At 39.5% G+C, this 62,151-nt stretch overlaps 3 protein-coding genes across 3 annotated transcripts; 2 read left to right on the top strand and 1 right to left on the bottom strand.

The window, feature by feature from the left end:
• Positions 1 to 1,665: 1,665 nt before the first annotated feature.
• On the bottom strand, positions 1,666 to 48,279 carry oxct1a (3-oxoacid CoA transferase 1a). Its single transcript, XM_073465607.1, has 17 exons — positions 47,999 to 48,279; positions 46,486 to 46,594; positions 45,810 to 45,900; positions 40,889 to 41,024; positions 40,530 to 40,679; positions 39,632 to 39,738; positions 38,780 to 38,840; positions 26,847 to 26,954; positions 26,449 to 26,563; positions 25,564 to 25,658; positions 24,747 to 24,795; positions 23,843 to 23,915; positions 21,957 to 22,032; positions 13,126 to 13,215; positions 12,136 to 12,216; positions 2,617 to 2,718; positions 1,666 to 2,505 (listed from the first exon to the last, which is right to left on the bottom strand). Exons 1-17 carry the CDS (start codon positions 48,074 to 48,076, stop codon positions 2,470 to 2,472), a joined length of 1,557 nt encoding a protein of 518 aa, XP_073321708.1. The 5' UTR covers positions 48,077 to 48,279; the 3' UTR covers positions 1,666 to 2,469.
• Positions 48,280 to 48,519: 240 nt separating this feature from the next.
• rimoc1 (rab7a interacting mon1-ccz1 complex subunit 1) lies at positions 48,520 to 51,478 on the top strand. The gene is made up of 6 exons (XM_073465610.1): positions 48,520 to 48,644; positions 49,329 to 49,438; positions 50,151 to 50,297; positions 50,624 to 50,755; positions 50,947 to 51,061; positions 51,149 to 51,478. Exons 1-6 carry the CDS (start codon positions 48,551 to 48,553, stop codon positions 51,382 to 51,384), a joined length of 834 nt encoding a protein of 277 aa, XP_073321711.1. The 5' UTR covers positions 48,520 to 48,550; the 3' UTR covers positions 51,385 to 51,478.
• A 94-nt stretch (positions 51,479 to 51,572) lies between these two features.
• On the top strand, positions 51,573 to 56,351 carry fbxo4 (F-box protein 4). Its single transcript, XM_073465609.1, has 7 exons — positions 51,573 to 52,577; positions 54,021 to 54,286; positions 54,371 to 54,591; positions 54,905 to 54,980; positions 55,093 to 55,265; positions 55,361 to 55,578; positions 55,695 to 56,351. The coding sequence occupies exons 1-7, from the start codon at positions 52,413 to 52,415 to the stop codon at positions 55,788 to 55,790; spliced, it is 1,215 nt and encodes a 404-aa protein (XP_073321710.1). The 5' UTR covers positions 51,573 to 52,412; the 3' UTR covers positions 55,791 to 56,351.
• Positions 56,352 to 62,151: the final 5,800 nt, after the last annotated feature.

Below are 62,151 nucleotides of genomic sequence, written 5' to 3'. Positions count from 1 at the left end.
GTGATCATAATCAGCTGGCTTGGCCGACTTAAAGTGAGCCATTCAACAAACTAGGTCACCTTGATTCAAAGATGACTATACCCAAAATGGGACATGTATCATGATTTGCATCAACATTAGATGGACTTGGGCAATGGGAGACATTTCAAACCTGTGTTAGATCATCATGTACCATCATCATGTTTGAGGAGATGTGACAGGAGGAAGGGTTGATCATATTAAACCGCTGTGGACACACAAAATCAATAGACACATAACCACCCTGCATAATCAGAAATCAAATAGACTGTCAGATATTACGCTTTGCCTATAGACTGAATATCATTATGGTTCATCGACATAACTAACATTTGTTCCTGGTTGGATGGTGCATCCATACTGTAAATTATCACTACTATGAAAATAATGAAAGGTCATAGTCTGGAGGAACATTAACGATGGCTGCATTCCATTTAGGTGAGCTACTTCCACGGCTCTGGTATTGTGCATGCTCACGCACTGACATGGCTTACTGTGACACTTAATAGAATGAGCCATTGTTAACGTTATTGGTCACACCTGTGCTCAGTGGCGGACTCAGGATGTTTGAGGGGCAGGAGGAAAAAAATAAAAAGGGCACCAGATGTATGCGGGGGAAACCAGCCTGCAGAAAGTCCTGATACATTGACGAAGAGAGGGCACTTCACCACATTTTGTCCACCGGAAGGGCACCCTAGAGGGCACTTAACTACCATAGGGGCATCCAAGAGGGCTCTTACGCTGCTTTTTTTTTTTTCGAACACGGGGCACCACTACTAGTGATGTAAAAACATGAAAGTCCAACTTTTAGAGATCACATGGGAAAGAAGTTACATATAAAGAGAAATAATGGAAAGTCACTGCAGCTATTTGTTGAGAGATTATAAAGTGACATAACATAATAAGTACAGTAGGTCTGGTATGTTTTTTAAAGCTCTCGTGGAAGAGTTGAAGTAGTTTTCAGACACTAGAACAGGCAGCTTTCTACCAAACTGAGTGTCCCAAACAGCCACCGTGTACACTAAATATTCTGTCTGTATCTTCCTCTTTAAATGACTGTACCTATTCACATTGTAAGCAAAGCATGGTTACCTGCCTTTAAATGTTTTCATTTGTAATGACAATAAGTTATTGCACTGTTCTATTTCAAACCTATTTGTGTAAAAGCCTGTCATGTTTCTCTTTTCACTGCATCTCGAAATAGGTTAAAAATGTAGGCTTATAGGGTACCACTCTAGTTTGATTCATGAAGCAATGTGCTGGATTAACATCAACAGCCGGTGGCAACAGCCCCCCTGTCACTTTCTTATATTTTTCTGCTTGACGATCCAATCCAGTTGATCTTGAACCCAAAAGCCCACTGGCTGAATTCTCCAGTTATGCAACAACCCTCAGGTAATGTCCCCTCTCTACTCGAGTGGAGAAATCACATCAAGAATGTCAATGCAAGCGCACCGTCCATATATAGAAACCTCTAACCTGTAAAGTGTCAGAAGCCATCACCCTCAAAGCGGTCGTTTGCTTTCAATCACTGCGGAATCTGACGAGCTGAATAATTTGAACACACAAGCCAACTGTTGGTGGTTTCTGAGATACTTTTTTATCCAGTAATCATCTTCACAGTTAAGAGGCAAGAAATTCCACTCGTTTCACTCAGCACACAAGGTTGAATTTTATTTTACATACAAAGGTAAGGGGACAGCAAAGGTCTAAGTAGAAAATGTTAAGGCGTTGTGTTTTCCTGCTGAAATGTACGCACAACAAAACCGACAGATTTATGAGGCCGAGTGAAAAAAGAAGACTTCGAACAGTTCGCCACTGCGGCAGAGGTGATTATTACAAACATGTTATAACAGTCAGCACCTTATATTTTACATCTCCCTCATTTTTCCAAACAGAAAAAAAAATTGAACACAGGTGTATAATCAAAGGACAGTTCTTACATGATGTAGCAAAAGTTTAAACTACTTCATACATATTTCTTTCTGTGCTGAATGAAGAATCACAGCAAACATTTTTCTTCTAAATTCATTACATTTCAGCTCTACAGTTGGTATCCTGTTACAGTAATGTATTGATCAATTGTAAATATGATTCACATTATTGTATCTTCATTGTTCATGGTAGTAATACAGTTGCATTGCTTTGTTCGAGAACATACAAAGAATATTCCAAGTTTTAGTATCAGTTTCTGATGGATTATTTGGTAATAGCTGTACAAATATTAGTAAAAATGAATAACTTAATAGAGAACCAAGAAAAGAATGTTTGGCTCTGTGAATTCCATTCAATTAACATTAGGGAGGAATAAATCCTTCTGATATTTGCGCGCTGACTACCAGGGAACTAAACCAAGCATTTGTCTTTTATGATCTTATCTGACCCTTCACAGGCAGCCGAATGTTTGCCACACGACAACAACAGCTTTTCCCAGATACATCGCAAGCTCCTCTAGATTTGCTGCATGGCCCTCAGGTTGGGAGACACCTTGAAGACATCAAACAGATTAAGATTAGGAAAACAGATGTCACGTGGTTATGATACTTGAATTTGGAAAATGAAATATAATGCCAGTAGTCAAACTTTTGCATTACTTACTGCAAAATCTGTGCCAGTGCATGCCTTGATATCCTCGGGAGTGAGCCCCTCCCACACTTCTATGAGAGTCAGGCCTGTTGTCTTATCTACATCAAACACAGCCTGACGAAAAGAAACAGGGCAGGAAGAGGGGGAGGGAAAGAAAATAAAGGATAAGATGTTAAGAGAGAGATAGCTAGGGGTTGGTGACAAGACAAAATTAAGATTTCTTTAATAATACTATGATTCATGGTCACAGATTAGGTTGTGGGAGAACTACAAGAGATGAAAGCCTGACCAATAGAAATTTTTAAAAAAGTTTTCACATCTGTGCCACAGGCGAGGGCCAGAGTACCACTTCAGTGTCATTCAAAAATGACAAAATAGCTGCAATTACTGTATACTGGTGACAGATCCATGAGAGTGGGTCCTCAACTCTCTGGACCACTACACAGAAGTGAGCAATTACGCTTTAATTGGTGAACTACTTATAGCTGTTGAAACATCAAAGAAAATTAATTTCAATCATGTAAATCATGGAGTTGAAAAGTAAAACGTCGGGTAGCTGACAGTCACCTATCATTTATCCTGATGTGGTTGAAAATGGCAATGCGAGTCTCTGGTTTTTCTATTTACCTATGATCATACTTCATTTACACTTCAATAACATTATAAAGAAACAGGGGTATGTGCATATGCATTGTGAGGAGTTGTTTGCAATCTACACACGTTCTCGAGCAAACTTTGATAAATCTGTTTCCAGGCTTGGTTTATGCACCAACCAGAGTGTGCATGTCTCATAATTGAAGCTCACAGAGATTTCAGCATCTCTAAAAGTAATGAAATGTTGTGTATGGCCAAAGGCATTGGTCTTGGAGGAGAGAGAAGGTAAGGATGGGAGAAATAAGGGTAGGTATTATTGTGGATCACGATAAAAACATTCAGGATAATTTTATTGTCATGAATTAGGATGATTGTGAATATCCTCACATAAAAGACTTTAAAAAGCTGGCTAGCTTGCTAGCGTACAGTCCTATAAAGGTTTCCAGAATGTTTTGAATTGCCACAAAAGGTAGCCACAAAGGTAGAGCCTACCATGGCTGAAAGCACAGCTTTTTCATGGTATTGCACATCAAAAAGTGGAAATGTAATCAACACCTCCAGTTTGCACTCCAATCATCATTAGCACAACATTTTCAGAGTTTTAAACATATATTGATGATTATCGGGATAATATCGTGAATTGCAATTATTTAGTCCAGGATAACGTTGTCCAATGCCTTCAAGAAGGTGACAGCATTTTCTAAACTATCGTGAAGATTCCTGTCATTCACACTAAGGGGCAAAGTACCAAAGAAAAGTAATGCTCCGTTTTCTGAAAAGAGCAACAAAAGAAAATCAATTTGACACAATGTTGCACCTTCAGGAAACAGAACTGTTATTACCTCTTTAAGCCTTCTTTTATGAGCTTAAATAACTATCTTTATTCTTTGAGCCATTTCTGTGTTTACAGCATGAGTGATATATGTTGTTCTCTCAAATAGGCTCGCCATGAATGTCGACGTTACCGGTGTTCCACAGTGTTCCACAGTGTTCAGGGACAGACTAATTGCATTACTCTCCCACCGCCCCTACAATTGTTTTGCTTTATTTTTTAAAATCAATACTTAGTTGGACGACAGACGCTATAGTTATAAACTGAAAGGGTCTGCTGCAGATATCAGCAGCAGAGTTGCAGCACAGACTAGCAGGTCGCATTTCATTTATCACGTGACGAGAGGGAGGAGGGTTTTGGTGCGTTCCATTCACCTTGGAAGTTGGAGCTGGGAATGATGTCGAAAACCAGTTCTAGCCAGGTTAGAGACTGTTAGCTATTGTTAAGAATACCAGTTGATTAACAATGCATTACACGGTATTTCATCATACAAACACTGAGGCAACATGTCCACAGATAGTGGACAGAACTGTGTGCCATCTCAGATTTTGAGGTTGGGGTTAGAGAAGTGTGTCCAACTTTCCGAGTTGGAGATATGCCTTCAAGGGGTGTTACAGATGAAAGTGCCGACCAGGAACTTGGAAAAGCAAAAGCACCTATTTGGCAATATTTTGGATTCAAACCTAATACCAATAGGGAACATTATAACATGGATGGGAAAAGGAGTTGGTCACCTCGCTTACGCTTTACGTTGGTGGCTCAGTCCGAGCCAGTGACGGTATTTGACGACTTGGGAATGAGACTCAGCGATCAACTACCTTTCTCCAGAATTACTGAATAGACATGCCAAAAAAAAAAAAAAAAAAAGCTGTGCAGCATTCAAAAGTTGATTTAGAATTCGAATGGACCCTTTGTCATCTTCTCATTATGTGCTGTATAGATCTGAGGAACATACGACTCCAACACAACTAGTTAGGTAGGTGGTGTACATATAACACAGCTTATACAATAACCCTTTAAAACTGAATATGGAGCAATATTGTATATCTATTTATGCACACAATGGAAAAAAAAGACAGGCAAGGCACACAGAGCTGAGCTGGCTCCTGTTGCTTTCTCAGCAGGGACTGACAGTAAGCTGTAGTCACATCCAGGCAAAGCCCGTCAGGACTCTCAGCTCATTATGACCGCACACACAGTGACAGGGCAGGAGGCAGATATCTCACTCCAATATAGCAAGACAGATGGAATGTCACAGGGAACAGGGGTCTTCGGATAACACAGCCCCCGACACGCATCTCTAATCGTGACACATGTCACAAGTGATGAAGGAAAATTAAAGACTCGTCCAAAATGCACCCAAGGCGGTCGATAGGGGTGCGACACTGGTGTGAGGATATAGCAGGTGCTATGTAATATCAACGTGAGCTCACAGTTTGACATGCTCTTCTTTAAAATACACAAGACCGTGACATGAAATTGCCTGGGTAAGTAAACATTAAAAGCAATCAACTATTGACTGTCCTAGTTTCCAATATCACACCTACGACTGAAAAACAAACTGTGCCTCTACTTGCAAAGCAGCCTTTTTGTTGTGAAACTGTTGAGTCACCTTTCTTCACAGTCTTCAAAGTCACCACCATCATTAACCAGATTGATGCAAGCTAGTCATTAAGAAGCTGCTAGTCTGCCACATGTGTTGTCTGGCGAGAAGTGGGCTGAATGTCAGGCAAAAACAAAAAGCCACCACCACTCTGCCCACTTGATGCTTTCCACAAATGTCAATATAATGGAGTCAAAATTTACATTTTACCCTCAAACAAATAAGATTTAAAATTTGAGTATTCGGTAAATTACAGCAAGGAGCAGATTTTGAGATGTGTTCGGACAAAAACCTCACAGTAAGACCATAAAAGAATTTCAATTTGCTGGAATAATAACCGCTCCGATTATGAAAAACGCTACAGGTAACACTTTTCCGAGCCCATTATGATAATTGAATAATTCAGGAGTCATTCTGCTTCATTTGCGAATGAATAGGCGATTATTTTTTGCTTAAATAATTCCCAAGAGAAGGGAAAATAGTGAAGTACTTAACATGTGCACCTTTGTCATGGCAGTAACTCAAGCACCAAGGGCCATGGAAGTGATGTGCTTTACTCCCTGCACATATGATGAACCAAGAAATATCACAATCCATCATCTCAGTGACAATGCTCCAAGCGAGCAAGCTCGTAAACAAGGGAACTGTGGTTAGTAGAGAAGAAATGGCAACGTAGTGTATGAAGCGGTCCAAACGTACAGAGAAACAGCACAGACACTGCCTGAGGCAACAGGTTTCCTCCCACCCTGCATGGGTCTCAAATCACAGCAACATTATTTAGGACAATGCTTGAATCACCATCCCTCCTGGCCATCGCGAGCCAAGGAGGATGCTGTGCTTGTGAGAATATATTGTGTATGTCAGCATCTATGCATGTGCCTGTGTGGAGGGACAATAACATGTTTTTTGTTTGTTTGTTTTGGCAGGTCTGGAAGCCAAAATGAGAGTTGCTGCTCTAATTTTGTAAACAAATTGGAGCAGAAATTTTAATCATGTAAAAAAAAAAAAAAACTGGAGAATAAATTGTGGATAAACAATAACAGGCTTATTAAAGGCCCCGTTTGGTTTATAGTCCATAATTTTTTACTGCTGGGTGTTTCCTCTGGTGATCACCACAATCTTTTCTCACAACCCACAAGTGATTGTAATCACGGTGTTGTTGGCTAATAAAGAACAAAAATCTCCAATGATACGCCGCTGGGTGGTTCATCTAACCATGAGACGCTGCGTAAAAAGGTTAAGCCAGCCATTAAGCCCAAATTGGTTTGTTGTCCAGTGTGGAAACATTGGCTGAAAGACTGCACGACACTTTTCCCGGTCTTAAGCCGTAGTATTAACTGGTGACCACATTCAGTTTCTATCTACCACTCCATCCTGTATGATATGTGATACAATTGTCCTGGTAGTATTTCTTCAGGGAGCCTTGCATACTTCTTAATGGTTGCTTTTATTGTTACACGTTTCCTGACAATAACAGGTTATTGTTTCTTTATCATTGTCGTAGAGAAACACAGTAGCAGAGCACACGGTTCTCCTTTCAGATTTATCACCGACTAAATTATACCACAAGGACTCCGAAATCTGTCACAGGCAAGTTGAATCACACTGGCAATATGAGGGGAAATCATTTCTACTCAGTAAACTGTCTCATTGTGTGTCTTCTGTGTCTCTGTGTTGTTAGGTTTAAAGGCAATTTTAAAGGTCTATGCTTTTTCCATGTTTCACATTGCTTTTGGAAAATCAACTGGAAAAAAGGTATTACAGTATTTATATTATAAACACTACATGAACTACAATTAAACAGCTGAGAAACAAGTACAGCATAGTAAAATCTTCCAAGTCTGTTTGGGTGTTGATCCTCAAATATGGGGATCTGGGACTCAGGGGCAAAGAAAACTTGTTATTATTCAACAGTAAGGTTCAACACACTTGGATGATTGCTGACAAATCAGTATGCTTTTATCTTCCTTGTTGGAGATTTTATCTCTTTTGGCTCGTGTTTGATCAGCTACCTGTCCTTAAGAAGGATATCTATTGTCATCTGTGTTGGTGTTTTTTTAGTTTGGGCCTGTTTATTTTGACTGATGTGCAATTATATGGAGCCGTTGTATTTTGTTTGGGCTTTGAAACCAATATTATGCCTCATGTAAATAGAACTAGTGAAGATGCTGTGAAAATGAAAAAGAAACTCTTCTAACTCGTCACTTAGGTTCCTCAAAGGAAGTTAATGGTGTCTGATGGTTCGCAGTAATAGCAATATATGAGGAGATCCCCTGGGGGTAAATCGCAGTGTGCACATTGTTTATCGACCCACCTTCCAATGAATTCATACTTAACAAATACATTCCATGCACTTCTGGCATTGTCTCAAAGGTTTTTTTTAGGTGTCTTGGCTGCACTTCTATTGGGTGCACTTGTCTGGCAGGGCAATCTTTACTCATACAATATTAAAAAGGGAAGAAAGGAGGGCTGAGGAAAATACAGATCAGGTATTTGAGATGAGCAAAATCTGACTCAACAAAAACAGTACACTGTTATTTCATGGAATTATTTCATTATATTTTACAGATTTCCCCATAAAATTACAGAAATAGACTGTGAAATTACTAATGTAAAGTAACATGAAAAATCTGTAACTGAGTAACCCTAACCCATCAAAATTGGATTTGTAATTATTTTATATCTTATTTTACTGTAATCCGTTTTATTAAATTAGATGATTAGATTTGTGATAATTCAATTGACAATGTTCCTGTCTCACACAGTATGATATGGATTCATGTTCCTTCATCATTTTCTCACAGCAAGTTTGCTAATGTGGGAATGAATGAACAGACAGTTATGGCAAACATCTTGCTTGGTCTTCGATCCGTTTTCTCCCCGATTCATATTTTGTCTTTCTATAGCGTGAATATGCAAAATGAGTACGTTGACATAGCTTTTTCACATCTGTTACAACTTAATTGACGGTCTTGCAAGCTACCAGCTAACCAAGCTAACAGTAATTCCTGAGTTGCTGCACTGATACTCCCAATGAAATCACTATATTGTACTGGTATGACAAGGGAATAAGAAAAACATGTCAACATGACAACGACTTTATTGAAGCCAGACCTAGGGGTAACACAAAGTTGGCTTCTTCATATTGTTGCCAAGTATAAGTATTTTGGCAATACCTGAGAGGCTGACAAGCTGACAGTCATATGTCAGCATCTTTTGAAAGACTCAGTTTTCCCTGTCCAAACTGAAGAAAGAGGCTGGCATTGTGAAAGGAAGAGCCCTTTAAAATGTCAACATTTAGGGATGGATGTTTCCCGTTGTGTGGATGCAATGTGGAGAGAATTTGTTTTTCTTGTATTTATTCATATTGCAAAGAGACATCAGAAGAAAAAAGTAGATGAAGAGGGATGAAGAGGTCAGAAGATAAGTAAGGACGACGGAAAAAATAGGACGGAAACTGTGTGTTTGTAGAGATGGAGGGAAATGAGAAAGGAGGTCATGAATGAAAGAATGTAAGAATTAAAGTCATTACAAAGAAAGTAAAGAGCCGGGGATGTCATAAGAGAAGAAAGCACTAATGGGTAGAGAGGGAGAAAAAACAGCAGGAGATGAAATGAGGAAGGTGGTAGCAGCGTTAGCAAGGCAGTAGAGAGAGCTTTAACCTTTATAAATATTGACAGAAATCTGCTGGCTGAGAAATGTTGTGCAATCACAACAAAAGCAATCTGAGCAGAAAAGAACAGACGGGAGCAAAAAAAAGAAGAAATAAAAGGCATGGACACACTGTCTGACTTTGCCCCTGACAGGTCATGTTTTCAATGGGCAAGTTCCAAAAGCAGCAACCACCAGAGGCTTACAGGGAATTGACCAAAGAACACGAGAACACAAAAACTGCATAAGCACCCAGCTCTGCTAGACCTCCCTCTGAACATTTTCTTCTTTACCTCCCCCACACTTTTTTTCAATCAGCATTTATACTCCCTCCTTTCTCCATTCCATCTAACTGCCCTCTGCCCTCCATCTTCACTTTTCTTTACCTTTTTCACCCTGGTACTTTTGCTTACTGTCTGCTTTTTTTAAATATCCCCTTTAAAAGACATTTCCATCAATTTTGAACTACTATTCTGACAAGATAAGCTTTACCATATGTTGGTCACTTAAACCCCATTTACAATTGCAGAGTGAAAAAAATGATAAAATACTGCTCCAACACAGCTCAACTCATTCTCAGGCTGTTTTTCCCCCCCTTTCGCCATCTGTGCTACAAAGTATGACAACATATCGTTGTAAATGGGGGCCATATCTGACAGGTTAGCAAATGCTTTCACATTCTTCCATCACTCCATGCAGAATCCAAACTATGAGGAGCTGATGAAATTCAAAAAACAGAGCCAAAAACAGAGCTCTTCACGCACAAATGAAGGCGATGGAGATTTGCCTTCAGGCTAAGCTCCATAAGCTTTCAGGGGGAGATTGAGCAGTAAGATTTCCAAAAGTACACAGTGCTCCAACTTTATAAAAATGTGGAACCAGCACCCATCACCTGCCAGTCAAAGGCCCACAGGCTTTGTCCCAAATTCTCATGTAACACTGAAAAAGTGTGTCAACCAAGACTACGCAATGATACTTTGAATATCAGGGTCTATCTTATATATATCCCCTACCACCTTGGAGCATCTTGAACAGCTAAATGACCTCCTTCATTGAGGACATGTCAATTAAAAATTAAGTTATGGGCAAGAGAGTTTCACCCAGTGAGCTGAGAACAGTGTGGCTCTGCTTTCTTGTGGCTTTCCAACACGGACACATGAGAAATGGAGATCATCATCTTGCCCTCCAAACAATCACACTCTGAAGTTGCGAAGCAGAACATTAATTCAGTGTGACTGTCCACGGACGTTAGTTCTCTGTGTTGTCATCCATACCACTCTGCTAGTAGCAGCATAGATTCTGCTCAGCCGCTCTGCTGGCCTTGCATCACTCTGGATTTGATGTCATTGTCCTCCAACGCCAATGCGAGTGTCACACTTCCATCCAGACTGAGATGCAACTGTAGAAATCGGAATTTGAATCACATTTCAAACAAATCACATGTTTTATGTGGGTTTTTTTTTGCTGTCCAGACTTCCTAAAATCCTAAAAAGCTGGATGCAATCTTGATATGCCAAGACCTAGACCCTGGCAGGCTGAACAAGCCTTGAGTCTCTCTGAGGCCAACTAGAGTCCAAAACTCAGAACACACCTGAATCAAGTCATGCCAATTTTACATCTATGGTCCAAAGTCACAAATCCACACAAAAATCACTGCAATCACAGAGGCTGACGTCCCTCTGACCTCTGAAAACTTGTCTGCTAATTCAAAGGGTCCCCACGGATAACCAAGCCAGAAATAAACTCAACGACTCAGATACTCAAGCATAAGATGAAACACAAAGAGATTTATATATCAAAACAATAGCCCTCCTCCTTCAACTTGATGGCTTCCTTTACTATTGGTTTGACCTTACTCAACATTTGAGTTTACAGGGTCTGTCTGGCTTTTCGCCGAGAGACATAAAGCAAATTGGCCACAACTACGATCACTGCACAAGCGTCAACAACATTACAAGCATAACCCTGAACCAGGAATGGGTGTATCAACAAAAGACATAAAGGGAAACCCAACCCCAACCATGAAATTAAAAAAACCCATAACAAAATCAATAAGCCTCCTTACAGAAATCAGCTGATTGAATTAGTGCTAATTGAATAGAAGTCATTTCCATCTACCCACGTCACCCGGCTGCAACATACCAATCTATCATTTGCAGTGAGAATGGTTTCGTATGTGGGCGTGTGTGAGGGAGATGTAATTGAGAGATACAGATACAATGTGTGTAACTTGTGTTTTCGTTGAGTTCCCTTATTGGTGACACATTCAGGGAACTGATTGGCTGCGATATAACAGGAATGCAAACTCACTGACTGCAAAAGTTATTACATTTTGGTTTCGGTTAATCACTTCTGACTGGAGGGTGAGAAATTGTACTACCTTGCAAGGTGAACTGCCAGCCCTCAATTTAAAACAGAATTTAAAAAACTTAATAAAGAGAGTTTTTCAAATCAATATTTAAGAAACAAAAAAGCTAAAGCTATTTGTAGATGGGGAGAACTGCAGGAAAGGAATACTGACTGGTAATTTTAGCGAAAGGGCGAAGGCTCAGTAACTGTATGTGTTAGATCATTTTGGAATTACCTTTGAAATGGCAGTACCCTTATCATATGCAAAAATATGTCCAAGAAATTGCCTCCATTAAAACAATACTAAATAAACTGCTTGTACAACATTCTCTCGTGTCCCCCAGATTCATGTCTTTTACAGGCCGGGAGTACTGTGCAGCCATAGCTTACTCAGTGGCACCATCGATGTAGCACCTATGACTAATCAGCCTACGTTTATGACTAATGGCTCATCCATCCATTCATGCATGCACCCATCCATCACATGACGAAATGAACGCACCTTCTCTGTGATGATCCGATCCACACACTGCTTCCCTGTCAAAGGCAGGCTGCATATGTCCAATATCTTGTGTTTTCCCCCCTGAAAGAATAGAGTAGCTGGTTAAAATACAGACTTAACTGGAGGCCAGTTCAGTCGGCTGAGCCTGTCAATCATCCCGAACAGTGGGTTAATTCTTTTAGGGATGCAGCTTAAATTTTAATATATCCAGGCATGCAACTGGTTATCTACACTCATCCCATTCACAAAGGAGACACAGCAAATATTTCATGTGGGTGTGCCTCAGTTTATCCGCAAGTCATCTTTAAGAAAAACGCACGTCCAAATGCCTGTGACGCTCCCTGAGAAACACACATCATACATCACACAGCCCTCTAACCCATCAAGAATGAAAACAGGCTTCAGGGCTGTAAATTTATGCTCACCTGCTGCACCATCTGGACTATAGCTGGGCACCAGACAGGCTCCCATTAGCAAAAAACAGCATGCTTCTATGAATACAGAATGCTACGTCGCCCTTGCATCATATCAGTCTGTACTTTCCAAACATAAACCAATTCAGTTGGATTGCCCATTGCTATTGTCAGAAGCCCTGTGGGGTTATTCATCTCTAGCTGCAGCACCAGTCTGACTAATCAGCTCTTCCTGATACACTGAGTTCATTTCCAGACTTGTATTCAAATTAGCCAAAGATGAACGAACAGGAGATGGTTTGTGTGGAAAATCTCATCCGGATGAGCTGACGCTCTGTAGTAAATAGGTATCCGAAGCAATCCATTAACAGAATTATCCTTAATCAGTCATAACACTGACACTCATTATTGCCGTAAGCAGATTCAAGGTATACTCGTGAACACAGGAAAAGAAAATTGTCAATTGAATGCAACCTGGTTCTCTGAGAAAGGGAATGAGTGGTTTGGGGTAATTTGTAAAGGAAATGTTTGTTATAATATAGTTAAAGCACACACACAATCTTACATATATACACACCTTAGCCGAGTGCTCCATGGTGACCACCACCTTGGTTCCAGCGCTAGCCACCAAATCCATGGCTCCTCCCATTCCCTTCACCATCTTACCCTAACAATAGAAGATAAAAATAGATTGAGATTTTAGTTAGAAGAGGTGCTGCCGTCCATGACACAACAGGAACACCTTACATTATAACACAATCCAATCCAAAACTGCCATTAAATACGGCCTTAAAAATTAAAGTTCAATCTACAAGAGATAAAACAGAACCATACAAAATACCAGTAAACGAAAGCATTAAGAAAAGTTGGGAGAAAATGACAGCAATATGTTTTTCTTTTCTATTGTAAAAGTTTACAAAGCTGCTCTGTAGCTCTGTCTCTTCAGTATAAGGGTATCTTCTAATGCTTTGTGCTGGTAAAGACCAATTCCATCCTTGCACTAGTAAGACCCTGAAAAACTTAGAAAAATGTGGTAAGGTTACAGTTGGATCACAACAAAGTTTACACAATGGACCACCATGAGGTCCATCCCAAAATATCAACCCGGGTCCTATTTTAGTATTTCAATCATTACTCCCACTGTATGGGCTACTATAACATTTTACTTCTCAGCTTAATTGATAAGACATAATGGGCGAAGTGCAAAATGGAGCGCACAGGTCATAAACAATTCCAGTTTGACAAACCTTAACCACCTATTTTTAGGTGAGAAGGAAGGTAAACATACCCAGTATCCATTAAAATAATCCAGTGCACTGCAAAACAGCTTTTAATAGGAACCATTTCTGTGGAAAGTAGCTCAAATGAAAACGGTTGGCAGCCTGTTCTGTGGATTAAACAGTGTAGCAGCGAGGTTGTTTCTGGAAAGGCATGGGTCCATATTTTTTTTTTTTAAATGTAATTTTTCTATGTTGTGAGCACCACAAACTAAATTATCACCGCTATGTACTGGTGTGCTGGCAGAAATGTCACAGACAGATATCTGGAAACCTGAGCAAATTAAACTTAAGTTATCTGCACAAATACATAGCAATGGAGGTGAGGGAGAAAATTTGCCTTCAGTAATTGTGTGAACAAAACCTTAAGTGTATGGGCTCTTGTACAATTACAGCAACTGCATTCTGAGTGTATATTTATTGGTCAAAGGTATTGAAGGTTGTACAGGAATTCAGCATTCAGTATCCAGATGAATTTAGTACCATCATAAGAGAAATCGTGCTTTTGCTGTCTACACATGGCTTTCACAGCCGTATATTTAAGGGAAAACGATGGGTGTAAAACTACGTTAACTGCCAGGTCTCAGAACTAACTGCTAAATATTTGTGCTGCCAGCAGAAACAATAACACTATACTAAAGACAGAATTAAATGTGTTAAACATGATCGTAGCCCACAATTTCTTTTATACATCATAATCCCTACAATTCACGGATATCCAGGCACCACTGTCTCTTATTTAGGCAGAACAACAAAATGATAATAGCAAAGAAATGAGAAGAGCAGAGAGCAAGCAGCAAAGCATCTGCACCTAGGCAAACTTCAAACAGGAGGCACCCCTTTAGTGTTCATTTCTCCTTATATTAATGAGTTTCTTGGATTATATGGTTAACCTTTGGCCTAAATTTTCCCATGTAGATACACAGTGCACTAGCTCAGTAAGCAAATAAAATGAAAGTTTTCATCGAATTTTTTAAAGAAAATCACAGTGGGTTTTATTTCAATCTGGCAAAAAATAAATATTATTAAAAAATCAAAAGAATTATATAATAATATATATTATATAATAATTATATATATTATAAGAAATCTGAAAGATCATCACAACAGCAGAACTGCCAGCTGGGTGAAATATTGGCTTCTAGTCCCTCATTGTTCCCAATGAAGACGGTTTTCAAATAAGGAAGCCTGACATGCAGATATGGCCACAGGGTGACGGCTGAGTAACCGAATTAAAATCCCATTTGCTCATCAATCATGTGAAGAGCCTGCTTTGCTCTCTGCTCGATAACCAGAGGATATATATGCCAAGTGTGGTGCATCATAAGGATACTGTTTGCCTCCGGGGAGGCCAGCTGGGTGGAGAAGATATCAACAGGGAGCGGAAGGAGGGCTTGGAGGGGGTGGAGTGGGGTAGAGGAAGTGGAGAAAAGCACAGACTGGCACTGGGAGAGGCTGCGTTTAATTTCATATACTTAAAAAAAACAATTGAAAGAGGCCTACTAGAACAGCTCACAAAACATCCTTGAATTAAGCCACAACAATGTATGCTGCAAAATAGTCAATAAATAATATTCATTTTGACATAAAGCCTTCAAACAAGTCTCTCCTCCTTTGTCTCTTTCCATTTCATTCAGCACACACTGACTCCTAAGATGATACTATGAAAGGAAACTGTCCTTTTTTATATGATCAATGTTAATGCACTTTCTGACAGTCAAAGGGATAGGTGGTGTGTGCAGAGGCCCTAGGGGGATAACACTGTCTGATCTGATAGTAGCAAGTCTGGATTTACAGCTGTGTGAGCCAGACACCTGCTTATATACTCCACACAGAAAGGCTGCTGTTAATCAAAGAGGGCATCATTTTTTTTTTATTTAACATCCGTGTTAAATTTCTAGTCTGGTTATGATCAATGAAAGAGTCAAATTACAAAATGTTTCACTGTGGGGCAATGAAACTTCTATGGGAACCTCCCTTTACTACAAAAATAAATTGGTTGTATGTTTCTGGCAACTGAAAATACAGGCATCGTGTGACTGAAATTGTAATAGGCCATTCATTTTTTTAATGAATGCTTCCTAGGAAATGAAATGATGTGGCTACAGTGCCTGTGTTGCATCTCAGTGACAGCAGCCAAGCATAGAGGAACAACAATCCAGCTTGTGTGTGTGCGCGTTTGTGCATGGGCCAGATGTCTCACTAATGGTTATGACCTTGTTATATAGAAAACACTATTGCAAATTACATTGCTGTGGAGCCTTATAGACAGGTATGGGCTCTGTTGCTCACTGAGTACTGTTGTGACCTAAATTGTTGGAAGGATTGGCATTTGCTGCCTCTGATTTAAAGCTCTGCATCTAAACCTCCTTTGATCTAAGCTGCTCGATGCAGGAAAACTCACACTTATCATGTGTGGCTAAGAGCAAATCTATTAAATGGTACAATGGCATAAGCTAATAACCATTCCATCCGACAAACTAAAGTGATTTTATTTAACCCAATCAAGCCTTACCTTTTGGTTGTCTGTTACGACTTGTTTTGTCTGACTCGGTTTGGTTGCAAGGCTTCTGTAAACCTAGTCACTTGCAACAGGCAGCAAAAGATTGAATCTTCTCTTTTCCAGATTAAAAAGAATATTATTTTGCTAAATGGATAGTTTCATGGATTTCATAGTATCTGGCTTTAGGCCAGCAGAACCCACAGGAAGACACTTAAAACAGAAAAACTATATTGTCAGAACAATATCCGTGGAGAGAAATATCCTCCGCCAAAGTCGCCAACAAGAGCGTGAGTAATTTAGTCATTTAATTAACACAGCTTTGATGATATTAACTTTGCTGGTCTGATTGAAGCCCCACAGGTTTTTAATTTCCTTGCCACTCTGACTGTGTCCATTTGCCTGCTATAATCTCAGCACCATGGGGGCAACAGGACACCTGACAATGTGTATCTAGACACATTTCATTAGCAAAAACACATACAAACATGAAATTAAGCTGTAAGGCGTCTCTCTCTGTGCAGAGACAACTGTTATTCAACTGCTGAACACAATGGGACACATACTGTTTAACTGTTGTTTTGTTATATAATGTATTACAAAACACCTAACTCTATTTAACTGCAGAAATGACAGTAAGTATGATAATTTAAAGAAACATTTATGTTAATTTTGTAGTTATTTATTTCGCTGCTTCACATTAGAGCCAGTACTGAGACAAATCTCCTTGCTCTAGTTTCCACAGATAGCCCCTTAATTCCAAGAAAATGCCATTTTACTTGTTTTTTAACTGGCATATTGAACTCTCTTTCGAAATTAATCCTTGCCAGCGGCAGCTATACAGTAGCCTACCCATATGCTAATTGAATAGACATGAGAGAAGATGTAAGCGATGGCACATCCGTTCATATAATGGCTTTTAAAGCGAGAGATAATATGGAGGACTGTGGGTGGCAGCATCAGCAGTGCAGAACCCAGATAACACAAAACTTCTTACGTTAAAGCTCTGCTAGGATGACACTTATCAGAACATGCAAGAGCAGAGACACAGTCGGTCTCACTTGAACAACATGGTTTTTCTCGGCGCGCCACAAATGGCACATATCTACAGCTATTATATAAGGCTTTTGAAGCATTTTAGGAGTAAGAATGCATAGCAGTGAATCTACACATACAATCCTGTTAGCCTTTCTGTCCAGGAAAACAGAGTTGACCATCCATTATTGGTTAAAGGATTGATTCAGTAGCCAGTTGTTAATATGATGCACAGTGGGATCGGTCTTCCAAAATATGCTACTGATGCACTATTGCATTAGGAAAAAATCATGGGAAGCATCCTTTAACCTGCACTGTATTTCTTTTACTAAGCATAGGGGGTTGCTTGCAATTTTTTTGTGTGTGTTGCCATGACGACAGAATACGATTTCCTCACTTGTTGTGCAAGTGTTCACTTTCCAGTCAGTGGCACAAACACCACTGAAAATGACCCCCTTTACAATCCAAGAGTTCCCACTTACCAACTGGCTTCCTTTCTCTCCCCCACAAATTCACTGACAATCTCCGCTGTCTGATACAAATGGCTCTCTATTTAATAACATAGCGACGGACCGCCACAAGCCTTCGTTACCCAGACAACTAATGGCAAGAATCAACAGGGAGAGATGGGATTGACAAGAGGACAATGGACATGAGTTCAAAGTAACTGAAAGACTGTTTACCGTGTATAATTGGGGAATAAAGTGTAATCCATCACTAGAAATTACAATAAACCCTTTCTCTCCCAACAATGACCAAATATCTTGATATTAATTTGAACTTGAAATATTTCTGTAATTGATTCCGACGCTTCAGATTGTTGCAACTGGGCGAGCCCAAGTGTAAACCCACCGTGACAACATCAACCGTTGTTTGTTCGAATACCATTTTAAAGCCATGAGTTTGACATCATGAGAATATGGCATTTTTAAAAGAGAGGGTGGAGCTGGGGAGAATATCCTGATTAGATTTGACTAAGACCAAGGATATGCTGTGTTAGCAGCTTGTCAATCACAAGGTTGCCACATCCTAAAGCATTCCCTGCTTTATCATCTATTTTACTTTAGGCCATAATTTACCAAATGAACATAATGCAATATTAAGGAAGACTTGATACTAACGCTTGAGACAATAAACTAATTTGTTAACTGTTTACTGAGGTAATAAATCAAGTGAGGAGTATGGTGATTTTCTCAGAAGCTTAGTACAATCTGAATTATTTTTGAAAACAGGGGAGTCGCTCCCTCCCTGCTGGCCAATAGAAAGAATGCAGGTTTAAGGCACTTGCTTGTTGACTTGTTGACTAGATCGTAGTTTCTTTTAAACAAAGTGTTAATGTCGGAAACATCAGGTGACCCGGGGTGCCTGGAATGATCAGTAGAGCTTCACCTCAGTCACATACACGGGAGAACAGAAGTTTAATATTTTTAAAAAAAGAGACACTGAGAGGTATGCATTGCTACAACCACCTAACAGGGCATCTTTAACTGATGATAACCTGGCAACCATGTACAGGTAAATCTGTTTATGATACAGAAGGGAAACGAGTAAATTTCTGAGAAAAAAAACCCTACGCCCTTAAGCAGCTCCTTCATTAAAGCTGCCATTAGGCCTTATCATGAACACTTGAGCTAGTAACTGCATTTTAATAGTCAGTAGCTCGAGCTATTGCAGCACTTAAGCTGCAGTTATAGCAAGCCTCCAGGGGTGTGGGATATATGGCTGATGTAGCGCTTGTTTTTCTGAAGACGATCAAACTGAATTCTGTTTATATATACACACACATCATGGAATTTGTGTTGACATGATACATTTCTGTTATTTTAGTCAAATTAAATATGATCAGTGTTCTTTAATTGACAATAGCTGTTTATCTGGTAATGCCTCTCAGGTTTGAAGGTAAAAAATTAAACTAAAATTAAAAAATAAAACAATAGCACTGCTCAGGAAGCAAAATTCAAGTCAATAAAAGTCTAGCTCTATGGCTCTGCTTTTACAAAATGTGTGTAGCTTGCTGTGAGAACATCAGTGTCTGCATCTCCTGTGAACTGCTGGGTGCAAAACCCCTCACGATTAGGGCAGCGTGACAAAGCTCCAACAGCCAAATGATAAAATAGCACACTAAATCCAAAATGCCACCCTTTATTCTATTATCCCTGTCTCTCCACCTATTGTTTTTCCAGATGTTTCAGCCTGAGTGGAGATGTAAAAGCATTTCAAAGCCCTCAACTGGAAAATGTTCATCTGCATTTTGCATATTAAAAGCGCTCAAAATCAACATAATCACGCTGAGAGTACTGCATCCCCAACTCCTACGTACACCATTTCCAATTTCACGCTATGTACCCATCTTTAGATAGTGAATAATTTTCATTATCACAGAAGGTGGGAAATGTAATTCTCTTCATATATCCTTTCAAAAGAGGGGACAATGAAGATTGAAGCGTAGGTGAGGATGGAGGTGTGTGCGCCTGTGTTGCTGCATCATTTTTTCCTGCTCACCCTGTCCAATTTGAGACTGGGCAGACAAGATAAACTCCCAGCTTCTAAATAACAGCTCCACTAAAGGCCTTCAATATCTGCAGAACGTACTTAATCAAGCAACGGTTAATTGGCAATTACCATGGACAAACAAGTACAACGTACTTGGTAAAGAGAAAATAAATTGTGTTGCAAAAGATGCCCAGATCACCATCAATGACGGTATTATTTGTACAGTGCATGCTTACATGATTTATATATATTATGTTTAAATATTAACTTTTTATTCTGGTCTCTAGGTGTAAATATCTTTGCACTGTGTGTCTGAATCCACTCGGCTGCTTCAGGAGACACATCTATGAAATACACTGGCTGAAACAACCTTGCATGTACACTTCAGTCAAGCAGAAAACAGCTATGTACCACGGGGCATTCTGGTTGAGCTCTCCCACAGGCTGAACAGGCTTTTAATAGGTTCTTGACCTTAGTAATCACTGAGGAGAACCACGGCCACTGTGATCTTAAGACCAATTGACCTGATGAGACATCTCGCAATAATGTTTTCCACCCATTATACTGTGGCACTTGCATACACATTCCTCCCCACACACCACGACCTCCTGACAAGTATTTCCCTGTGCTCTTGAATAACAACAACCAAGGCCGCACTTCTCTTAATCTGATTCAACCAGGATATCTCCTTTTTTGAGAAATGTTTTCGAAGACCATTCCTAAAATGATCATAGGATTACAATGAAGTCTGAACTGACTACAGATAAATAATATACCTCAAGAGACCTTGAAGATCTTTTCAACTTAAAATTTCAACAAGGGAATATGAGGAACCTTGACTGATTTTTTATGTCCCCTAGTCCTAGCATTTAAGCGGTGCTTTTGAGGAGATATAATGGTATAATGATTGAGATAGATCATTGCCTATACATATCACAATGTTCTCTTAAAATGTGCAATATGTAAGAACTGGGCACCTGTTCAATTCATACTCCAAACAAATAGGGAGCAGCATATCTCCAGAGTTACCACTAACTGTTGCTATCTGTAACTGTCGTTACTTAGTCAGCTTTGTTAGCCATGTAGATAGTGGTCCAATTAGCTGACTGGAGTATATCCGCACTGTGAGCTCATATGGCTAACACAGGAGCCCTGGACTGGGGCTAGCTGGTTAGCATGCTAGCTTCAGTAGATGTCTCAGCGACACAATACATTGACATCTTTGGGATTTCTTCAGATGCTGTGGTTTTTAATGTTTTAAAGTCAGTTTGTTAAATATCGCACCTTTAAGGCCATCGCCCAGAGTAGAGCTAAAAAACAGAGTCAATTAACAGGAAATGTATTTTTCAGGCAGAAATGTGAAACATGATTTGCTAATGTACTTTGTATGTACTTTGTATTATGTTAGCAAACTGAATGCCTGAGGGTTCTGAACTGTTGGTGGGCCAAAAACAATTTGAAGATGTTACTTTTGACTTTTGAAAAGATTTTTAACTATTTCATGACAAAATGATTCATGGAGAAAATATTTTAACGAGGATGAAGATCACTGTTACTTACAGCACTAATTCAAAGTTTCCTTTGATATTTTTCTCGGTTGATTCCAAAGCCTCATGTCAACTGCATTACCGACTGACATTCAAATAAATATTGAAATTATTTCACTGACATTCAATCAGAGGAAATATCAAGTATTACAGGGTGGGAAATTAGCAACAGCCACCAGTCAAATGCTTGTAAAATATCACATCGGGACTTCGGGCACAAAATAATGATTTACTAATGAGTGGCTGGTGAATTTGAATTTTATCTTTCAGTGGCTGGTAGATGTTCACATATTAAAGTTTATTTCCTACCCTGAAATAACACTAATGTAACTTGATCACTCAGAGTTTCTGAGTGTAGAAGTAGTAAAATGTACATGTAAAATATACATATATGTGTATCATGCACAGCAACAGCACTATAAGCTTCATATAACCAGAGCCTGAAACTATTACAATCTTCACGAAGCAGCATTTGGAGCATTTGTACTGACATTTCTGTGATGACCACCAGTAGAACTTGAAAACAAGGTTAATAGACTTGTGCCAACAAACTTACTGGGATCATCCAGTTGGCTAGGTCTCCATGTTTTGACACCTGCATTGCTCCCAGCATTGTCAGGTTGATGTGACCCCTACAGTGAATGACACAAAAGAAAAAGACAGCTGTCAACTTAGGAGTCAGTTCAACTGGTGAAGTTCACTCATCAAAAATAAAATAAAAAATACACTTGATACAACTTGATAAGACAGATTCATACAACAAAACAAATGTCCTCACAATAATAACCATCTTCACATTTCTGCTGTTTTCTTGACAGCAGAACTTGTCATAAGCAAAAGGGCTGTGAACAATGTTTAATCTTCAACCCTTTTGATCTACTTTTTATAAAAAATGTAAGATGTATTTTGCATAGTTCCTCTGTGGTTAGTGTTAATGTCTTATCTGCTCCAGCTGCCACATTACATATTACATATACCAGTCAGCCACAACATTAAAAGGACAAAGGGCTGAAGTGATTAACATTGATCATCTCTTTACAATGCACTGTTCTGCTGAGAAACCTTGTGTCCTGACATTCATGCGGAGGTTGCTTTGACACATACCCCCTACCTAAACATCGTTGCACACCAACTACAACACCTCATGGCAAAAGCCCCCACCAGTAGGACAATACACCCCGACACACTGCAAAAACAGTTCAGGAATCACTCAAGGAGCACAAAAATTTGCCTTAAGTTGCTGACCTTGCCAGTCCCCAGTCCCCAGTCCCCAGACCCCAACCCAATCGAGCATCCGCAGGATGTGCTGGAACAAGCCAAATCTACTGAGGGCCCAGCCCTGATCCCCACAGGACCCAAAGGATCCTCTGCCAAAGTCCCGGTGGCAGCATCACAGGACACAGCCAGAGTTTCTGTGTCAATGACCGATGAGTGAGAGCTTTTTGGTGGCACAAGGGGGACCTACACAATATTAGGCAGGTGGTTTTAACGTTGATTGTGGTATAAATGATGTATAAATGCTGATTAGTAGAACAAGTTATTTATTTCCTCTCTCGATTAATGTGTGCTCCATTGTACTGAGAGCAATTTCTTTTCCTCCGAAATGGTTCAACGTTCTAAATGAGGTATCCAACAAGTTGCAGTTCGAGGCACTGTTAGGATGCTTACAGTTGCATAGATTAAAACAGGATCTTACATGTGGCAATAGATAGCAGGTGTGAGACCACATATGAACAAAGCCTAAGACCTAAAAAGTGATACAATTTTGCAATAAATAAGTACAAATCCAAATGCTATCCTAGTACAAGAAGAAGCTGGTGTGGTATTTGAGGTAACATGGCTCACGATCCACCACCACCATATGTTGTGTTATTCTTTCCCAGCGATTCTGGGCTCTCAACTGTTTTCGCACAACAGCAGACACACACATGCAGCACACACACACACATTGTGTCAGCGTGTTTCCGTTTTGGCCCCACCGGTGTGACTGGACAGCGCTATTTATGAGCACTATTGGATTTCCACTGGGTGGACAAACAGAACTGATGCTGCAGGGAGTGCGGGTGGGCAATCTCAGACAGCCGGCAAATCAATAAAAACCAGGGACCTTGGGAATATCGGCAGGGCGGCTGTCTAGTTGTACCGGTGACAGAAGGCATTTTCTTAATATTCAGTGTCATGTCCTGTGGTCAAGTGCTGCCAAATGGTTTTAGCTGGCTTATCGTGCAAGTGAAAACCTATTGAATTAAGAGGAAAGCTTGCAAAGAAAAATCAAGAAAGTGTGTTAGCTGTTTTGATTTTCTTGCATCAACTGTGACTCATGGCATTATGAAAATTATTTTTAAGTATTAACAAGCAGCCTGAATAAAAACGCAGAAATGTCAGGCATTTATAACTTCAGACAGCAAACATGATTTCAAAGCTTATGTGTTCTGGCCTTACCCTCGAATCATGGCAAATGACTCATCACTGGAGAAGTAGGCAGCCCCAGGGAGCACAGTGACAGTCTCCTTCCCTGCAGAGTTAGAATGTTAGATTTTTGGCCAAAATAATATATTTGGATTTTTTTAGCGTAGCAATAAACTTTGTTAACAGCACATTTGTTTTAAAAGAAACACAGTTTACAGATAAATATAATCACAGAGAGGGTAAATGAAAAAAACAAAAATAGAAAAATTAATGAGAAGATGTTGTGGATAAAGTATTGACATAATTGAAGTTATCACGATAAACGTATGTTAACAATATATTGTACATATCTTATTGCGCATATCTTTAGATTTATCATATTATGTACATGACTTTCCTATTGGCTGATCTCAGTAGTGTCTGTTATGTTTATATGCATGTTGGTTTATTTAAGAAGGTCACCATTTAAGTTGTTAGGCACAGCACCTAAGAATTTTTTGACATTTTATTTTTTGTTTATTAGTTCCAACAAGGAAGTTATCTTTTCGGCCCTGTCGGTTTCTTGGATCCAAATAAAAATCCAGATCTAGCGGATGTTTTATGTAATGATGATTTCTGCTTGATTGAATTAAAGGGGGTTGGTGGGCCTTGGCTGAGGTATGAACACGAATAAGTGCCATTCTAGTTTTTATTTATGTTTTATTTATTAAGAATATTTTAATATTTGTTTCACATTCCCTTGCATTATTGTGCTATCATGTTATCATTATATCAGTAAAATGAATAAATGTTCAATGATCATTACCGATCCATTTCATTAAGCATTCTTCTAATGCAAGAAATCAGTCCAATTTAGCCAGAAAGCTCTCTTCTAAGTTAGACTGGTGTTTCCACAGATTTGGGACTTTTGGGAGGTATTGATTAGAATAACCCTCACCAGCGTTAATCAGGTCTGCATCCACTGCATCCTCAGTGGGGTATGGGCCCTACACGGAGAGAAATGAAGATAAACAAGAATGTGCACACAGGTGGGCAGTGACACATACACTCCCACGTCACTCAGCCTGACCAGCCATGATCTTTCAAGGGAGAGACAGACACAATCACATTTTTCTGATTAGATGAGACATTGATTTTCCTTGTGTTCAACAAAAGGAGCAATCCTTGTGGCCAGAGAGGAGAGGAGAGGAGAGGAGAGGAGAGGAGAGGAGAGGAGAGGAGAGGAGAGGAGAGGAGAGGAGAGGAGAGGAGAGGAGAGGAGAGGAGAGGAGAGGAGAGGAGAGGAGAGGAGAGGAGAGGAGAGGAGAGGAGAGGAGAGGAGAGCATCTCTTTAAAACTGGTACTCATTATTAAAAGACACTTTGACAAATAAGGCATTAGCAAAGGCGCCTACATTCTCCTGTCAACACAACTGATTGGGAAGTCATTCCATAGCAGCGTCAGCAGCCTTTGTTGAAGGCTCAGCCAGCAAATAATAATTGGAAGAAAGGAAAATGGAAGAGAAATTGTCAAACTGACACAATTTGTTACATAACAAACCCAGCACACTTCCAAATGAAGACCCTAACTAGGAATGATACCGCTAAAATGAATGGCTATTCATCTTGCTACAAACTCAGAGGCACAATTCAGTTCAAAAACGTTTACTGCTGCTTGAAACGACCGTCAGAGAATATGCTGCTCGTTAGCTTCTATAGTTGAGATTCAAAGCACTGAAATCTGAGGAGGAAGAAAGCTCTCTTCAGGTGTCTTACCAGTCCCAAAATTCCATTTTCACTTTGGAGGTGGACAGTAATGTCTGGTTTTATAAAGTTGCTGGCCAGCATGGGGATACCAATACCAAGGTTGGCTGATTGGCACTTGGTTAAAGATAGTTACAGCTACATTTGTAAGCATGCAGTGGAAATCAGGCATTAGGGTGAGGAGAAACATATACAGTATAATGTTGAAATGTGGTTAACAGAGACTACCATACACTACACAGCCTTTTTGTTTTTTTGTTACATTGAATATTGTTTTCAATAAAAATGTTTTGTTAACTTTTATAAGCGAGTTGTTTTTGTTTTCTAGAATAATGAGCGATGTTCCTAATGTACAGCTCAAGGTGCAACGCATTTTCGTGACATTTAAATATGCAATGTAATTATTCAAGGCTATTACAATATATGCAATACTTTTTTGGACAGCAATATTTTTTCCTGCTAAAATGTCAGGGAACTTAGTGGTAAGGAACATCCCTTGTTGTCTATGCTTAAATCTGCAGAACTTTAAATTCTTAACATTTCAAAGATACCAAATGTGTCAGACTAAATTATAGGGTAATGCAAATAGGTAAAAAAAAAATCAGTGGTTAATCACAGATCACCCACTAAAAAACTGGCTGCTTTCATGAGGAAGGATGAATGCTATCACAATAGCTTGTAAACATGAAATGTTAAGTATAATAAAAGTATGTGTGAAATTAGCCAGTGCAATCAACTGGTTCAAAGGCTACAATTATTCATTACATGTGCTGGAAAGGAAAGGAAGCCAAGGCACAGCTTTCTTTCTTTTCTGTGGCTATGAACTGACACCTTGTTTGGTTTTAGTTGTGATAGTTATAGCACACATTTATATGACGTTTTCTTATAAAAGGATACCATACATCCCATTCTCAAACTCCAGAGCAGCCCGGCGAATGATTCTTTCACGAACAATATCCGAGTCCTTCTTTGGTTTGGGCTTCGCGTCTTGGCTTTTCTTTACTGTTCGTTTCTGGAACCATACAGAGATACATGAGGAACAGGGAAACAGCATCTTGAGAGGCTATTTCTGGCCAAGTACAAGGACACATATGGATAAGAGATGGTGATGGAAATGTTAAATCCTGCTACAATGGCTAAGTCAGAAAGGGTTTAACTCTACACTTTATTGTTATAGGATTAATCACTTATTGTTTTTAATTAATTGAACCAATTAGTGAATGGAACATGATATGTGATAATCCAGAAAACACAGATATTCATTTCTGCAAGCTCTGAAAGGTATTGTGTTGTACCTCAATCCTTTTCTCGTAGCTGGCTCCCTGGACAACCCTGTGGACGTAGATGCTGGGTATGTGAATGTCCTCTTCAGCGAAGGTCCCAACATCCACCACCTCCTCCACCTACACACAGACACAGAATGATCAGCTACGCCTTCACCTGGAAAATGTCTCAAAAACCTTGAGATTAAAGCTCAGATAAGGAAATCACGAGCTGATGGAACCATGCCATCAGGAAATAACCTCTGCCTACACAGCTATGAAATTTAACAGATTAAGTGATAGAGACCAGCAGATTTTCATGCCATTCTGCAGGTTAATTTCCAAATATTACATCGATTTATAGGCTGTTGGGTAATTTTTAAAAAGGAATTCAGCAGTCTTTTTAATTTGTTTGATATTAAATCCCAGACTGAGCTACAAAAGACAGATGGTGATGTGAGGGCAGTATAAATGTGTGTTGTCGCATGTTATTTTTGTTTGGTTCGTCTTCACTTTGTCGTTAAGATTGTGGGTCTTTATTTGTTGATGCCCAAGTGTATACTGTATATTGACAATTCTAAATAAAATCTTGATGGTGACGCACAGGCAGACACTTCTCCAAATATGACCTCAAATCCTCCTACTGTCACATCTTTCACAGGAAAAAGAGGGTAAATATTTTTGGAAGAAGGCGTTACATTTAATTTTTTTAGCAACTCTGTCTGTGTACCCAAAGCCAGCTTGGCTGACTAAAAAAACTGTAGAGGATTATCTGAAACACCAAGCCCAGGGAGCGTAGCTTGATCCCAGGATCAAAGGCGATGGAGAGTAGGGATGCGTTGCAGAGATTGTTATGGCGCTGGGAGGACTTTGGTCAAACCAAACACGGAGGTCAAAACTTTTAACTCCCTCATGTGGGAAACACTGTTTAGCAACCATTTTTATTTTTAGGTCTATTCCACAAAGCTCTGCCTCAGGACTCTCTTACAAGGTTTACATTTCAGTTCAGCAGGAGCTGTGTTAACATTGGCCACTGATACTGTCTAAATTTACCCTCATAGCACTTTAATTAATCTAACATTTATATAAATATGGCACCGTAATAACAAAGGAATGTCTCTCGGACACCTAACACACAATTTATTCCTGACTCTGAGACAGAAGTGCACCACCTTTGTGTAGGAAGTGTCCAGCAGAAGAAGAAGAGTGTACACAAAGGGGTTATTTCTGTCTGACTAACACAACACGGATGGAAATGGCTATTGATTTAAGCAGAGTTGGGTCAACATTACTGGGATAGAAATCCCAGAATGAACGCACCTGCTCCCTCCTCCTTAGGTAACTGCTATAAACCGTGCCTACAGTCTCCACTTATACAGGTGTTCAGGGGCAGCTGTACAGCATATGTGTGGGCTAAACTAAATCTTGCTGCCCATTTAAGCCTCCTCCAGCTCCTCAAATTCACAAGTCTTGTTCATATTTACAATAGGCTGTGTTATTTAATGCAGTGGCCCCCTGAGATTTTAAGTCAACATAAAAATCAAACTAAACTGGGGATGACTCGACAGCCGACTTTCTAAAGACAACTGACTTTCTTTTATCAAACAGAAGAGACTCCAAGAGGGAGGAGGTGCAATTTCTTTCTTCCTGAAGAGGGGAAAAGTACTTGAAATGACACAATAATAAAAAGGAGAAAATAAGAGAGCGCCAAGCAGAGTTATCACATCTCCGGGGACCAAAAAGAGGACTTAACCATGATAACATAATTTTCACCCTTCCTTTTTCTACGTTTCTGCGCTTCGCTCCTGTGTAGCTCAGAGAGTAACCTATTTTTTCCATTTACATGAGGGGCAAGCAGCTATTCGGAGTAAATTGAATTGAATCTCTCCTTATCTCCACTTCCTCCCTCAGCACTCAGTGCTGACTGAGAGGAGTCAATGGCTAAGAGTGGATCCCATCTTAGCGTTGTCATGGATACGCAGGCTTTGGTCTGTGGTGAGCGAGGGCCACTCAGGACCGTAAAGTGATTTCAGACTCTTTTTCTGGTTCTCTTGGTCGGGTTATGGTAAGTCTCTGATGCGCCGCAGTGAAAACGAGGCCATGCGAGATGAGATTGGTAGCGCGAGAGAATTGATACAGCAGTCCCACACATCCACCCACGTCTTTCTCTGGGGGGCTCGATCTGTCTTTTGTGAGATTTCCATAGGCGTCCTCATCAAGCAAGACTGAGCTCATCATATTATGAAACAGCAACAGTAATAAAATAGGAAAGACTGGGGGGCAAAGGAATCACTTCAGATATTTGGTGTCATGAGTTTCAAGACTTCAGATAAATGAATTTAATTTACAGCATCAATCCCTAATTTTGTCTCTTCAATCAAAAAGGTTTCAAATATCCTCGAAAACCGATGACAACGAAAGAGGGAGATCACACCTTTTTCTCCAGATCATTTGTTGGTCTCTCACACACATGTGAACAAATCCTGTATTCAGTTCAATTTTCAATTAGCTTTCCAAAGATAAGTCACAGCACAATAACAAGCTCATGCAATTTAAATGTTGTGCGTACATAAAAAAGCCTCCGTTCCTTTCATCTAGGTGATGTGTCCCGGCTGCACCCGCGCTCAGATGCAGCGCAGACAGGAGGTTCAGCGGACGAGGCCAGATAAAGCATTAAAATAAAATAATTTATAAATACACACACACACACACACACACACACACACACACACACAGGAATAACACAGACGCGCACACACACACAGAAGTAAATGAGCAGGTGTGTGGAGCAGGCAAACAGGCACACGCGCAGACACACACATTGATATTCCAGTATCTGTCGAACGATTTTCACATCAATGAGAGCTGAGCAAGGCATGAAGTGAGCTGGCAGAAGGATAGAGAGAATCAAAGTGCCCTCCGGGGACGCAATGTGCGTTTTTTTTTTCAAGAGTTGTGCTTTTTTAGGATGTGAGCTTTGTCAAATCTTGTTAATATCAAACTGATTGAATTACAATGCTACCGGATTCCTAGAATAAACCACTCTCTGACAGACATGAGTGATATATCCAGCATTGTTCATTAACGAGAGAGGGATCGGTTAATGAACAATGCTGGATATATCACTCATGTCTGTTGGTGCTACATTTACGGTTGAAGGCATGCTGGTGTTACTCGTTTACAGATCATAATTGGTTTTAGTTCCATGTACTTGAAAAGGTATTGAAAGGTATTAAGGTGATTGCACTCATACTGACAATCTGGCATACATTCCAGTCACCATATTAACAAACGGGATGTATGTTTGTGTCTTCATTATATGCAGATCATTATAAGTCAGTTCAAACAAAATGTTAGGAAGCAGCTCCTAGAGGCTACTATGGTCATTATGCTCTTCATTACAGAGGTAATGGACTGGGTGGATGAAGAACATCCCATTGATACAAATGACTGGTGTACAACTATGAATTTGTCCTTAGGGTGGTGCTATGTGGTTTTTGGATGCTCCAAAAACATTCAAATGTTTCCTCTGATAATCACTGATACCTATTAATGAAAATCAAGTCATTCCATCCCTGGAGAATGGACACTTTCACTTTTGGGCACTAAAGAAGCTCGTCTATTTTGTATGCAAGGGTAAATTTGACCTGATGGTGGCGGTAGAGGTCTGGGCGTCTGGGAATCATCTGCTAGGGACTATGAATCTCAAACTCAAAATGTATCTGGCAAGGAGCTATTCGCCTATTTATTTAATAACAGTAATGTAACAATGGTGAAACAAAGTAAACTTTGTTTTATTTAATTTGACCATTCATACGCCTAGGTGACATGTAATCCCTCAGCTAAGAGATTTGGTTGCTCTGTAATAGTAACTTTGTTGAGCTAAAGTTTAAGTTATCAATATTCAGGAGTAATGTATGTAAATAAAATGTTATGTTATAAGCCAGCTGTTCTGTTGCCGTCTGTCTGGCAATACAGACGTATCCGCTGCCGCACCACCAGACTACAGAGCACCTTCTTTTCTCAGGCTGTGAGATGCCTCAATTCATCCTCAGCACTCAACCATAAAAATGTCATTTTCAAAATCCGCCTCGGTAGCAGGCATTAAGAATAACTATATAGAAACAGCCAGTCTGCCAATGATGGTCTTGTTTAGGTCATACAGAAGCATCAATAGTATATCAAGACTGTTTCATAACCAGTTAAGGTTCCTTTTAGTACATTAAACTGATGAATATGACCCCACAAATGCATATTCAATTTCATGTTCCGATTTTAAACTTCTCAACAGATTATTAAATCACCTTGACAAACTGAGATATAACAGACTGGCAAAGCTCAGTAGCGAATACTTTAATTGTGACACTACCTGAGCTTATAATCCACCGAGCCTATGTTTTGTTTGTGTTTGCGTGTTTGTGCGCGTACTGTCGGGGGGAAAGAGATGGTGTGGCTACAGGCGAGAGAGCATGACGATGACAGCGACACCGCACTCTCATTACCCTGTGTATTTTTAGCCTCACCATTTTCCTCCCAGTGTGTGTGCGCGTGTGTTTGTGTATGCCGGCACTTGGCCATGCTCTGCCGCCACTTTCGGGGCTCAGCTCCGGCTCTATCCTCTAACCCAGAATACTGTCAACACGAGCAATCTGTTTCCTCACAGTGGAAGCTTGCCTCGCCTATGACAGTCTTTACAGTATCCAAAAAACGTGAGACAACCCAGCCAATGCAAACCCTGACAACATCACAGGGAACTAAAAATACGTTCTTTCAAATCACACATACTGCACATGGACAGCTCATCTCCCAGCTCAAATGTTTACATTTCAAAGAACACATAAGCCTCAGTGAAATGTGCTTCACATTCAGATGATGGGCAGTCGTTACGGAACTTTGAACTTACAGTTAGTGCGTATAACATGCAAATTTGCCATTTCAAACATTCAGTTTGTGCATATGCTCAGCAAATCTGTCTTCCCCTTCGACTGCCTCCTATCAGTTTTTAAAATTATATTCTCTGTCCCATTTTCTGTCTCTCTGTTCAACTGCTCCTAGAGTGACCCAGAGTTGATTATCACAACCTACAGTCTGTAACCGCAATCAGTAAATGTCAGCACTGCACGTGAATTTCTGTCAATGCCAAACCTGACTTACTCTTAGATAAGTCAATGCCAGCCGGAGTGTAAATGTTCCTTTTCAGATTCGACATGACCAAAACGCCCAATGAGTCCTCTCATGTCCAGGAAGAAGTATTTTTTTCATTTATTTATTTATTTTTTTTAAATTGGAGCCATGCTTTAGCAAAATATTTTGGCAATGCAGAAAGACGAACCCTGCCAGCAATATCTCTAAAAAGGTAAGCCGTAAAATATACTAGTTATAAAACATTAATCAGGTTTTCTGTTCAGCTCAATATGAGACTGCATCTTCAAATGTTCTAATGAAAGAAGAAAATGCCTGAGCAAGCCCACAGACTACATTTAGACAACTACTTAAGTCTGGTGCCAATATACATTTTATGTTTTTTATGTGCACAAATGTATGCACAAAAAGAAACAGAAGATCTACATTTAGTTTCAGAGAATCAACACATGAATGTAGGTCTTGATACTTGTCTTTAAGGTTAGGTGGCAAATATGTATTTTCTAAATAAGACACTAAGTAGCAAAGGAAAATCTTAGCAGAATACTTCATTGTCGAATCTTACTGCATGGTTAATTACATAAGGGGTCATTCATGAGCTCCACTCTTGATCACGTGTGCTTCTTTCAAGGCTAAAATAAAATAACGTTGCTGTCCTTCATCACTATCAAGACTGCTAATTTCATTGATGTGTAGTCTCAAGATATGCTTTTTGACACATACAAACCAGCACACACACAGTTTTGGGGGGAAATAGATGTCATAGGCTTTTATACCCATCTGTCCACTGGTATTACATCAAATTGCTGTGGTTGTAGCCCAGCCTACCCTGCAATTACCACCATTTGCTCTGGAGAGGTTTCAGCTCAAAGTCAAAAAAGTGACACAATACTGAGTACGATTTTAACTTTGTTGCTGACACATTCTCAAGTATGTCATAAATGAAGCCTCAGTAGTGTGCAATGCCTTTGTAGCTATACTAATTCAAGAAAATGCCACTACTATGTTCCACAATAAGGATTTTTTAAATCAATTTGAATTCAAAGCCATGTCACCTTCTGGCACATATAAATCCTATTTAATTAAAGCTGCAGATCTCTTTGGCAACACTATGGTGAGGATGCAAAGAAGGGCTAGAAACATCATTCGTAACCACAATTTGTGCAAAATACAAACCGGAATTATGACATTCATTGGACATATTATGCACACAAAGGCAAATTCATAAACCTTTTAAGGCAGGAAATGAAGGGGGAAATTGAGAGATGAGTGATGCACTTAGTCAAGGGCACAAGTCAAGGGCACAAGTCAAGATCAAGGCACGAAAAACAAAAAAAAGGCATAGCAAGTGCTGTAAAACAGCATGAAAAATGTGGGCTGTGACAAATAATCTAAATTCCAGCAGCAAGCAAACAAAGAAGTGGGTGCCACAGAAAAGACTTAAAGGGTCATGATAATACCAAATAATCATTCCAGCAAGTGGCCATGCAGTGCATAAACTTCACCCTAGCTGAAGCTGTATGTCTTTTTGTTGCTATTTATGTTTCAACACTAATGTACAGTGGAAGGCTGGAGCTGATCCCCTGAGGACTGAGGTCGTTTACATCCAATTAGGCCTCTAGGCTGGTTAAAAGAACAAAAACACACTCATAAACATATCCATTCGATTCAGGCATGCATGACTGGTTGGTTGTGCGTGTACACAAACACCCACACGGCTACATTGCATTGCCACAGTAACAGAATACAGTTGAGTCATTTGCTGTGACTGATGGACGAACAACAGCAGAAACCACCGCTTTGATCGAGTCCCTGGTGTATTATATCCCACAATGCACTGGGGCCTTTCACTGTACCTGCGATAAGGGAATAACCGGACCAGCTGGATACCCTGGAACATTCAACAATTGAATAGCAGGGTTTGGTTGCCTAGCAACCGTGGCAGGCGCTGGTGATGATCTGGTAATTTTCAAAGTGCTTTTGTGTTATCTCGTTTTCTCACCCTTTTCTTGTCTTTTGTAGTAAAAATTCAGCACAAAAAATGGAAGATGCACGTCTCAGAATTGGCACAGGGACTACGATGATACGCCAGTGATCATTGACCCGAGGGGCTGAATCAGTAGCCTACTGATGGCTATCTGTTAATAACGACACAACTTTAAAAAGGACTTTAATGTTAATCCACTTATCTTGAACATGGCAAATGTGGGGTCTCTTAAGAGAAACAGAGCTGGCTGGCGACACTTGCAGATTTGATAAGAGACTACTGGGAGATCATTTGAATTTTTTACCCTGAATAGCCATTAATGTCAGACAGAGTTGGAGTTACCAGGTTATCTATGCGTCTCTTAGCCCCTTTGGGATTTAGTGCATTACACACACATTCACTGAGCCTTAGGTGAGGGAGTTGGCTCAGAATTTTAAATAAAATGAATACTCTATGACTGACAGATAAGGATATATAATATGTAAATATTTAAATTTATGCCTTCCCAAAAAAAAAAAAAAAGCTACAGACAGGAGATTGTCATCTGATTCTGCGAGTGAAGAGTTCAAGCACAGGTAATTCAAACAGCCATTAGAGAGGAGTAGGTTGGCTAAACAAAATTTTATTCAAGAGGCTAATGGGCACCAGTTTTTGCAGTGTCGAGGGGGAGCGCACTGGTATTTTTGGAACTCAGTTTGACACACTTCAATGTGGTGATATTCTAGGAGTTACTAAAAACAATGACCAGAATCACACTAATAAAGAAATTCTGGGTTTTCCTGACTATGAATACTTAATTTCAAAACTGATTAAGTATTTTGAAGACAGAATTTAAATTAATCTGGATAGAATCTAGTCCAAGTTATAACTGCTGTCTAACTCCTGCCCTTTGACTAAAGCCAAGGCACGAATCATCTTTATTCTACCCTAGTCCTGTCAGTCTCCCTCCATAATGTCCTGACATTTTTCACCCTTTGATAACAATTAATTGCTTTACCCATGAACAGCTTGAGCCTACCTGGCTGCATATAGGTTACAGAGTGAAAATCTGGTCCAGCAGACAAGCAGCTTACTGTGCAACATGATCGTCAAAGAGCTTGCCGCAAGCTGGCCTGTGATGCCAAGCTGAGCCGCTGCAAGTTAAATGAATACCTTCAAACATCCCTGACCCTGTCTGTTAGTTCCCTGCTTTCACCAGTGCACCAAACAGCAAGGTCAATATTGACAGCGGATCACCAGATTTATGACTGAGCATGCACTGAATACTAAAGATAAATTTGTTGCCACAGAGATGGTAATTGCTTCAGTATCAGAGATAAAAAAGGTTCTTAATGGGTATTGCAATATAGGTCTATCACTTTATGGTCACCAATAAGTAGGCTTGTCATAGATAATGTTCACGTTACCTGCACTGCCATAAAAGGAGGCACCATAAAAAATGGTGGAAAATCTGACAAATCACCTGATAGGATGATAAGACAAACTGTTCAGACAGCTATGATGGGGATCCCAAGTACTTAAGCACACAGCTAATAGACCATATTCACACGGTGGCCATTTTCCTCTTACATCACACTCAGGGTGGAAAGCTCAGATGTTGTACAGTACTGTTGTGTTCCTGGGTATAAATCATAAAAGTATAGGCAATATGACTAATTGTCATCATCTCACTGCTTCCTGATTGATTAACATTTGTAAAAACAATGCATAGTTTAATCTGGAGGCACACACACCATATTTTAAGGTAAAACAACAGGTTTGATAAGTGCTTCGCTTCCATTAGACAACAGCTAATGTTAGCATTCAACCACATTATAATACTGTTAGGAAAGGCATTAATCAATTTAGAATTATCAACACACATCTTGAAGACATTTGACAAAACCTGGAAGTGAATATACTGGATCTAATCAAACGGTAATGTCAGGTAGGAAGTTGTTGCATGTTAACATTAGCTAACGAGTTATCATTGTTGTTTTACCTTGAAATATGGCCGAATGTGCCTCCAGATTTTCACTATCAATCATCTTTTCAGTTGCATGACAACAATTTTTCAGATTACCTTCATTTATATGACTTGCAACCTAGAACACAGCAGCATTACATTATCCCAACACTCAAGTTTCCCATCGTGAGAGTGAGGTAGGAAGAAAATGGCAATTGAGCAAATACAGTCTATGAATATTATTCCAAAAGCATATTCTAAATAGATATTTCTTTTATTTATCTTACATTATGAGACATGTTTATCATTTTAAACTAGGAATTGAGGTGGATGGGTAAACAAGGCACAGAACTGTGAAAAAAAACTTTTTCAGAAGTTTTTGCAGTCACATTTCAAAGAAGCAATTACGAACAAGTGAATATCTACCGAATGTAAGGAAGACAGTTTTAAAATGTTCTGAAATCCTGTTTGACATGTAAGACTGGAGCACAATTTACAATGAATGCCCTGTCGGATAGAAGCATTTAGTTGATATGTGGATGACAAGTGTCTGACAGGACTATTTGTTATAAGAACATGACAGGAAAAAGAAGTGAAATCCAAAATCTTCAAAGACTAGGATGACACTGACACAGTTGTTTGACACAGTCACAGCATGTCAAGCAGGGAACAGAAAATTACATATAAAATGGATTAATTTAAGTTCAAATGCAAATGCAGAGCTCCATTTCCCAAAATAAGATGATTTGTGTCAGAGTGTGTTTTGGGTGAGGTTAATTGATTGAGATGTGACAATTCAGTTTCATAAATAGGCAGTTTATAATAACATGTCTTTAGGCTACACACATATGTGTAATACTCAATTAAAAAGGCTGCTTAAACTGTGTCCTTGTTAATAAGTAAAGCAATTATTTCTGTGTCTGTGAGAGTCTTCAGGGGCTGTTTATGTTCATAACTTTCCTCAGGCCTTGTTAACTGAAGTGTGTCAGGTGCATCCTGGAGGCTTGTGATACTGCAGGATCTAAATCTCCCTTTCAACTTCTCATGTCATTCCTCCTCTCTCTCTTTCCTATCATTCCTGCAACTCCTCACTGTACGCAAGAAGAAATGCCACAAAAAGCAATCTTAGAAATTCACCTGGGAATTGAAAAAACACTTCTGTTCCTCAGTCCAAATGCAGCCTTGTTCTCTAAAACCTGTTAAACAACAGTTTCATGCTCTCCGCCTCCCAAAAAAAACAACCTGAGCATCCAATTCTAGGTGCACAAAGGTTGAAGCAGACAGTTCAATATTAAATCCAACCAATTATGTTTCCATCTCATGATAGGACTCTCTAAGCAGAGCTGCATTGTCATTCATGTCACTACTGTCTACATCACAACTCCAGCAGACGTCACACAGACACACTTCTTGGCAGCGTCACTGCTGTTAGAGCGACTAGCCTAATTATCCTTGCAGAAAGAAATTGGGCAATTTCAATTATACCTGAGCATGGATTCTCTACAATTGATTTAAAATGTAATTGATATTCATCATGGTCATTGTCACAACACATGCACTCGATTGGGCATGATGCAAAATAGCTGAATTTAGTGGTTACTTTGGTGTGGAAGTCTGCAGAGTACTGTTGTCTTAAAAGCCACTAATGCCTGTGCTATTTACTGCTATAAACCAAATTTTAGTAATTAATCGACCGTAACGGTCCAAAATAGCTGTATAGTGAGAGAATTTATTCTCCCCATTTGGTCCCAGACATTTCTAATCAACAGCAGGCTAAATCTCAGGTCCAGCAACCGTGGAATAATTGAAAATGTGCTTTGTGGAACCCCGTTAGATTTATGAGAGACCCTTCGCTACCGATTTATTTTCAGAATGCGCCTGTGTTTTATGGTTTTCACTCACACGCAGTTTTTCTCCCTGCTGCTCTGAATCAAACGGTGCCTATATGGGAGGTGTGAAGCTGTTTGTGTGTTGGAGGGGTGGAGAGGGAGACGGAGACACACACATACAAACACACACGCACACAGAGGGAGGAGATCACACATCTAGACCGTCAAATGCTATAGACAGTTGGGTAAGCAGAGAGATAAGATAAAAGTCAGTATGACACAAACAGCACAGAGATAACAGGACAGTCTCACCTCTTTTCTGACCACACAGACGGAGGTTACAACTTCTTATCTTTTAATAATGTCCGAGGTCCTAGAGTCATATTCATATAAAAAATAAAAAATAAACTATTCGCAATTCAACGTGATCTTTTCAGCCCATGGCTACAAAACACCTCTCTCAACTCACATTTCTGCTTCTGACCTTGACTATTTTTCTGCTTCCTCCCATGACTCCTTTGACTGTGGTTTTATACTGTAGCATCTATTTGAAATGATGATGTGTTTGGTTGCTTGACTGGAAATAGGATGTTTAGGGGACTGCTGGTTGGTTTCTTTCCCCTACTTTCTTAATAATCTACCGTTATAAACTTTTTTTTCCACACGTTATTTGTAGATGTAGGTGGTGTTGATTTTAGTCGGGTGAAACACAAATTCACACTTGGGCTCATTCCATATCAGTTCTAGGAGGTGCTAGATTTTAAGAATGGCTTTATTTTAAGTTGTTTATAGCGAATATATAGAGTATTTGTTTCAAAGGTCAGTTGATACTGTGTTGAGTGTAGATTTTTACATCATTTACATTTTGCCTCGAGGGTCCACTTTAGCTATGGAGGCCAGTATAAATAAATTCATACAACATAATGCATGAAATCCATTAAAAGAAGCTGTAGTGTAGACTCTGAGATGGTGCCTCCTGAGTCTGATTGATATGTGTCAGTAGACATGTTCCAGACAGATATCAGGTTTACAAGCAAATCATTGTGTTGCTGGAAGTGCATACCTCAACAATGGTGGTTTTGGCTGCTTTGCACATTGGTTGGTTGAAGTTTCTGGCTGTTTTTCTGACAGAAGAGAGAAAAACAGAGCTGATATTAAAAACCAGGAGGTAAAGACAATTACTGTAAAGAGAAAAGCAAGTATATTCAGACACTCCTACTGTAATATCCACCATTAGGTGCTAGATTACTGCAAGACACTGCTCCCTTGTGGAGAAAGATTTTACTGCATTGCCTAACTTCAATACTTGACACACACAACAGGTTGGTGCAAATTACTTGCCGGTGCTAGAGAGCGGCGCCTATACTTAATTTAGACTGTTCTATAAATAATGAGGATAGCGACAAACAGGTGTAATTAGTGATCTATAATGGAGAGTTTTCTAACTTTGTGCAGCATCAATGTCTATTTTGTCCTGAAACTAAATTAGCACTAATGACTGATTATCCCAACCCTATCCTAAAATAAGTGTGCTGTAATTGGAGATAAAGAAGCGGATGTGAATGATATCACAGAACAAACAAAATAAAACCCTGTTGCTAATCCAGATATACTGATTATAATCAGTTCATACAGCCTTCAAAGATCTTATCCAGGTCAAGGTCAAACTAAGTGAATGCCCATTATAAGATCATCTGAAACTGCTACTGCTTCACTTATCACCACATGACACCAGCAGCATGTGCTGATTGTTGTGCAAACACATCCAAGGTGATTAAGACTAGTCTAATATGCTTTGAGGCAGACAGAGGCTGAATCCTTTAAAAGATAAATATTGGCAGTGACATAATAGAACAGGTCTGTACTAATGACGTAGTTCAACATGGTCAAAAGTCTGCGCTTTCATTTCATTTACCTGAAAACAATGTTTCCAGCTCTGTCAGCTTTCCATGCCTTGATCAGTGCATAGTCTCCCGTGATGGCCTCTTCCATGATGTAGTGCCTGCCATTGAACTCCTTTACCTGTGCACAATGACAACACATTTCAAGGATATACAGCATTGTCAGACTTGACCCAAATCAAATCAATTCAAATCAATTTTATTTATACAAAATCACAATCACATTGCCTCAGTGGGCTTTACAATCTGGACAGTGAACAACACCCTCTGTCCTTAGACCCTCGATTAGAGTGAGGAAAAACTTGCCATATTAGGAAAAAAAAAACTTTTAAAAGGGGGAAAAAAAAAAACATGAATCCAAACATTTTAGCCATTTTATCCACAACAGAATAAAGACAAACATTCATGGCAACACATTATGTCATCTACATTCCACCTGTGAAAAGCATTATAAGTATAATTATGAAGAAACCAGTCAAACACGTAGCAATTTCCTGTTGAAAACAATGCAAGCTGCCTGACATGAGTTTGTGCAGTGCTCTCAATGCTCACATTCACATTACAAATGTGAACCCATTGCAGAGGCCTGTCCTCTTTAAGTGTCTTGAAGTGTCTTTTCATAATGCAAGGTAATTTGTTCAACCCAGCACTTTTTTTTATCTTCCACTGTATAGAGAAGCTGGCTTTCACTTCTAGCAAGAACTGAAACAGCCCACAGTCGAGCTCTTGGAAAGCCAATAACGGTGGGTTCAACACCACTTTCATTAACTGCACCCAAGTTCGAATGCAGCTCTAAACCCAGTAAACAAACTCTCAGGGATAGTGGCCATGTTCTGCAGTCCTCCCAAGGAAAATACTGACTTCATTATGGGCTTGATGGCACAACCACAACAGGGATGACAGCACCCTCACCTCTCTCTTCTCACTTGCAATAGAAATGCTGCCATCTTTGTTGTACTTAATAGGAGAGCCTCCCTCTTGGATCAGTGTGCCGTAGCCGGTGGCTGTGAAGAAGGCTGGAACCCCAGCACCCCCAGCCCTGATCCTCTCAGCAAGAGTACCCTGCGGGGAAGAAAGGGACAGATTAAAAGATGAGTATAACAGATTAAAGTCCACTGCAAACCTTTGTTAACGTTTTTAAAATATCCCCTTAAGTGGAATTAAAAATATAGATGCTGCATGATGAATGTTTATTTTCATAAGCAAGTATATATTTTTTTTATTTGTCTGAAAATTCACGTGTAAACCTTTTCATGTGTTATCTGACCAACCTGTGGTGTCAGTTCCACTTCCAACTCCCCTGCCAGATACTGACGCTCAAACTCAGCATTCTCCCCGACATATGAAGAGATCATCCTCTTGATCTGCTTAGTCTGGAGCAGCAGGCCCAGGCCAAAGTTATCCACTCTGAAAAACACACAGACACACACACACACACACACACACAGTATTATGACAAATACCAGTACAGAGAAGTGTGGCGTTTTTTTAAACTTACATTTTCATAATTTACGAACGCATTATTTGCAAGTGTTTTTAAGACAGTCAGTCAGCTAAAGGTAGCTATATATCAGCTATATGAATGTTGCAATCAATAATTTTGAGTTTCATATTTCTTATCATTTAAGGTTATTTGTACAGATTTTCTGTCACAAAATTCACCAAGTATACCGTGATTCCCTCTTCTCTCATTTGTCCAGACACTTTAACTGTGACTGTTGTAATTTTTTTCCTATCAATTTGTAACACAGGTCACATCATCATAAATCCCCAGCAGTTGTATTTAAGGTTGTAACTGGGTCACACCGGATGATACAGCTCCTTTTTGTGATCTTAAACACAGGCAAAGCACAGGTCACCTGCACCTATCCACAGTACTGGCGTAGCTACTGTGACAGTCTCTTTGTTTATCATCTGGAATTAAGATTTAATGAAGCTGTGATGCTAGTTATTTTACACTCAAGTCTGGTTCCTTTTTCCAACTGTCTGTGACCGAAGAAAGTTATTGTGTTACTAGGGTTGTTGAAATAGTCATAAAATGACAACAAGGGGACTGAATTTGGGTGGCTGGTCAGTTGTTAACCTATGAAGGCATAGTAATCATAAAACTTTGAAACAGTTTTATATGTTTTATAAACAGGGTATTGTCTTGTGTTATTGTCATTATCTTATCCTTTCCACCCTGTTGGATTACAAGGAATATTCCTCTGAGAACACAGTGTAATCAAATGTAGAGTGCAGTTTTCCACAAAGACGAGCTTGTATTAATTCAGCAATTACAGTTTGCACCTGCAAAATTTTAAGTTTGCCATCTTTGCTATCTGCAAACACTTTAATGAAGCTGTGATGCTCATCGACTTGGTCTCAAGTCTGGGTTGCAGCTGCTCCACATGGTACTATGGGATGTCACACATTTAAAACCTGAACAAACCATAATTATTTGACAGTAAGAACAACTCATTCCTGAACACAGTGTTGTGAACACACAAGAGTTCTGACTTTCTGTGACCAAAGAAAGTTATTGTTTTACCAGGGCTGTTGACATAGTCATAAAATGGGCCATTAGCTACTGGCGGACTGACTTTGTGTGGCTAGTCAGTTGTAACATAAAGTCATTGTACTTTATAAAACACATTAAACTGTTCTAAACAGGGCATTGTCTTGTGATACAAAATAAAAGTAAAATCAAACCTCTCATCGTCTCACATTTTACACCCTGTCAGATTACAAGCAATATTCAGAGAACACAGTGTGATCAAACTTGGTCCATTTCAAAGATTAACCTAAGAAATAAAAAGATGTATGTTTATGTCAGAGTGTGTGTCGAATCAGAGCCAAGAAGAACGCTGATTTTTGCAAAGGGTGGGATCTCCTTCTATTCTGTATTCCAAGAAGCTATCAGTGCTTTGTCCTTAACCCTAACCTCAGGTCAGCTGACACGATATCTAGGCCATGCTCGCTCAGAATACCAAAAACAGATGACTGTGACAAGCACCATGTTGTGTACACCACATGTGATACAACACATAATATGAAGTCTATGCAAAAGGGAGTGTGCTTGAGGAATAAAACCATGTCAACTTCAAAAATGACATCAAGTGGGTGGACACTATCAGTGGCACTTAATGCAAATATTCACTTATCAGAAGTGTTTCCAACAATTTCTTGAACACAAATGCCTTTCATACTGAATCTATTCCTGAAGAAGCTGATTAAAGAATTGATATAAAGCTGCAGGGGATGCTGTTTTGCCAGAGCACAGATTCATATCTGCCACCTCATATTACAGAACACAAAGAGCCCACTGTATCAGTGCTCTACAAAGTCAAACAGCTGTGTTTCCCTTGATTCACTCAATGTGAGTGGTGAGACACAACAGCTAGCCTTGACAATACTTAAAACGCTACAGAAAAAACTCTCTGAGGACAATGTGCCACAAACCATACTTTAAGTTTTTTTTGTTTTTTTTCAAAATTACACTTGCCACACACTGCTACCAAAAATAGGTCAGCAATGTTTATTGTACAGTACAAACAGTGTATGCAATCTCAATGGATGAGTGGGGTTTACTTTTACCTTTATCCAAACAAACATTCAATCTTTGGAGTGCTCCAAACCACAAAAAATATTCCACTTTTACTGAATGTACATGCATGGAAGATTATTGAGGAAGAAAACTCTTATTTTAACATCAATATTTTTTCTTTGCAGTATTACATACCTGCATTAGATTTAGATCAGCAGAATTGTCTTTATATCAAATTTCTCATGGCAGTAAAAAATCCCCTCTCTATTAAGATGTCAATATTATTCCTTATTTCTGATATACTGTAATATAAGTACTTTACATTACTTGTCTGGTCATGTTTCATTGAAGAGGATTTAACTAACAATCCACTCAGGCATATAAGAAGAGACAAGCAGGCAAAGGGGAGTTTTCATCTCTCTAAAATTAAATGTTACATAACTACTTCTTTCCCCTTCTAGCCCTCTTCCCTCTTCCCCACAGAGCGAGGACATAAAGTTCGCTGTGACGTAAACACAATTCAGCTGTGAGCAAGAAAACAGTGGATATACTTTATTAAGGCCTGATAGCTTTTATAAAACAAGGATATACAATGACAGTCATGTGGAACGCATTGCTGCTAACGTCAATGTTACTCAATGTTCAGCTTCCCTCTCCTTGTTGCAATATAAGCCAGATGCCTGTCTCTGTCAATAAGCCCCAGTCAAACCGGTATTCACAAAGAAATGAGAGAAAAGTGTGTGCTCCAGGGCACATTACATACTAAAGTTCCCACTGAAACAACATGTAGACTCCATCTAGAATGTAATATGCATAATAATGTTGGAACTTGCTCCAAAATGCTCAGAAACTACTCAAAAGAGAAATTATGGCCATTAGCAAGTGGTTACAATTTTCCCCAACAACTGATGTCCGCAGAGGGAAATTATTAAGAGGACTAATGATTGTTCAGATGGGTGGCCTGACTCAAGCAAACATTGAGTGCATGTCCCGCAAATAAGTGTTCACCAAGAATCAAAGTCCACGAAAAAAGTCTCGTCACCTCTGTCAGGCCCACTAGCATACCTCATCGGGGGTTTTTTTTTAGGCTAGAACACCTACTGACACAGAGAAATGTATGACAAACAGTCTGTGCAGAGACTTTGATGCCATTTTGATCGTCCTACTTTTAGACATTACATTTACAGTGGATTTGCGTTATGTGCAGAGTTCAGTTTTCCAAAAAGACAAGCTGAAGATGTGCATTTTTTTGTATTACGCTTTGGGGGGAGGGAAGAAAGAATATAAACAAAGTTCAGCAATTACAGCTGCACCTGCAACATAAATTGAGGTTCAAGTTTATCTTTTCATAAGCTAGTGCTTTCAATCTAATAATACATTTATTTAGTTATGAGGAGTGTAACGACCACACAAAATTGTTGAAATATGTAAGATTTTGTGTTACAGAATTCCGAGAGGAATCCCGCTATGTTTGAAAATCTTTTTAATATTTCAGAAGATAAGATCAAGCTTCGGTCACCTTCTTAAGTTTCAGTGTTGCTATGTCAACAAATCAAATAAAAATATGTTGACGGTGTGGCAGCACTTTGGGATTCAATTCCAGAAAACTGACTAGACCAGGACTCTTCCCTGGAATGGATTTTTTTTTCCTTTGACCAAATTTATATAGAGAAATTTCTTCTTCAGTGTTACATGGTCATACAACTTGTCTTAATTCTATATCATATAACTGAAAATAATCTAACTTATACTGAACTGAACATGCAATTTGTGTTACTTTGAAAACATAATTATTTTCTTTCAAAGATTATCGTGATTCAGATTTTTCCTAAAATACTGAGCCATGAAAGCAGCACAATAAATTATTACATCTCTAGTTTAAGATAAGGTATGGAATACATAATAACGAGCACTGAAGTCAGCACCTGCCATGTGTGAGAGGGGAAAACTCAGAAAGCATTTTTAAAGTCTAACTGGGACACAACTTTTCCTTCTGCAACCAACTCTGATAACTTATCAGAAGCTAACATCTGGCCAACTCTTTAGGTCAACAATACCGGTTTGAATGTACAGCAACAAGGTCATCAACACATCTCCCATATGAATTTAAAGCGACAAACTCCATTGTGTATCCAATTAAAACTCCCCCTTCACGCGCTGCAGAGCTACAGGGGGACAGGGGATAGTCATTCACTCACTGACTCTTGTGTTAAATAACCTTGCTATCACTTATTTACAGGAAATACACAAGACTTTAATGTTTACATGTGGGGAAAGATTAAGAAAGTAACAGACTGCAAAATGAGGGACCTTGTGAACTTTTATGTACAGTGAAGCAGAAATGATAACCTTAACCCAGGACTTTAATAGTTCAGGTAGCACCAATACGCAGCCCCAAAACTGGTGAAAGAGTTAACCCCTTACATATATAGGTTGAATAGCAACCGGAGTCAGATTGAACTTCATTTCCATTTTTTTTACAACATTTACTCAAATAGAGTTGATAAACAAACTCATCTCTGTCAACACATCTACTGGCGTGGCGTTAACTTAGTAATAATATCAAGCACCACCATGGAATTCACTGCATGAGTATGCAGGCACCTGCGTCTGTGCAAAGCATGCATGTATAGTACACATGCTTCTTGACTTCCACACACACTTACCCTGCATTGTTGCTGACTGCAGTGAGACCCTTCACGCCGGTCTTCAGTAAACTGTTGATAAGATTCTCTGGGATACCACATAATCCAAAGCCTGTGCAAGAACACCAAAAAAGAAAGTTATGCACCATAAACAAATAAAAATGTTTATGTGATACATGGTGGAACTTTAACCTAGTAGAACATTGTAATTTTGTACAGAAAAAAATATAATGCCTACAACTATTACAAATCACACAGAAAAACCTCAAGTCCAATTGCATGGTAAAGCATGGATCGAGGGCCAGATAATTGTAGTCGTGTGTTATTCAACATTTCTAATATTACACTGAGTGAGGCTGATTTCTATCCGTCTGTGTTTTCCCCCTCAGATTGAAGTGTGACACAGTGGAAAATGTTTAACAATGTCACTCTGAACTTGACTATAAATAAGAGCTGTGGAATTTGTGTGTGCTCTCTGAGTGTATGCTAATCAACCACCATGCTAGACTGAGGTCAAGCTCACTTTGCTATAAAGGGGTCATTGTACACATTGTTGAACATCTTTTCACACTTGTTGTCAGTCAACAGAACTTGCATGCAGTTAAAAACTGAGGTAATTAGCCAGCAATTGCCTTAAGGTGTGCATATGACCATCCAAAAACATCGGAGTCTGTCTTCATGGTACTATATATCTTACCTCCCACCAGGATGGTAGCTCCATTTGGGATATCTTTGACTGCATCAGTAGGATCTGAGTAAAACTGCGAGCTTCTCTGGCTGGAGGTAGAAAAGTAACAGCCACAGGTCTGTAGAAAGCAGAAGAAGAGGTCAATTAAACTTACACAAAACATCCACCTGCAACGGAAACTCAGTGACAGTAATTCTGGATTAAAGCATATCGGTATAATGCTTGAAAATGACCACATGCCTGAGGGCAGCTAATATGTAGGTACAGTTTCAATGGCTGGTCCAGTTTACTTAGATGAGGAGGGGAAAGAAAAGCAAAACTGCTGGACAAATCCTACAACAAAGGAGCAGAGATTCCAGGCAGCACAATGCCAAGACTCCCAACACAACAGAGTTTGCTTGGGACTCAAATTTAAAATCCTCTGTGTCAACACTGGTCTATTCAAATGTAACTTGAGTACCTCTTTTTTTTTATTTTGAAAGACATTTTGTTGTGTTTTACACAACCACAATGTACTTCCCAGTAGCCACTGTATTGCCTCTTCAGTAATATGGTGCTGATTCTATCTGTATTGCAATTGTATTGTAAATCTGTAATCCTGACATTTTATATTACATATTTGTGATTTCTGCTTTTAAAATGCTGCATTATTTAGACCTTTGTTAGCTAGACTTGAAGAAGGAAACTTCACAAGTTCCTTTAACTGCAAATAAAGTTACCATAAACCCCTTTGTGTGCAATATTGTTTGAACATTAACTTATCCGTTCTGTATAAAATACAAGAAGAAAGGCATCGACGCATGATCACTTTAGTAAAAGCCAGTTTTTACTGTCACCCAGATGCTTTACAGCTGGTCTAAAGGTTCAAGTTATTATATCAAATGCAGTATAACATCTTGAGGTCACAGATGCTAAATCTGACAATACAACCAGTGTTTTATGATGTCCATCTATAAACACACAGTATCTCTGTCTTCCCTAATCAGACATGCCTACCTTGTGCAGACTAAGTGCCCTGACAAAGAGAAACATAATGTAAATATTGTAATGTGTTTGCATTTGAAACCATGCTTGTAGGAGTGGATTATCCAAGCTGTGATCATATCGCCTGCAAAACACACATAACCTTACACACTGACACTGAGCGTAGTAACTATGCTGAATGTCAAAGTGAAGTCGCTGAGCCATGCAAACACATATGAGCCTTAAGTAATCAAATCGATATTATGCATTACTTAAAGTTATCATCAGCGTGTAATATGGCTGCTTAAAAATATAGACTCCCGCCAGTTGAGGTCTTCGGGTATGTTCGGCAGCAGCCTGAGGTCACTCCATGATATCTTTGACAAGTAAACTGTGAAGATAAATTCACCTAAATTCACTTTATTCCGAAATGTTGGACGACAAAGGGCAAACACCATCATTATATCGTGACCTTTTAATCTTGCCCAGTCATTTGCAACCACCTCCTCTCAACCGAGTCCTTCATTAAACTAATTAGCGCTACCGTTTGCATACCGACCTTGCTCAATTGTGGACGACCTGAGAGGTTTCTGAAGAGTAAATTCTCCGCTCTGCACAACGCTTTGAGGGCCGCCATGTTTTTGGAGCTTAAACACACACTCTCGCACACGTATGAGAGATAGACGATGGGCAGAGAGTGGAAACTGGAGTGAAAGCTCCAGCTGGTGGACGGAAGGTGATGCGGTGCTGCTAGCTTAGCGCTGCTAGCTCACACACACGCACACACACACACACCGAAAAGTCAACGCTGCGATGACATTGGCTGGCGGGTCTCTCAGTGGGCCGGGCTAGCACGGGTGGAAACAGAGAGGCTCGGCATGCTAATTTAAATTTAACCCTTCCGTCACCTACGCACCATTTGGCAAATCTCGACGTTATTTCAAAACACTCAAGGGTGAAATAGCGAATGCGGCGAATAAATGGCGGCGATTAGCTAAATTAAACGTTTAACAGCGCGCGCGCACACACACACGTTGATATCTTGGCAACGGGGATGACATTCTATGAGCACGTGAGTAATCCCTGGCTCACGTGACGAATACTTTTAGTCATGGCCGACGAGTACAGGCGACAGGGTTTCGAGTTGGAGAGAAGGATATTTGAGTTAGACATCAAGTGTTCTAGTCTCAGAGCCGAAAAGCAAGGTACCGACCAGTTGTTGTGACTTTTCCTCTGTGTTGTGGCCGCTCTTGGCACTTCGCGTGCACGGCTAACCTGTTTGTTCAGTTTGTTAGCCAAATAGCAAGCTAGCTAACGTTATCTAACGTAGCTTGCAACCATAACAACAGCTGCTGTCTGATGTAATGTTGCATGTTGGCAAAAATGAAGAACGCATTTCCCCAAAGTTAACTAATAAGCCAGTGAAATGTTAACTTAGTGTCGTTTTAGTGTCGCGGCGGATGATTGTTTTCGACCAGCTTGGATGTTCGAGTTAATGGCTAGCTTAAGTTCGCTAACGTTAGCTAAAATGCATTATTGTTGACAAACGTCAAGCTGGTCATGAGACATGATTTTGCCTATTGCTAACTGAGAGTTGAGAGTTAGTTGTCCAAGCAGCGTTGCCATAATTGTATGCTGAATTGTACGTTTCAATGTAATCAGACGCTTGTAAATGATAGTCAGTTAAACATTTATTGCCATTGACTGTAACTTCTGCCATGTCGTCTACTGCATAGTCTTGCTAACGGTGAAAGGTTACTCGAAGTGTTTTGCTCTAACATTGTGTGTAACGTTAACTATAAATCATCAGCCATCAGCAACAGTTCTTTATAATGTGTGTCGCTGAGAGCCATTTCTTGAGTCTATGTTAACATATCGTTCTTCCATAGATGATGACTATTTACAGAATGCGTCCGCCATACTAGACAAGTTGAAAAGCTATTACAGGCAAGGAGGGGAGAGTAGCAACCTTTCCAAGGTGCTCCAGGATTACACACAGGTACTTCATTACATCAAACTTAATGAAATGTCTAGAGCTGCAATTAATGAATATTTTCATTTCTGTTTGATGTCTGACTCCTTTTTCAATTAATCTTTAAGTTTATACAACATCAGAAGATAGTATTCAATCATGTATCGTTATATAAGACAAGGGAAAAGGATTCTTAAATTTGAGATTGCATTTAAATGCTTGACAGTTTTGCTAGATAAATCAGATAAGTGATTAATCGGTTACCACATTTCCTGTGGGTTACGTGGGATATCCTTGTTCCCCTCTTCAAGGCAACAAATGTTATAGTGATAATGTTATCTAACTAGGTACCAAGCCTTAAGGGATGCTAAGTCAGTTGGAAAAAACTGTGTAAAGGCTCAACAAGTTTTTTAGCATCAGGTTACCAGTAATCAAGCAACTGGTTGCTCATGAACACTGAAGTTAATTTGATGTTAGTGTGGGCACTAAGGGTTTAAAAAAGAGCTTTGGAGAGGAGGCTACGGCTGTGGTTACCTCTTAATGGGAGGTATATTATCTGTTTCATCCCTGATTTGATCCCCCTAATCAATGAGTAACTTGATAAAGTCATTTCGTGAATAGAGGAGGGTATTTGTTTCTGACAAATTGAAGAGATTTTTGCAATTTTGAAAATGTGTAATCTTCTTGCACATTTTATTCAACGTTTGGTGCGGGTTTATATTTGTTTTTCATCATTTAGGTGATCCTAGACATCACGTTTTATGAAGAGAACAAACTGGTGGACCAGGAGTTCCCTGAGGACTGTTCACCATTTAAAATCCAGCAGCTGCTGCAAGACCTGACTGAGCCAGAAGTCTTGGCGGGGAGGCTAGCACCAGCACAAGAAGTGTGTATATCAAAACTATTCTGAAAGTCTCATTTTACTTCATCCGACTCCATGTGTGCTTGGCATGAATGAAGATGAGGGAAAACATCACAAAGTTTTGTGCAATTTATAGCTCACTATCTGAGGGTAAAAATATGTGTAAGAATATAGAAGAGATATAAATGTATCCGACCCTTTCTGTTATTTTTCTTCTGATTAGCGAGTATTCCCAGGAAAAGGTCTGTGGCACTGTCATTTTCCATGGGGTTTATGGTTTTGCAAAACACGTCCATTTACTTCTGTGTCATTGTTTGGGAGCCTCATTCACGTCTTGTGGTCCATGATAGGTGCAGTCTGTCTTGGGCCTTGAGCTGTTGGAATGCCTCTATTGGAGACGTGGAGCTCTGCTGTACATGTACTGTCACACCCTTCATCAGCGAAAACAGTGGATTAAGAAAAACAAGGACACATTCCTTAAGGTACCGCACTAGCAAAAGAACAAAGTAGTTTCATTTAAGTATATTTGTGAACAGAGATATGAGCTTTACTGATTCTGCTGAGTACATTTACTTTGTTTTGGTGAAAACAGTAGTTAAGTATCCTTTTTTTTTTTTTGACATACACTGATATTAAGTGCTCATCTGACTCATCAAATTTTATTGTCATTCAGTGTATTCAGGAGGGGGTGCGCTACCTTATGAGGATGCTGCAGGTGAGAAACTCTGTGAAGCTCAACGATGGGGTGGTGCTCCATGACACTGCTACAGCAAGCTTCCTATCCGAAGGTAAATCTGTCATTTCACTTGTCTTCAGTTGAAGACCATTCTTAACTGGACTGATCAAACTCACTACCTGCTTATGCTTTCATCCAGGCATCTTCTCAGACACACACCTGTTGACAATGATGTACATCGGGGAAATGTGTTTCTGGGCAGTCAAGTACGAGGACTGCAGCGCTGACACTATGGATCGCAAAGAAGATCGGCTCCAGTTTCGGGACATTGGCACGCAGATCCTCAACAAATATGTGCTTGCTTGTGAGGGCCCACTACAGGGCCAGGGCTGGAACACAGAGAATGCCAAGGAAATCCTTAGTATTTTACAGTGAACCAAGCCGCTCCTGTGTTGAAGTTGCCCTCAGGCACAGATCTAAGTTCAGTATTCAAATGTGTGTCAACCCCAAATAAAAATGGAATCCATCAGGTGGGGTGTAATGTTGTGGAAGGTTAAGGGGAGGCACAGGGAGAAAGTGTATGTGAAGAAGAGTTTTTGGATCAGTGTCTACAGGCAACCTCATCTCATGCCAAATGGCCCAGGCCAAAGCAGGTGAAAGAGAGGTCAGAAAGTATAAGATAGGTTGTGTAGAACTGGCAGTGACTGCAGAGGGAAGCTGTTGAATAATTTTTTGCCCTGTCCTGCTTAAAAAGCAGTTGTCATCTTGATTCCAGACTGTTGACTGGGGCACTTATTTTGCTCTGAGAATGTGTTATAATAACATTAATATGAATATGAAAAGGTTATTAATAAAATTGACCTTTTTTTTTCATTTTTTAAGATTGTTACAAGTTTGAAGATAATCCAGCTGGAAGTGAGACATTGCACAGTAACATTTTTATTTATTGTTTTGTTGCCATTTTGTTATGCTTTTAATATTTATAATTGCATATACATTATATATGTATGTGTGTATAAACATATACACACTAAAGGCAAAGAAAGGTGTTCAACAACAGTTTGACAATGCTGTATTCATGACCATTTAAACTTTGTTCAGATTTGCTCATACCAGCTTTATAACGCACCACTTGTATTCCCATCTATTGAAAGTTCCATTTTTTTCTGCCACTTAAATAATCTTGATAGTATAACTATTACTAGAGAATCTGTGTTGTCTGGACGAAAATCATTTTCTTTTTTTTTATGTCCTCGTTGACAATAAACACACGCGTTGTTTTAAGAAAAACACGTTTGCTTTGCATCATACCTGATAACTTGCAGTGCACGTTCTTGGAGGACTACAATACCCACAATGCCGCCAGCAACAAGGAAGTGTGACAGAAATGGGGAAACGTCAACTTTGTTGTCATGTCGCACTCTGTTCGTATTACAGTGTTTCACCAGCGATAATCTGAAGTCATGGCAGGGAAGAGCCAGCAGCTCAACGAGTCCGTAGTTATCCGCAGCCTCAGGCGCTTCAGAGACAGATATTTTACAAATAGAGGGACAGTTCTCAGAGATGACTCGAAGCCTGTTGAGGACTCTGGAGAAGAACCGCAACCGGGATTTCTGGATAGCTTACCGGTGAGAAGAAGAGCCTAAATGGTTTTCTCTTATTACAACTGTCCAAAAAATATATTGCGGTAACAGTTATTTCCTAATGTTGATTAGACGATAAAGGGATGTCGGGCATTTGTACAAAGCTCGGCTTCAAGCAGTGTTCAAAGAAAGAGTTTGTACTTTAACTTAGTCCACGTGACCAATCCATGGTACTTCCTGTTATCCAGTGATGTAATCTACCTGAGTACATTTACTCAAGTACTGTACTTCAGTGCGACTTTGATTTACTTTTCCTTACCTCAGTCTTTCCTTTTTCTACTACTTTATACTTCCACAGCATTCTATTTTGGAGGCAAATATTATACTTTTTACTCCAACACATGTATTTGACAACTTGAGTTTGGCCCACCAGTTACTTTGCAGATTGCATGCAGCAAAGACAGCTGAAAACCATATATGTTTGATTTATCCTACTTTTACATTATGATACTTAGGTACATTTATTGCCAGGTAGTAAAAGAGTTTCACTCAACTACTATTCGTATGGGAGACTGTGATTTTAACCAAAGTTATATTTTAACATGTAATCTTTACTTTCACATATTGTCTTTATCCCATTACATTTATATACACAGCCTAGTCTTGCAGATTCTGATATTAAATAAAACTTATGATCAGCTTATAACATATGTTGTATTAAACTGCCCCAGTTTTGCTACAGCTACAATGTGAAGCGCTGTTAATGTGTCAGTAATAACAATCCAATTAAATAATATATAACTAATATGTATAATGTAGCCTATGTTGTTCCTCTTTTTATCTTTTCTTTTTTTTTTTACTTTTGATAATCTAAGTAAATATTTTGCTGATATTATGTACATTCCTTAAAGTAACACCTTAAGTACCAGAGTTTTACTGTCAGATTCCAAAAAAGGCTGTGCAAAACAGATAATTTGCCAATCCTTTGTGAAGTATAATCAATTGAAAAGAGTATAATGACAAAATATTACATGTTTTACTTTATTAACTTTTTTTTTTTTTTTTTTTTTATAAACATATGCTTATTCTGAATGTGTTGCCAGCAATATGTTTCAAACAAGTTGGAACTGGGGAAGTTGTGAACAGCTCAAGATTGGCAGATTGTTGAATATGGAATGATAAAAAAATACAATACTCTAAGGTTTATTTTAGACCTTCATTTTTTCCCTGTTTTGTATTTTTATTGATAATAAATTTGCTGGTGTTTCCATCCTGTTTCAGTTCTTGACACACTTTTACCTTTTACAACCCGCAGCCTTTATCCATTGGAGAGATTTCTCTGTATTTGTCATAAATTTGAATTTAATGGGCACACAATCAACAGAAAACAGCATCCAGCTTGTCATGCGGGGACCTGTTGTATCACTTGTTAATGGCCTTAAACTACAGGGGGGAAAAATCACCATCATCATATCTTCCCTCCCTAAGGTGGACGTACAGTTCCAGATCATGACCTTTCTGTCGCCTTCTGACATCTGCCGGCTGGGAGCCACCAGTCAGTACTGGAGAGCCATGGTTAGAGATCCATTACTGTGGAGGTACTTCCTGCTTAGGGACATGCCAAACTGGCCCTCCATTGATCATTTGTCCATGCCACAACTGGATGCACCACTAATCAGTGAAGATGAGAGCGTGGACGATAGAGAAGAGGGGGAAGACAGAGGGATGGAATCGAAGTTTGACTACATGTCAGAGTGGGTATCTTTTTCTGTTGTCCTGTATAATTCCAGTTGATAACATCTGGAAACATTTTTTGACCACCGACTTTGTCTCAACAGATACCTGAAAGGCTGCCCTTCCTGCAGACAACGATGGCTTCCTTCGCGCCCGGCCTATGAGGTCGTGACATCATTTCTTCAGTCTCTGGTGCCCTCGACTGAACCCCGTTATGCCATGTTTGGCCCTGGCATGGAGCAGCTGGATGTCTCTTTAGTCACAAGGCTCATGCATGCACCAGATGTGCTTCCTGTGTCAGGCACTCCACACAGACAGATAAATGGTGAGACGATGATGAGGAAGGATAAGCTTCTCTTGGTCCTTTCAGGGACAAAACTAGCCCCAAATCATGCTTATTCTTAAGCTAAAAGGGGCTGTCACTGGAATCAGATTGCTGTATACACACACATTATAATGCTGTAATACAATTATTATTATTTACAATTATTACTTAAATCCCATATAAATTCAATTACTGAAGTTACTGAAAAAAACATGGATTATCTTGCTTTTTGCAGGTTTATTTGTCCACCACTAAGTGGCAGTATTGGCCCAAAATGTAATCAAGTCAATGTCAACATGTTTTTTTATTCTAGGTATCGGCTCAGGGATCAGTTACTTGTTCAACAACCAACACAAATTTAATATCCTGACTCTGTACTCAACCAACAGGTAAGCACTTTGGACTTTGAAGTTACCCTTTGAGTTGCAGTTGTTCATCTTTTTCTGCATATAATTGTGACTATGGCTGCAGTTATTAAACTCTTCCTGTTTATGTTTGCAGGGCAGAGAGGGAAAGAGCCAGAGTGCAGCAGCAGACCATCAGTAATAAACTTTTCACCTTAGAAGGAAAAGATGACTCAGGCCACCCGATCTACAGTCCTGCTCCTCAGGTCCAACAAGTTTGCCAGGTGGTGGATGGTTTCATCTATGTAGCCAATGCAGAGCCTGGTAAAGGTAAGACCTCTGCTGCCACCATGTCACATCACATTGGTTGTTGTCATTTAAATCATCAGCACAGGACATTTGCATGAAATCCATGTCTTCAATAGGGGAGGAGGAGTCAGAGGTGGCTCAGATTCGAGCTGTGCTGAGCTCGGGCGGGGGTACAGCATCCAGGCCTCTTCTGGTGCTCTCCTGTGTCTCCAGAGAAGAATCAGAAGCAACTACCCTGCAAGCTACTCCCAGGAGAAACAGGGCAAGGTGTCGAACTCCCTGTGTCGACATGGCAAAGAGACTCGGCCTACCCCAACTGGCAAACCCCTGGATGGTAATTGCCTGATATTTGATCAAATGAAAGGCTTCACTGCCTGTAAATCCATCCAGTGTCAGTTTGAGGATACTTTTAACCCACGCTTGTGTTTCTCTTCTCTCTTTCTTATTCAGGTGCAGGACACAGTAGCAGAATCCCTGTCAGGTCTTCTGGAAGGCATCTCCTGGTTGTTGAGATGTTCTGGAGTCAAACTCTATGGTAGCATGTAGCCTAACCTCTGCTCCTAGATGAATTAAAACCACAGTTATCATTGCTGCATTATGCTGAGTACAAGACACACTACGGCATTTCCTGAGTGATGTGCTTTTAACACATGTGCACTGAATGTTTCAGGATAGAAGCACTTCCAATGGAGTTTAATGAACTGAGAGAGACCTCGTTTTTATGTACAAAGAGAGTCATATGGAGAAAATATTGCAGGATAGAATGTTAAGTGTATATGTTAATATATTATACACTGGTATAAGTTCATTTATGAGCCAAATGACAAAGGTTTACAATTTATTTTAATGTTATACAAAGATGTGATTTTTAGAGCTAACTTTAATACAAGCAATTGCATTTTTTTTAACTTCAAATTTATTGTAATGGAATGAAAAAATCTTGCCTTTTGATAAATGTTGCACAATCACTTTGTTCTTTGGTTTCAGAACGGCAGATGTTTCTTGTGGTGAATGAGTCACTTTTTTCTGACACTGTTGCTCACCATTAAATGCCTGTTAAATAACTGGCAAATTGCTGTCATGATAAATGGATAAGTGACAAAACTATTGTCTGTATATGAGTCATGCTTTTTGTCTTTGCCTTTTTTTTTCTTTATTCCTTTTGTTGTTCTTTCTATTTCATGCACATATTCACGAGTTTCAACCTTTGTGAGAAGTGGAAGGTTTTTCCTTTCTACTTTGCGAAGTAATGTGCCACAGTTCTACCCTGTGGTTCCTTTCCTCTGACGTCAGCCCTGGAATGTAAGGTTGAATCCACATCTGCATGACAGTAAGCTAGGATGAATGTCCTGTTTTGGCCACCAGGGAGTGCTACTAGTAACTGTGTGGTTCAGTGCTCGGTTAATGAGAGTTCTGCCTTTTTAGCTTCCTTTTGTCTTTTATTTTGAATTTCATATACGTTTAAAGTAGCTCAAAAGTAGTAGTACTTAAAAGTGCAAGCAACACACAATGTAATGCTGTAAAAGACACAACTTAGCTCTTCAGGAAGCCAGGTACATTTTAAATGAGTGTTTGGCTCGCAAATGTGAAAGACTTCCACAACCGTAGAGATTTCTTCAAACACAGTTTTGCAACAGCTCCAGCAGCAGCAGTAGTAGTAGTAGCATTTCCACACCGTAAAGGTTTTTACTAAAGGAGACATATTATGATCATTCTCAGATTCAACAACAACAGAGCAGCTATGCTAAATCAATTCCTAGGTGCCAAACCAGCCGCTGAACATAAATAATGCAAATGTGTGACACGGTGACATAGTGTGATGTCACAAAGTCACAGCATTAAAGGCGAGACTGCTGACGAGGCTTTTCAGGAGCAGTGTTTTTGGTGGGAGAGAGGAGCTTTTGTTGGTGTGGACTTTGACCTTTTTAACTTTCAACATCTTTACATGCACAAGGAATAAAATAAAACAGAGGACGGAAAAAAACACAAAAAAAACATAATAGGTCTCCTTTAAAACTTCCTAGTTCAGAGGCAAAAGGTTCTGTTTCTCAATAACAGAGGCACATATGGCTTTTTGCCTACCAGGCATGCATGAAAAATGCACAACATATTCTTAAATATTAAAATGGTAGAAACCCACAGTTAGACATTTGGTCATTTTGGATTAATATTGATTGATAGACACTGTAAACACTGTTCATGTCAACTCTAATGTGTTTTGTGAATACAGTTGTGAATTGTTGAAGTTGTGTTTGTCCACTGAGAACTACCACCTGTTTGATATTCTGTATCCCTGTCGGCACTGTTCCTGTGCCCTGATGTAAGGATGACAAGATAATGGGCTTCGCTGATGCGCTTTTGTTCTAGTCCCCTAGGTAACCACAAATCTTTGGTAAAAGTACGTCCCTTGGCAACCTTTCCATCAAAAGGTTCCTTAGCCTCAACAATTATTTTCATACACATACAGATTTAGAATAGAACGATGATTGGTGCAATTTAGGTGTATTAAGATGAGCCGAATGGTCGCTGGTGAAGCAGAGATTGATTCTTTTTTTTTTTTCCTGGTGAAATTTAAATTGAAATGATGGAGAAGTCAGCAGGTGTGTGTGTTTTGTGTGCGTGTGTTTCTGAGAGAGAGAGAGACGAACAGACATAATCTGACTTTTCATCTCGACACATCTCTCTGTTCTCTGCAAACGCGATGTCCATCTCTTTAGTTCTCAGTCCACGGTATTTACCTGCATTGTATTTTTATGTGCCTGTGTTTCTTGTGTCTGCACATGCATGCTCGTGCTCACACAGACTGTCTAACAATAATGGTGCACCACTTTACAAAAAATAGTATATAAAACCATGGGAACCCGTTGTAAGGGCAGGTATGCAGGGAAAAAACATCCCTTAATCCTTTGTTATTACTCTGTGATCCTGAGGGAGCAAATGGAGGTAGAGACTGAACAAGGATGAACACTGTCAGTGTGGATGGATATGATGAAGATGAACTACTTTTATGTGAATGCAGGCGGAAGAAAATAAACAGTATAAATCAAGTGAGTGGTTTGCAGCCAGGATGTGTTGAAACGTGCTTAAATGGGATAGTTTCAAGGTTTCTCCTTATTTAGGCTGTAGACTGTGAACCATTAGCACATGTTCCTACATAATGGTGGCAGTTTGGTGGGGGAGGTTCCCGGCCATGTTTTGGTAGGATGAATGAGGACCAGACCTCCAGCTGCCTCTTTTCTTCCACAGTCAAAAGGGGCCTCTGGGATATGAAGTCACGAGCAACAAGACCCTATTTCCTGACCCCAGACGGTTTACAGACGCAAGAAACATTGTGAGGACAGTTAAAGCAAACCACGCATGTAAGATGTGTATAGAGACACCAGGATGCAGTGTATGAACGATAAGTAACGATAAATGTTACCTTATTATGAAATGTTAGCGAAGAAGAAAGAGAACGCACCACACCACATGCCCTTTGATCAATTATGCATCAACCGAATCACCTCTGTGATTTAAGCTTGGTGTAATGCCAACAGAGTTTAATGCAGTTCCGTTTATACCGTTCCTTCTGCAGCCTGAGGCCATAAAAAATGAAATAATCAGCAGTATTTCTCTGGCAGCCTGTTCACTTATAACTTATGTAATATGAAGAATGTTTTGCTCGAGGTATTTCCTATATATTCCCGGAGGTTTTCCCTGCTCAATGAAACTTAAGTTTTCTTGATGTTGGACATGTATAGTATTCTGGTTTTGGTCAACGCACAGCTTTTAAGCGTTTGTAGAAAAAGTCAAATATTGAATTTGGAGAACCATATTTACCAGGTGCTACAAATGCAAAATAAGTGGTTATTTTTACTCAGATTTGCACAGACATTGAATCCAAATATGCTCTCTGAGTACATATTATTCAAAACACTATTTTTTTTGTGCAACTACATAACATTAGGTGGGGTGGACACACTAATAAAAACACCTGTACAACATAAATCTATAATCCTGCAATAACTGGTGTCATTTTGCTTATAATATTCAGTCTCAGTTGAAAATGTGTCTGTGCTTTCAGAGGTTGTTGTTTGTGGTGGTGTACAGTATAATCGTGTATTTAATTACATTGATTTGCCGAATTTGAGCTGTATTATTCAAACACCAATACGCTTTGTTAGTGCATTAATGTTGCAGAAGTAGAATGGATACAACAATATCAGTTCAGTGTATTTCGGTAATCATTAACAATTTTCCATAATGTATACACAAAAAACAACAACAACAAAAATATAATATTATATAATATTTCACATTACATATAAGAAGTTCATATTTTAGTTGGCTATACATGAACAAATCATAACAGAAATAAAAATAATACTTTCACAAACAAAATGGTCACACTTGAGTTTTATATTTGCTTTGCAGCGGCGAACACAGCATACAGTTAGGAAGCAAGTTATTTTGTGCTTCATACATTTTCATGATCAACTAGAAAATGCATTTCCTGCTGAAAATGCAGTGTGAATGCTGAAATGGCCGTTGCTGGAAATGCAGAAGATGCCTCATGCTGCTTCACCAACAGTCAGGTTTTCGAGCCGGTGATTTGTGGTCCAGTGCGTGGACGTGAGTTCTGCGCTCAAACCTCTTGGACCACTGCGCCAGACAGCCATATTTATGTTTATGCCAGTATGTGTGTATATAAGTTAAATAAAAGTCACAATCTATGAGGGTTGTGGAATATGTTTTAAAGTTTTAGGGGGGTATTTAATGGCTTTGTTGAGGATGGATTCAAACGTTGGCCCACTGTGGCGTGGATACAGCTGCTATGTACGGGGGTGTATGCACTACCAACTGAGCTAACGGGTACTTTGGATATTTTAACATGTCTAAGCCTTGTAGTGGCAAAGAAAGTCAGACAGTTTCTTGAATGGGTCCATGTTCACACTAACTAGATCACAACATTTAAAAGCATGCAGTAAACATATAGATACAAAGTTAATGAAGACTGGTTGCTGTGTCAATAATTGTTTGACTCGAAAGAAATGAACTTGACTCTAAACGCTGCTCACAGGGTTAAATACAGTAACCACACAACCAACGCCATCTTTCTCACACTTCTTCTTACATCACTGCCTGCGTCTTCCGCTGTCCCTTTTCTTCACCGTTGTCTCATCCCACTCTTTTCACTCTCTCCTCCTTTCATTAGAGTTAAGTCCCTGATTTGTATTCTACGATAACGGCCAAGATTAAAGTTGGCATTGACAAAAAAAACATCATTTGCATGATGCATTCACTGATTAGGCTAAGCGTCCCTCTTAATTGTGTTGTTTTGCACATGGTGGGGCTCTCATGCTGATACTCTGTGGATCCTGCTCATCCCATACAATCTCACCAATTCTCTTCAATTTCCTCCCCACTTCACTCGAGCCCCACACCTACCTCCTGCTGACATATACGGCAAGTTAGGGACTCGTAATACTGGATTAGGGTCCAGAAGTGTTAGTGGTGAATTATTTGTGAATCACTTTAAGTCTATCAACAGCAGCGCCATAATAAAGAAGATATAGAACCAGGAGCACAGCGGTCCATCCTTATATCTATTGCTTGCTGTTGTTGTTATTTCATGTTGGTGCGTGTCCCCTGTAGCCATCTCCTCTTTCTTATCCTAATCCAATAGGGAGCAGGGCGCTGACATAGTATTGAAAGGCCACACTAGAGATGTGAAACTGCACTAAATGCATTACAGGTGACTTGAGGGGGATGACACAAAGGGCACTCTTTCATTACATGGATAATAAAAACAGACAGCCAACCACAAGTAGATCTTGCATGGCAATTGAAAGGCATGCTGTTGGAGAAAACCGAATGTGGGAAATGTTATTTTGTAATTAATGCCTCAGTTCTGATGATAATAAAAAGTTATTTGGAAATACTAAGATGATCTTGTGATATATTTGTTTTATTGCTGACTAATCCCACAGTAAACAATAATGGTTGACGTTACTAACAAATACTGCCAAAGCCTGACAGGGCTTGCTCCTCTGTGCCATAGACCTCAACTGCTGTCCAAAACCTGCTGAAAACACAGAAATGAGCCACATCATTACACATGTCTCTAATAACATTTAATTTGGGCGCTTAATCCCTAAACTGATCCTGAATACATCATCACCCTGCTGTTAAAGCTCACTGACACACTTAATCCATCACTTAAAATAGTCCCCAACAAATACGCATTTTACTTATGTTTGATTAAAGCTGCAGTGCCCAAGTGTTTTAGGAAATGATTTAGCCTTTTTTTTTTAAATAACTAGGGCAGTGCTCATTCAAAACATGCTGTTCAGCACATAATCTGGTAATGTGAGCGGTTTACAAATCCAGTTTTAAGCCTCCTGAACTGCTCACAGACTCAGAGACTATTTTTCTGATGTTTGATATTTGCGATTTGAAATCTAGATGATTACATCAGAACAACAACCGATGAGAGAGGCATCCCAGAGCAGCTGGCAGTGCTGCCATGCAATGGTGAACATTCTAGCCTTTGAAGCTAAGGTTAGCTAGCATACTACCCTTGACAGAAACTTAAAATCTCACCTCAAGTTCTCGCTGAAGAAAAGAAAAACCTGTGTTGACCATGTTTCCACACTCATCCAGATTCATAAACCCACTTTTCTGCTTTTGTTTTTTTGTTCTTAATCTCCAGTTTGTTTACGTCTTCTTCCCCGTGAGATCTCAGCCTCAGTCTGCAGAGCCATGATGCCAGAGTGCTGAGGCCACGTCTGCACAGAATGGTGTTCGCTGTTTATTCAAAATGTAATAATATTAAATGTGTCGTGTGTCTAAATCGCACCACAAACTCGACACTGCGCGTCCTTGAGTCCTCTGCAACTGACCTGCCAAGTGTGAAGCAGATTGGATG

The sequence above is a fragment of the Pagrus major genome, chromosome 5 (assembly GCF_040436345.1).
Source record: "Pagrus major chromosome 5, Pma_NU_1.0".
In the NCBI taxonomy this organism is placed as follows: Eukaryota; Metazoa; Chordata; class Actinopteri; order Spariformes; family Sparidae; genus Pagrus; species Pagrus major.
The sequence above is the reverse complement of the archived record's forward strand: the minus strand, read 5'-3'. Positions and strand labels throughout refer to the sequence as shown.

Bases quoted from the DNA above. Each gene is read 5' to 3' on its own strand.
- oxct1a (XM_073465607.1), bottom strand. From the start codon at position 48,076: ATGGCGGCCCTCAAAGCGTTGTGCAGAGCGGAGAATTTACTCTTCAGA. The intron at 45,901-46,485 runs GTAAGATATATA...GTTCTTGCACAG, and splicing joins AGCTACCATCCTGGTGGGAG to GCTTTGGATTATGTGGTATC. The intron at 38,841-39,631 runs GTAAATGAAATG...CTCTTCTGTCAG, and splicing joins GCTGGAAACATTGTTTTCAG to AAAAACAGCCAGAAACTTCA.
- rimoc1 (XM_073465610.1), top strand. From the start codon at position 48,551: ATGGCCGACGAGTACAGGCGACAGGGTTTCGAGTTGGAGAGAAGGATA. The intron at 48,645-49,328 runs GTACCGACCAGT...GTTCTTCCATAG, and splicing joins TCTCAGAGCCGAAAAGCAAG to ATGATGACTATTTACAGAAT. The intron at 50,298-50,623 runs GTGTGTATATCA...GGTCCATGATAG, and splicing joins GGCTAGCACCAGCACAAGAA to GTGCAGTCTGTCTTGGGCCT.
- fbxo4 (XM_073465609.1), top strand. From the start codon at position 52,413: ATGGCAGGGAAGAGCCAGCAGCTCAACGAGTCCGTAGTTATCCGCAGC. The intron at 54,287-54,370 runs GTGGGTATCTTT...TTGTCTCAACAG, and splicing joins AAGTTTGACTACATGTCAGA to ATACCTGAAAGGCTGCCCTT. The intron at 55,266-55,360 runs GTAAGACCTCTG...TGTCTTCAATAG, and splicing joins CAATGCAGAGCCTGGTAAAG to GGGAGGAGGAGTCAGAGGTG.